Raw genomic sequence first — 72089 nt, 5'->3', positions numbered from 1 at the left:
TCACTCACTCTGCCAGAAATGATAAATGGAATCATCGCAAGGGGCAGAACGGGGATTTTTGTTATGGGGCCGGAAGTTCAAACAAGAATGATCAGAAAGGGAAGTCGATCCCGCAATTCAACAAGCCACTTCAGTTAGAACAGGGACCGAAACCCCGGGAAAAAGTAAAACATGAAGGATAAAGCTATGATAGGAAGTTCACTCCACTAGATCAATCACTCAAGACTGTGCTCGAGTACATGTTGACCAAAGAAATGGTCAAATTGCCTAGACTAGTTGATCCCCCTGTGCCCATGGGAAAATTCAAGGACCAATTTTGTAAATTTCACAAAACAGTGGGGCATAATACTGAGAACTGCTTCGTTCTCAAAAATATTGTTCAGGATCTCATTGACAAAAATCTTCTGGTAGAGGGTGCCGAAGATGAAAATATGAATATTTTGAAGAAACCATTTCCCCATCATTCTGCGGCAGTTATTTCTGAACAACTTTTTCAACCATAGGAGCATATCAGGCCATGCTCTAAAAAGGATATGCAAGCTTAGCATCAGGTCCTTGTACTGCAGCAGGATCAGTCCAAAGCACAGAAGATGGATCTTATCTCAGCCTTTGAAAAAATGAAAATATCTACCAAGCCCGCGGGGGCATCTTCTGATGTAGCTAAAAGAATGCCATGGTTCCTCGAACACTTTATTAAGCCCTCCCTAGAGAAAAATGAGACATCTGCACAAAAGCCGATTACAACATTATCCAATGTCTCAATTTTGGATTTAGCCCAAGCTTCCGCCAAGCATCAGCAAGTATTGGATGATCTATTGCGGAAAATCAAAGTAAAACCGAGCACAACTCCTGAGGACATGGCTCAGATAGTCAATCAGGCCATGACGAATGCTCCAATTACTTTCTCAGACGAGGATCTCCCAAAGCCTCATGTATTTCACAACAATGCTCTGTATGTTGTGATTCAAACTAGAGGGATGACAGTTCCTCATGTGCTAATAGATGGAGGCATCAACCTCAATATATGCCCACAAATGATAGCCAAAGCTTTGTGCATCAAAGAAGAAGAATACATGCCAGACCCGATCACCATCTACGGGTTCGACAATCATGGCCAAACAACGAAAGAAAAAATCTTCCTAGAGATTTTCATTGATTACTCAGTCCATTCAGTTCTCTTTCATGTGGTCAATGTTCCACCTACCTATAATCTGCTCCTCGGGAGACCGTGGATCCATAACACGAACGTTGTGCCATCTACTCTTCATCAGTGTATTAAGTGGTCAAAAGGTGGAATGATCACAAAAATTTTGGGGAAAGATCCAAAGCAGAGGCTAGCACAGCCTATGGTTCCTAGACCCACTTTTACTACTGATATCCCTAGCATTAGGGGCATTGATGAGGTCAGCATCGAAGAAGATTCAGGAATAATGCAGATGACAGAGCAACCAGAGCATACGGTGGCTATGACTCGATGGAGAGGCCCACAGTTCTTCAAAATTGGAGGACGAATTGACTATAGCACATTCAAAGATCATCCTTTGTTCTCTCAGTTTATGAAAGCCAAAAGAAGATTTGATCTATTAATGAATCATGGTTATCAGCCTTTTCAAGGCCTCGGCAAAAATGGAGATGGTCATCTTGAACCTGTGATTCCTCAGCACTACCCTAAGGGAGCCGGATTGGGTTTCACTGGCAGAAGATCTCAGAAGGGCAATATTTTCGTCAAGGGGACACATTAAAAGAATCTGCTTGTCTTTTCATTTCTATTCTTTTGTTGCGATGATATCCCATTTCATCATTGTCATTTGATCAATTCAATCTTTCAATAAAGTTGCAAATTTCCTTTATCTCTCTGGATGCCTTTTGCCTCTATACTTTTTATTATCAAATCTTTGCAAAATTACCATTATTTTGCTCTTTTATCTTTCCGATTATTTTCTCAATAAAAAAACAATTTGTTTTATGATGGGCGATTTCCCTGAATCAATTTATTCTCCAATTTTCAGAATGTCTTCCCGATCTATCAAGAAGCTCGTTCTTAATCCAAATGCATTTTCAAAGTCAACAGTGATTCATCAGATTAAAATAAGAGCAGAAAACAATCAGAATACAAAGCAGTCAGAAGAACCTGTAGAGTTCGATTCAGCTCTTCAAGAACTACCAGAATTCATAGCAATTCAGAAACAAGATGAGTCATCATCCTTAGTTCAAGATCCGACTGAGGATATCAATATCGGATCAGAAGATGATCCTAAAATTCTCAAGATTGGTAGCAGCTTGAGTCCGGAAGAGAAAGAAAGACTCATCAATTTCCTCAAGCAACATAAAGAAGTGTTTGCATGGACGTATGAAGATATGCTAGGTCTGGATACGAAATTGGTTGAGCATCGCCTCATTCTAAAACCAGATGTCAAGACAGTTAAGCAGAAGCTGAGAAAGATGGATCGTCGAGTGAAACAACAAGTTAAGGAAGGTCTAGAAGACCTACTCAAAGCAGGGTTCATTCGAATCATTGACTATCCAGATTGGCTAGCAAATATTGTCGTTGTTCCTAAGAAGAATGGCAAAGTTTGAATTTGCATCGACTTCAGAGATCTCAATAAAGCGACTCCTAAGGATGATTATCCGCTTCCTAATATTGATTTTTTGATTGACAGCACGGCGGACCACGCCATGTTCTCTTTTATGGACGAATATTCCAGATATAATCAGATTAAGTTGGCCGCTCGCGATCAGTCCAAGACATCTTTCACTACTCCTTGGGGCACTTTTTGTTATACAGTCATGCCATTTGGGCTTAAAAATGCTGGAGCCACCTATCAGCGTGCTATGGCTGTTATTTTCCATGATCAGATGCATAAAATCATGGACGCATATGTCGATGATATTCTGGTAAAATCCAAAGAAGAGGAATATCACATCGAAGCTCTCAATCAAGTTTTCAAGCGGCTTATTCTTTACAAGCTAAGACTCAATCCACAAAAATGTGTTTTTGGAGTCAAATCTGGCAAGTTGTTAGGCTTTCTAGTCAACAAAAAGGAGATAGAAGTGGATCCCGCTAAGGCAAAGGCTATCATTGGCATGCCGCCCACGACCAATCTCAAAGAATTGTGTAGTCTTCAAGGACGCATGCAATCAATTCGGCGATTCATATCCAATTTGGCCATGAGATGTGAGTCGTTCAATCATTTGCTCAGAAAAGGAGTGAAGTTCGAATGGGGACCAGAGTGTCAGCAATCGTTCGAACACATAAAGAAATATTTGCTCAACCCTCCTGTTTTAAAACCGCCAGAATTGGGGAAACCTCTACTGCTATACATTTCAGTCAATCAAGTTGCTTGCGGCGGATTCTTGGCGCAATACGAAGAAGGCAGTCTGATAGAGCATGCCATTTACTATGTGAGCAAAACCTTCATTGATTATGAGAAGAAATACTCTCAAATAGAGAAGACATGTCTAGCTCTGGTTTGGATGTGTCAGAAATTGAGACACTATTTGCTGGCATCTGAAGTCAAGATTCTATCCAAATTAAATTCTCTCAAGTACATCCTAGAGCAACCATTCCTCAGTGGACGGATTGCCAAATGGCAAGTCCTATTAATGCAATACGACTTGGAATATATCTCTCAACAATCTATCAAAGGCCAAGCAATTGCAGATCAATTAACAGATTTTCCCCTAGCAGAGGACGTTAAAGCCGAAGATGATTTCCCCGATCAACGGATCTACAATATTCAATAATCCCCAATTTGGAATTTATTCTTCGACGGTTCCAAGAATATGGCAGGCATAGGAATTGGGATTCTGCTAATCACATCAGAGAAAGAGATGATCCCCTTTTCTCTCAAACTGGATTTTCAGTGCACTCACAATATGGTCGAGTATGAAGCTTTGATACAAGGTCTGAGAATTCTACAGGACTTCAATATCAAAAGAGTGCATGCTTATGGCGATTCTTTGCTCATCGTAAATCAAGTATTAGTCGAATGGCAGGTGAAGGATCAGAAATTACTTCCTTATCAGAAGATTTTCTCAGCTCTTGTCGACAAATTCGAAGAATTCTAACTTTTCCATATCAAGAGAGACTTCAATCAAGTTGCAGACAGTTTAGCCAATCTGAGATCTATCATGTCTTTCAAGAACGGAGAATCTTGTCGCTCCTTTGAAATTGGCAGACTTGATCAACCTACTTTCGTCCCAGTAGAGCAGATAAACCAGGCTGAGCAAGAGAAGAAGCTCTGGTATCATGACATCAAGAATTTCATTAAAACTGGCGAATTTCCTCCAGGACTCTCAAAGAAAGAGCAGCGAGCAATTCAGTGCATGTCTGCTCGATATTTTATTCTTGCCGACGTCCTTTATCGTCGTGGATTCAGTTCTGAATATTCCAGATGTTTGGATGAAGAAGAAGCCAAAGTTGTGCAGGAAGCACATGAAGGCATTTACGGTGGTCATGTTGGCTACCAAACTCTTGTCAAACAAATCATCCGAGCAGGATATTACTGGAGGACCATGCAACAAGATTGCTATCGTTTTGTGAAGAAGTGCGTTCAATGCTAGATGCATGCACCTTCTATTCATGCACCGACGACATACTTGCAATATGTCATCTCACCATGGCCATTTTCCATGTGGGCTTTTGATGTCGTAGGCCCCATTACTCAGTCTGCCTCAAATGGCCACAAATACTTTCTTGCCGCAACAGAATATTTTACTAAATGGGTAGAAGCAGTCACTCTAGGCACAGTAGAAGGTCGACATGTGGTCTCATTCATCCACAAGAATATCTTATGTCGTTTCGGCATATCGCATGATATTGTGTCAGATAATGACAATCATTTCAAGAATGAGGACATTCTGCTCAAAGTTCAGAATCCATCATCATTTTTCCACTCCATATTATCCTCAAGGGAATGGTCAAGCAGAGGCCACCAATAAGATTCTGATTCGAATCCTGGAGCGAACCTTAGAAACAGGTCGTGACTGGCATGAAAAGATTCATGATGCATTGTGGGCATATAGAACCACCATTCGAACTCCAACTAATGCTACTCCGTCAGAACTTGTCTACGGAACTGAAGTAGTACTGCCTCTACATGTTCAGAAACCTGCTCTGAAATTTGCATCACTTCTAGAATTACCTCTTGATCAATATCAGCAACAACAACTAGTACAACTTGATTTGCTAGATGAGAAAAGGCTCAAAGCAGCAGAGCACGCTCAATCGTATCGTCGAAGGATAGCCAGACAATATGTCAAATCTGTCATTGAAAGAAAATTTCGAGTCAATGATCTAGTGCTCAGATCAATGACTTATCTCAAACACCGCCCAGGTGGCAAGTGGTCACCAAATTGAGAAGGTCCCTATGTTGTCAAAGAGGCATTACCTCGTAACTCATATCGGCTCATCAATGCCGATGGAGTGGAATTACCAGATCCCATCAATGCTCGGCATTTGAAAAAATTCTATACTTAAATCATGTCTTATCCTTTGTAATTTCTCCAAAATTTTCTTCAAATAATGATCAAGATTCTCTTTTTCGAGTTACACTGGGGCATTTTTAAAATTTTGTTTTTATCTACAAATACCTTGTATGCAGACAGGATAAACAAATCTCTCATTTCGCACGCATATGCACTCATTTATACCATTTTCATATTTGCATATATCTACGTTCATTGGTGTCGGTATTCGTTGGCATGCATTTGCACCAAATTCAATACTCATTCAGGATAAGGGATAATCTTGAGACACCGACAATCATTCTCGTTATCAATTTCCAAATACTTTAAGAGCCTAGGTCTCTTTCCGAATTTTAAAAATTCAATTTAAAAATAAAGTACATTTTCAAAACCCAGTGCTCGAACTGGTATATTTTCAAAATTCAGTGCTCAAACTGATATATTTTTAAAATCCAATGTCCATGATGACATATTCTCAAAACCTGGTATTCATACAGGTATTCTTTCCAAATTGAGCACTCGTGATTAATGTCTCACTGGTTGGTCGTGTCAGTCAGCCTCTTGGGGTCAGTCTTCGCATTGATCATTCATCAAATTTCAAAATTCCAATTGTCAATTTCGACCTTCGGGTCAATCAATTTTCAAATTCCGAATTTCCAAATGTCAATTTCCAAATTCCAAATTTCCAATTTCCAATTTCCAATTTCCAATTTTTGAATATTAATGTCCAAATTCCAAACTTCAAATTTCCAATTTCAAATATCAAAATTCAAATTTCAAAAAATTCAAAATTTCAACTTCCAAATTTCGACCTTTTGGTCACCCAATACAAATTCCAATAATTTTCTCTTGCGAGAGACCCTTTGTACAGGAAGAGTTCGAGGGAGCTCGTTCTTTTCGCATGCTATCATTTGTTCACTTAGCCCCTTTTTTAGGGAGAGTTTGAAGGGACTCGTGTCTTTGTGAACCGTTTGCAAAACAAAATTCTAATTTCGTACAAGGAACCCTTAGTTCAGGGAGAGCTTCGACGGAAGTTCGCCTTCCTTGTGACCACAATTTCGTACTAGGCCATTTCATCATGAAGGACCCTCTTTTCAGGGAGAGTATGATGGGCTCGCTCCTTCATGACCAATTCACCGACCTCACCATTACCGGCCCCATTCCATAAGAGAAGCCTAATGTTAGGAAGTTTTGACGAAAGCTTAATTTCTCTTCGAAAGTTCGTTTTGCAAACACCTCCTCTTCAGGGAAGAGAGGAGTAATTCCTATTTCCAATTTCTAAATCTTCTCCTTTGGGGAAAGGAGAAGAAAATTTCTGTCATGGATGAGTTGCGCTGTGCTTCAAATGCTCGCTTTCACAAAGAATTTCAAGAACATTTTATCAATTTGTCATTAAATATTTGTTGATTTCAAAAATCTTTGTTACACAAAAGAATTACCTCAGAATACCTCCAGTATTATTTCTGAAATAACAAAGATTTCATGAATAAGGATTCAAAATTCAAAATCTTTCTATTGGCCAACCAAAAGGATGAAGAATAAATCCTCGATATGGGCGGCAAAGAAAATTCAATGTTGTTGCAAAGCCATAAGTGATCGGTATTGATCGTAGTCAATGGCACATTTTTAAAGATCATTCTTGGAAAATAAAGTAGCCGAAATATCCTGGGTGATACGGAAAAATCCACTCAATTTTCACATCTCCTCAATCACCTAAGCTGCAATTAAATATCTGCAAAAGGGATCTCTCAACTGTCGTCAAGATGAAGGCGAATTAGGCGAGTAGACCTCCGAGGCCAAAGAAGATTTGAATCATCTCCAAGATGACAAAGTTTGTGACGAATCCTTCCAGAGAAAGTCCAAAGCATTGTCGAGATGAAGGCATATGCAATGAACCTTCCAACAATCCCTAAAAGGTATTTAATTTCTGCTATCACAAAGAGATTTCCAACCAAAGAGCCAATAACCGTCAATATAATCCCTGAGAGAAAAGAAGGATCGGAACATCTCTGAGATGAAGGAGTTTGTGACGTACCCTTCCAAAAAAAAAAGAGAGAGAGAAAAGGACATCTCCAAAATGAAGGATGATGTAATCCTCAAAAGCCCAAGAAAACCCAAAAGAGTACAAAAAAGCCATCATGAAAAAAGAATCCCAGGATATCAAACTGCTAAATCTACCAAGAATCTTCTTTAAATTTTATGAAATTCTTTTATCAATATTCTTTCACCAATTGCTTTCATAATATCAAGAATACTCTCTTTTCTGCTCATATCAAGGAAATTGATAGCTTCCTTGAAAGAAAGCCAATCACAAGCAATTTGAATTCGAATCTTGACTCTACGGAATTAAGCCCAGTCGGAGGTAATACTTCAGGCAGAAAAGAGGGAATATTTTCAAAACAATATGCATCATTTTCAATTATTTTGAATCAACAATAATTTTCAACACTTTGACAATACTTTCTAGCTATCCTGGCATGAAGCAAGAGCTTGAGGTTCATCTTTGGCGCATCCTGACATCAGTTGTTATCCCTTTTAGGACTTGATAACGGGAGTTTTCAAGATTCCTTCCCTTCTTTGGTATAATCTGAGCGCCTGGGCTCTCAGATTCGCACACTTCCCTGTGTCCCCACTGTCCCACCATAGACAGTCCAATTTTGGCTTGAGGTTAAGTCATAAATCACTTTTTCGTAAAAGGTCATCAAATTCAAATGTTATTCAGTCTCAGCAATGAGGCGTCCAAAATCAAACCCCTTTTCAAACTTTAGGGACCCCAATTTCATCCTTTTGCAAAACCCCTATCGGATTTATTATGCAAAATCCGAAGGTTCCATCACGGTCTCTTCTTTCGAGGATTCCGTTAATTTTTGCCAAATCAGGATAAGGGTACAAACCTGAGCCTCCTTTGATGAGGTATTTCATTTTTTTCCCAATTAGGATAAGGGTACAAACCTGAGACTCCTTTGATGAGGTATTTCATTTTCCGCCCAGTCAGGATAAGGGTACAAACCTGAGCCTCCTTTGATAAGGTATTTCATTTTTCGCCCAATCAGGATAAGGGTACAAACCTGAGCCTCCTTTGATGAGGTATTTCATTTTTTGCCCAATCAGGATAAGGGTACAAACCTGAGCCTCCTTTGATGAGGTATTTCATTTTCCTCCCAGTCAAGATAAGGGTACAAACCTGAGCCTCCTTTGACGAGGTATTTCATTTTCCCCAATCAGGTCAAGGGTTAAAACCTGAGCTTCGTTTCATACGAGGTATTTCCGTCCCATCCAGGATAAGGGTAAAACCTGAATCTCACTTCTTTTTAAGTAAATTCTTTCTTCTTTATTCTCTATTTCATATCTACCATTTTTATCAGGGTTAATTTCTTCATATCCAGTTAGATCCTTCGAACTGGGGCATTTTTATAGTCCAAATTTGGTGTGTTTTCTTTGCCACTAAGCCCGACTTCCAACCGGCTTAGTAGCAAAGAGGGGCATCTGTAAACACCCCAAATTTTCACCCTCATCCAGTGCTTATATTTCATGTGTCATTGCATATCATTGCATGCATTCGACATATCATTTCATTGCATTGCATAGCATTGCATGTCATTACATCTCATTTTCGAGATCCAGTACTCCTGTTTTCAAAATATTTAATCCAGATTTGGGTTTTTAAAACTTTTTTTTCAAAATCAATTTTAAAATCTAGGTTTTTAATCAACAATATGTCATTTGCCAACCCCCAGGACCTTATATTTTGAAGTATTTTCTCAGAAAATAATATGGATTCATTTCAAACTCAATTTCAATTGATTTTAATTCTCAGATGAGGCCCGTTTAGGTGGTGTCGCTTTTGGATTCCTTTATTATCAAAATCTCAAAAATTTTAGAGTCCTAGTTGGATCAGGACTCTGTATTTTCATCTTTTTGAATCTTTTTAAACACCGTTCTGATTTTAAACCAGTTATGGTCATATCCCTTGTCCATTTCCTCAGTTTTGGCCAAAATTTTAGAGTCTTAGTTGGATCAGGACTTTTCTTCAAGAGTTCAGTCGGATCAGAACTCTTCTTCAGAGTTTTAATCAGATTAGGACTCTAATCTTTTACAACTATTTTATCCATTTTCAATCAAATCTTTCAAAATGAGTCAAAAATTCAGAGTTCTAGTTAAACCAGGACTCTGTTTGAAGAGTTCTAGTTGGATCAGGACTCTGATCCTGATTTCAATTTTGAGAGAATCTTTCAGAAATCTTTCAATCTACCAAAACTATTATACTTTTATCAAAGAATTTCAAAATTCTGAGGTTTTAGCCCAGAGTCTTGATCGAATCAGGACTCTACCCCGAGAGTCCTGATCGAATCAGGACTCTATCCAAAATTGGTTTTCATACTTCATTTTCACTGGTTTTCAAAAGTTTTGCCCAAATTTCATCATTTGCTTATCAGAAAGCCAAAATTCTTAGAGTTCTGATCAAATCAGGACTCTTTCGTAGAGTCCTAATCAGATCAGAACTCTGAACCAAAACTTCAATTTCATCTTATTTTTAACTGATTTTCAAAATTCTCTCATTGGTTTTCTCAGAAAATCCAAAAATCTGAGAGTTCTAGTTCAATTAGGACTCTGTCCTCAGAGTCTCTGTTGAATCAGAACTTTGTTTTATTTCAATATTTGTTATTGTTTTCACAAGTTCTTTCATCTGTTTTTCAAAAAAATACCAAAAAAAATCTAGAGTTTCAGTCTGATCAGGACTCTGTCCCAGAGTCCTAGTCCAGTCAGGAGTCTGTCTTGAAGTTTGTTTTTACTTCCATTTTCATTCTTTTCCATTTGTTTCTCAAAAAATTAGGTCATTTTACAGAGTCTAGTTAATTCAGAACTCTATTTTGGAGTTTTGATTGAAATAGGATTCTAACCCTGATAGTATTTTCTGACTTATTTCATCATTTTTGATAAAGTCTTTTCAAAAACTCCTTCATTTGGCTTTTAAAATCCAAAATCTTAGAGTCCTAAAAATCCAGGACTCTAACCTGGAGTTCCAGTTTGCCTGAGACTCTATTTTCAAAGATTTTGAATTTCAATTATTGATTTTAACCTCTTTTCAAAGTTATTTTCAGTGTTTATTTCAAATTTTTCAAAACCTGGTGGGGGCCCACTCAGTTGGCGCCACATCCAGAGGAGTTCTAACCCAGTTGGAACTCTATGCCATTTCAAAACTTTTAATTTCAAGTTTGCTTTTGAAAATCTTTTGAAAACTCTCTCAATTTCAAGTTTTAAAATCATTTTTTGAAAAACTCAAGTAGGGCCCACTCGGGGTGGCGCCACATTTGAGAAAGTTAGGGTTAGTTTAGGCCTAGTCAGTGTCTTGGTTAGTTTTAGAAGTTTAGAAGAGTCAAAATCTATTTTGAAAACTCATTTTTGAAGTTTGGTTTTTTTAATCGTTGTTTTTAAAAGTTTTAGTTAAAACTTTAAAAACCCAATGTGAGAAAATGCCAAGTGGCACCACATTTGGGGGATTTTTAGGATTAGCTAGGGGTTAATTAGAAATTAATTAAGATAATTTAGACTAGGGGTAGTTAGGTAACTCCACCCCAAAATCACCCGCCCCCTCTTTAGAGTCCAAAATTTCCAAAATTCCCAATTTTTAAACCTAAAAAAAAAAAAACTATAAATAGTCTCCATAGGGGGGACGATTTTCTAGGTCTCTCTCCTTTGGATTCTTGGAGCTTCTCTCTCCTCTCCAGCCCTTCCTCCATTGCTGCAAGTACCAAGGTAATATTTTTAATATTTTTTTATTTTATTCAATACTTTTCATGTTTTAAATCAATTTTAGCCATTGGTGCCATTCCCTTCATGGATTAAACCATAGATTCAAGTTCAAGAACCTCAAGAGAGGTTCAATAAGATGATCTAACTCTGATTTAATGTATTTCCAGGGATTCTAATCCATTAGAATCGATTATAGTGTGGTTTTTCATGTTCTTAACCATTAAAACATGTGCTTTACCCGTTAAATGGGTAAAATCAATGCTTTTTAAAGTAAAATCAAATTCCAGCCATGGATTCCCTGTGTTTATTTATTTTTTTTACTTATTTATGTTTATTACATGTGTTTTAGCATAGAAATCAATTTTGTTTTGTTGTTTGGTATTTTTTATTATTATTTGCATTAGTTAAAGCATGACTTATTAGGTTTTATCAAATTTCTGTGTTTTTAGTTTAGAACAGAAAAGAGCTTGTTGTTTCGAATTAAAATATTCACTGTTAATTTCTGATTTTTTTATATGTGGTACATGGATGTGTAAATGAACTACTGTAAAACAATTAGAGGTTTTGGGATTCGGGAACTCTGTCAGAAAAATCAGACATCAAATCGGAACTTTCAAGCATTAAAATCGTTGTTAAAATCAAAAGGGTAACTTGTTGTTATGATATTTTTCTCATCTGATATTTGATTTGAGATCCGTAAAGTGTTGTGGATTCGTGTTGAGATGATCTATTTACTGTGAAGGTTTGGTAATTTTTGGCTTCTGTTTAGTATTTTTACTCTGACAGAAATTCTGATTTTAAATTTAGAACTCGTTAGGGTTTACCAAAACCGTAATCAGACTTGTGATGATCATAGATCTCAAACCGTAGATTTGAATCATAATCTGTAAAAACAAAAGTTCATTATTTTTCTGTCTACTATTCAATGCTTAAATGTCAGAAATGTTTGATTAAGTTTGCTATTTATTTCTGTATTTTCAATCCGAAGTATCTGTTTTAACCCCAGTTAGATTCATTATATTTTGGTTCAGATTGCCGAAATGGTTTCTCCCTAACCGGAGATGATTTCTCCGATCTGTAAAAAGGAAAACCTCTGTTTTTATGTCCAGTTTGCCTCTGTGGAAATTCAGAAATTTTCATGGAGAATTGACTCCTGATTCAGGTCTAACTCTGAAACTGATTTGTGACCTAGGTTAAAAATAACATATTTTAGGTTGTTAATGCAATTTTTGAATTAAAATAATGTCAAAAATATTTTTTTGCAATTCAAATCTTATTTTAGGGTTGTAAAAAGTGAAGGTACCAATTTTTATGAATTTTGGAATCCGTTTGATGCCTGAATTAATCAAATTGCAAAACAGGGCACCCGCAGGATCCCGAAACACTGCCAAAATCACAATTTTTGTGATATTTCTTGATTTTCGTTCATAAATGTGTGTTTTTAGGGTTTACTAATGTCTAGAATCATATTAGGGTGTTTCATGTTTGATTTTGTGTTTATTTCAATCATAAATCCCAAGTTTTTACCAAAATCTATTTCAGAAAACCCTGATTTCAAGGCCATAGTCTTGCTGTCACGGGCATTTTGGTCATTTGACCTAAATTTCGAAATTTTAAACCCTAATTTTCATATTTTTAATCATGTCACATCATATTTGGTTTAATTTATCCTTATTTAGATTTTAAAAGTTGTATTTTATAAAATATCTTTTTGAAAACCCTGATTTTAAGGCCATAGTCTTGCTATCAGGGGCATTTTGGTCATTATAACCCCAATTTCGAATTTTCAAATCTCATATTTATTATTTATTCAATCTTATTTCATATTTTATTAAGTTTATATAAGGGAACCATATGGAAAATGGCTTATGTCTAGCAAAATCCAGTAATTTCTAGATATTACTGGATAAATCTAGAAAAGCCAACATATTTTCACTAACCATTTTTCTAGTTTTGCAGGAACATTGAAGACTTTATTTTCCTTTATTTTCTGTATTTAAATTTGATTAGTGATGTAAATTATAATTAATTTTGGAATAAGAATTTCAATTCCTGCATAAAATAGGATGCATTGCATATAGTTTTAAGCTTTGATATATAACTGCTATGTATGCCAATTCATGCATATTTTTACCAATTCACTATGGTCTACACAAATGGCACGTGCACTAGCTCTTATGGAGTTGACAAACTCGGTGGAATTCGTATTTATGACCATAGTCAGAATACGAATGATACCTAGATTTGTAATCTTCATATTAGTCACATTCGACCTACACTCTTAGGCTAACTTCAAAATGCACTGCATTTCTCAAAAATACAAAAATGATTTTCTCAATTCCTCAAAACCATGTTTTTCAAATCCATATTCATTCAATTCATTCATTTACAAATTTCAATTTCAATTCAGAGAAATCAATTTTCTCAAAAATTTTCTAAGTCTTATTCTAAAATCGATTTTCTCAAAACTCTAAGTTTTTCAAATGATATTTCAAGCATTTTCAAAGTTCAAAATTCGATTTTCCAAGTGTTATCTTTTTCAAAATTTTCCAAGTATTTCAAATCTTAAAGCAAACATCATGTTTTCAATTTGCATTTTCAGAAAATTCATAGCACATGCCTGGTTCTTTGTGCATTTAAGAAATAGAACATGATTTAGACAAGTTGAGCAAAACTAAGCACACAATTGATCCTTGGTTCGATTACCTCTGGTAAAGGCGCCAGGAATGGTTGAACCTCGTACCGACAGACGAGTCCCATTCCTCGGAATTATCCCGCATTTTAAAAACAGAGGCGAATTATTTTCAAAACCTTTTTCAAATGTCAGTTTGACTTGCAAAAGTAAAATTTTGCGATGATAACAGCGGGTTGAAAACATTATTTTGTCAAGATGTTTGGTGCAGGGACATGAAGCTTAGGGGCCAAGTACGGTAAGGTGTATAATTTTTGGTCAAGTGAGGAGGAGGCATGGGATATTGTGCTAAGAAGAGAGCCTTCAGATTTGGCATTTCGTGAGTGAACAACTCTAATTGCCATGCTACAAGGTTGTTCTATCTCATAAGAGGATGAAATTTGTCGGACGCTTGCAAGTGATGGAGAATTTAAGGCATCAACCATGTACCATTATCTTGGTTCGCCTCTTCCCCCTTGGCTTCCGAGGAAAGCACTGTGGGTGGAGGGTCTCCTGCTATGGGGCTCTCTTATGGGATGATTGATTTTTAATGATATGATGAACATCAAATCTAAGCTCAAGCATCAAGGTTTCCATCTGGATAGATGATGCTCACTTTGCTTTTGTAAGGAAGAGTCAACATCTCACATCTTTTGCAATTGTATCTTCATTCTCACCTTGATACTTCAAGCATGGAGTGATGTTGTCATGGATTGGGACTGTATCTCCTTCCCAAAAGAAGTGTTGATTATGCCACACATGAACTCAAAGGTCTACTTATGGAAATTTGTGTGGTGTGTTTGGATTTTGAAAATTTGGCAGCTTATTTGTCTTGAAAGGAATCAATGTATCTTTAAGGGTAAGGTCAATGATTTGGAAGGTATTATATACCAATTGAGGTGGGAGGTAAATGATCGGGTCCACCGCAAATGGCTGGACTCTAGCATTGATTGGTTAGTAGACAAGTGGGCGATAACGTGAAATATGCCATGTGATACTTGTTGGACCAACACCTTGTAGGGATTGGCTATGACTGAGGGTTGGCATGTTTTCTTTATATAATCTAACTTTGCACAGATTTGAAATTTCTGTTTGTAATGGGGAGTGATATCTCATCACGTGCAAACTTCACACACATGCAAACTTGTTAAAATAGATATGGAGAGCCTGCTAGTGGTGGATTGAAAGAGAATTCTGAAACTAAGAAGGAAAAGAAATGTTATTTTCTCACTTTCTCATTTTTATTATTTGATACATTCTATACACTCTTATACAAACATGAAACAACAACAAACTGACTGCATTATCAATTGAGATAAACTTTTCACAAAATGTGGTAACCGTATCATACGGTTACCACATCTAATAACACAATCTAGCACCATATGTGGCGCATTTGATATTATCCACCACAATATGTGGTAACCGTATGCCACAATTACCACAACTAAGCGCTATATGTGGTAACTATGGCATACGGTTACCACATTTGATATTAGCTCGATATTATCTGAAATAGCTAGCACCAAAGGTTCTTATCTTATCATAACCATCTGGATATGATAAGATAAGAGCATTTCTAACACTCCCCCTAAGGTGGGGCGTGTGGGTTCAATAGCCCAAACTTGCTCTTTAGTCAATGAAAAGGATCACGTGCCAATGGTTTGGTGAAGATATTCGCACACTATGAAATAGACGAAACAAACTGGGTACTGTGAACACCCCAAATTAATTTTGCGATGATCACAGGTACATAATTCACCAAACTGGATTTTGTCACAAATGACATGGCAGTCAATCTCAATGTGTTTTGTTTGCTCATGAAACACGGGATTGGCAACAATATGTAAGGCAACTTGATTATCACAATATACCATTATAGGTTGTGAATGACGAATGCCGAGATCAGTGAACAGCAATTTTAGCCAGGTTAATTCACAATATGCCAAAGCCATGACTCGGTACTTTGTTTCAGTCGAGGATCGAGCAACTGTACTCTACTTCTTTGTTTTCCATGAGATGGGATTGTCGCCAAGAAGAATGAAATATCCTGAGGTGGAGCGTCAGGTCATCGGGCAAGAGGCCCAATCTAAATCATAGTAACTAGTCAATTGTATCTTTAAAGCAGAAGAAAAAAGAATACCATGTCCAGGTGTCCCTTTAAGGTATTTTAACACTCGAAGAGTAGCTTGCATATAGTGAACTCTGAGTTGATGCATCAATTGATTGAGAATATGTACAGAATAAACAATGTTGGGCCTGGTGATGGTGAGATAAATGAGTCACCCAACAAGCTGTTGATATGTGGTGGCTTCATGCAAAATGTCGCCATGCTCATTGTCAAGTTTAGTATAGGGGTCCATTGGCGTGGCTAGTGGTTTTGCTCCAACATAACCACTTTCAACGAGGATATCGAAAAGATATTTTCATTGAGAAAGAAAAATACCTTTTTTGGATTGTGCCACCTCAAGTCCTAGAAAGTATTTTACTCTCCCAAGACCCTTAATGCGGAATAAATTATTCAAGGTTGCTTTGAGGTTGTCAATATATGCAACATCATCCCATGCAATAATAATGTTGTCGACATAAACAAGAATGAACATGTGGCCAAGTGAGGTGTTCTTGAAAAACAATGAATAGTCCGCCTTAGACTGTGTAAAACCAAGATTTTTAAGGGATGATAAAAACTTTGCAAACCAATTGCGTGAAGATTGCTTGAGTCCGTAAATGAACTTGTTCAAGCGACAAACTTGTGGCTCCCCCTGACTTGAAAATCTCGGAAGAAGATTCATGTATACTTCTTCCTCTAAGGCACCATGTAAGAAAGCATTGTTAACATTAAATTGGTAAATAGCCCATTGGAAGATGGCAGCCAGGGCAAGAAAACATCATATAGTGACAAGTTTAGCAACTAGCGCAAACGCCACATTGTAATCGAGTCCTTCAACTTGAATGTAACCTTTTGCGACTAAGTGGGCTTTATATTGCTTGATGGATCTATATGAACGGTACTTCACTTTATAAACCCATTTGCAGCCAATGGCCCTTTTATCAATAGGCAAGGGAACAAGCATCCAAGTGTGATTAACTTATAATGCTTGAATTTCAACTGACATTGACTCTTTTCATTTAGGATCCTTAACCGCTTGAAGGAAAGATCGAGGTTTAATGATTTGGGTGATAGCTGCTAAGAAGGCTTTGTGAGAATCCAAAAAACTATCATAAGACAATAAATGAGCGAGAGGATACTGAGTTCCTTTGGACATGTTCGTCCTGAATGAAGGAGCTTGTACGATGGTGTAGCATTTATAATCTTTGAGGTACCCAGATTGAGACCTTAGCCTGGTTGAGCACCTTGGGTTCGAATCTGAATCAGTATGTGGCTCTTAGATTGGATCAGAGGCTTGGTCGGATAGCACGACATTGTTGGGATCTGAAATTAGATTATGGTGAGATGTGATTATGTCAGTTGAGGAGATTTGATTACTATTTGGTACTTGAGATACATCAGAAATTGGTATAGGTAGAACCACACTCCCATCATCTTCTGGCGCATCAACTGTTTTTTGAAAGACAAAGATAATTTCATGAAAAATCACATCCCTATTGGTGAAAATGGTTTGATCATCTAGATCATATACCTGATAAGCATTTTAGCCATGAGGATATCCAATGAACATGCATCATTTTGCACGAGTGTCAAACTTATGTGAATAATGAATGTTATGGGCATAACATAAACATCCAAAAACACGTAGGTGTTTATAACTAGGATTTTTTCTAAAAAGAACCTCATTAGGAGTTTTACCAAGTAGGGCTTTGGTAGGAACTCGGTTAAGTAAATAGGCAGTCATGATAATGCATTCTCTCCAGAATTTTATGGGAAGATTATCTTAGAATCGAAGGATACATGCCATATTCAAGACATCACGATGCTTGCGTTCTACCACTTCATTTTGTTGGGGGTGGGTAGATGGAACTATGTTGATGTACTACTCCTTGATTATGAAGAAATGACTACATGTTATTTGAAAAAAAAATTGTTCCATTGTCACTTCGAAGATGTTGTATTTGAGTACCAAATTGGGTTTTGATCATAAAAAAAAAACTTGCATAAGCTGCAAGGTTTTAGACTTATATCTCATTAGGTAGACTCAAGTACTTCTAGAAAAATCATCAACAATGGTTAAAAATAATGAGGGCCCAAAGTAAAGGGAGTTTGGTATCCTCCCTACAAATCACAATGTATTAATTAGAAAGGAGCACTGTTTGAAATAGATCTTATGAAAAATGGTAAGCGAGATTGTTTGGCAAAGTGACAAATGTCACAATGATCATCAAATGAACAAGCATCTATTTCATTGGATTTAACAAGAGTTTGCAATCATTTGTTAGAATTGTGGCCCAGTCTGGAATGCCAAATGTGGGCAGGCATTAGGGCAGCCAAGGCCATCTCACTGGTATACTAAAAAATGTAAAGACCATTCCACCTCCTACCCACTCCAATTGTTAGTTTCGAGACATGGTTCTGCAACAAACAACAATCATTGTCAAAAATAGCTATACAATCCAAAACTTGGGTTAATCTACTTATGGAAATTAGGTTGAACTTAAATTCAGGAATATGCATGACATTTGAAAGACTTATTTTACAAGATATGGTGGCATTTTCAATGTGAGAGACTTGGGTTGGGATCCCATTTGGAAGGTAAACAGGTGGTCAAGATGCTGGTACTAGTAAGGTAAGATTATGGAAAAAATTAGTCATATGATTGATTGCTCCAGTGTCAAGGATCCATTGTTGCGAAAGAGGAACGACAACAGTAAAATTCAAAACATTACCTGCCAAAAGCACTTGTGGACTTGCTCGATTACCTTGATTGATAAAAGCAAAAAATTGTTCAACTTGATCCTTAGTGAATGGTGTATTTGGTGTGGATTCATTGACTATACTTATATGGGCAAAAGATAGATTTCTTGCATTGAGCGTCCCATCACTTGTCTTGAATTGACTCATGCTCTTTTCATTTTGCTGATTAGGAAATCCGTGTAATTAAAAGCATTTGGCCTTGATGTGACCAACTTTTCTATAGTGATCGCAGTGCGGTCGAGATTGGCCTTGACGTGAATTTCTTTGTGTCTCGACTATCGCAACAAAAGGGGTTTCAATCATGGCATTAGGAGTGATGCACAACCCATGTTGTCTTTCTTCCTGCATGACAAGGGAGTAAGCCTTCGACACAGTTGGCGGCGATTTCATGAGACGAACGTGACTATGAATCGTAACATAGTTTTCATTCAGTCCCAGTAGGAGCTGGATGAGATGATCCAATTGTTGACGGTCATGCACGGTCTTCATGGCACCGCAAGTGAATTTAGGGAGGGGGTGTGCGAATCAAGTTCATTCCATAGTCTCTTCAATTTTGTGAAGTACTCCACCATTGAAGAGTGTATTTGCTTTATGTTGATTATTTGATGTTGGATCTGATAAATCCTTGGAGTGTTTGATTGAGAGAATCGATCCTCCAAGTCCTTCCATATCTGGGTAGCGCTTTGAGCATATATAACACTTTTCGATAAATCTTTATGAATGACATTGAGAATCCAAGAGAGGACTATATTGTTACATCTCTTTCACACAACTACCATTTTTGGTGGGTTTGTGTTCACTTTTTACAAATCAGAAAAATCATCTCCGGTTAGAAAGATATCGTTCTGGCAATATACGCTTGATTTTGGCTTATACGTAACAAGTTGAAATAAACACATCCAGTTTCGGGTACACAAAAATATAATAAGTCATATTCAAAAATTATAAAATTTTAGCAGTGAACAACAGATATACAGAGTAACATTTTCCTTTTTATGAATCATCGATCGAATTTTCGGTTAGGGAGATACAATCGATACAAGTCGATCTAGGGTTTAAACAAGGTATAACAAGCTGTGAAAAACTGATTATACTTTCTGACAGAGTAAAAATAGCAAACAGATGCATAAAAATATGAAACATTTACAGTAAATACTAGACATCAATATAAAATCACTGTACGGATCGTCAATCGGATCTCTGACGAGGGAGATATTGCCTCTGCAAGTTGTTCCCAAATCCCAATAGTGATTTCACAGTTTAAAAAATAAGGTTCAGTTTTCTATTTTTTGACAAGGTTCTAGAACGCAAAATAATCTGCTTTTTTATGAAAAATCACAGACAAACCCATGGACCAACCCTAAAAAAAATTGTATTTTTTGACATAAACTTAAACATAAAATAACGTGATTTCTGCATGTCGGGGATTAAAATACATGGATTATCGATAAAGCATTAAAAACCCTAATCTAAATATGAAAAATAATAGAAAAAACATGTAATTAATATCACAAATTTGGATTTGATGCTTGAATGAATAAAATAAATATTAATATGATGAAATAAAATAAAAAATCAAAGAATACATGGTTAGAATTTGATTTAGCCTCTAAAAGAGGGATTCGACCATTGAACGGTCGAATCTTGATCTTTTCAAGCCTTTACCATAATAAATGAAAAATAAATATTATTAATGGATCAAAAATGTATAAGAGACCATCAAAAATCAGTTGATTATCATCTTGAGGCCCTTATATGATTTTTTTTAAAATAAAAATGAGAGAAAAACATGCTAAAAGAGGTAACAATGGTGATTTTTAATGAAAAATAATAATAAAACTATAAAAGAAAGGAAGAACTTACCTTGAGCAACAATGAAGGAAGGGCTGAAACTTGGAGGAGAGAGAGAACCACGAATTTTTAGAGATAGAGAGGAGAGGAAAAGCCTCCTTGACCCCCCTCTTCCCCCCTAGAGTCCCTATTTATAGGTTTTCAAGCATTAATTAGGGGGAGTCCTAATTGTTTTAAAATTTTCTTAATTGAGTTAATTAAGGGGGTGATTTTTTCAGCTGGGATTTGACTTTTCAACCTTCCTAATTAGACTCTAATTAACCTAATTGACCTAATTCAACTAAAAAAGGTCTCAAATGTGGCGCCACCTAGGCAGACCTACATTTGGTTTTTTAAACTTTAAATAAAGCAAGGCTAAAACACTAAAATAAAGATTGATTTTTAAAATCGATTTTGACTCTTCTAACTCCTAATCTAACAAAGACACTAACTAATCTTGTACTAACCCTAACTCTTTCAAATGTGGCGCCACCTAGAGTAAGCCCCACTTGATTTTTCAAAAGCGATTTTTAAAACTTGAAAATGAAAGTTTTCAAAAAGAGGTTTAGAATTTGGAATTAAAATTGAAAGTTGTTGAAGCAAATAAAGTTCTGACTAGATCAGAACTCTTCTAGATGTGGCATCAATCGAGTGGACCTCATATCAGGGTTTTGAAAATTGAAAAGACTGAAAAAGGGTTTTGAAATAGAGTAAAAATCACCGAATGATAATTAGAGGTTTTGAAAATAGTCCTAATCGAATTGAAACTCTAGGCTAGAGTCATAAACCAACTAAAACTCTCATATTTAGGTTTTTTGAAAGCTAACTGATATCAAAACTGGTGAAAATAAGTTAGAAAATGTAGTCAAGGTTAGAGTCCTAACTCAACTGAAACTCTGAAAGAGAGTCCTGAATCAACTGGAACTCTACGAAATTGACTAATTTTTAAAAAAATAAGTGAAGAGAATGAAAATGGAAGTAGAAACATAAATTCAAAATAGAGTCCTAGCTGGATTAGGACTCTTGGACAGAGTTCTGATCGGACTGAAACTCTAGATTTTTTGCATTTTTGAAAGATAAATAAAGGAATTTTAAAAGATTTTTCTCAAAATTTGATAAAATGAGCTGAAAAACGAAATTAGAGTCAGAGTCCTAGTTTAACTGAAACTCTTGAAATAGTCTTAAGTTGACTAAAACTCTATAAAATTGGATTTTTTTTGAAAAACAGACAAAAAAGTCTTAAAAACAAGTGAAAATGAGAGTTAAAACGGAAATCAGAACAGAGTCCTTATTTGATCAGGACTCTGAGACAGAGTTTTAATTCGACCAAAACTCTAAATTTTTTTATTTTTCTAAAAACAAACAAAAAGATTTTGAGAGCTTTTCCCGAAAATAGGTGAAAACGAGATGAAAACTGAAATCAGAAATAGAGTCCTGACCCAACTAGGACTTTGGAACAGAGTCCTAATTCGACTAAAACTCTCAGACTTTTTTGACAAACAAGGAGGTTTTAGAAGCTTTTTTGCAAAAATAGATGAAAACAAGGTAAAAACTGAAATCAGAATGAGAGTCCTGATCCAATTAGGACTCAAGGACAGAGTCCTAATTCGACTAAAACTCTTAAAATTTAGAGTTTTCTAGAAAACAAATAAGAGAATTTTAGAAAACAGGTGAAAATAAGATAGAAATTGAAGTCAGGTTCAGAGTCCTGATCCAGCTAGGACTCTGTGGAAGAGTTCTAATTCGACTAGAAATCTAAGAACTTTTTGGTTTTCTGAGAAGCAAATGATGAGATTTTAAAAAGGACTTTTGAAAATAAGTGAAAATGAAATAAGAAAATGAAATCAGGATAGAGTCCTGATTCGATTAGGACTCTGAGGCAGAGTCCTAGTCCAACCGAAACTCTAAAATTTTGGCCAAAATAAAGGGTTTTGAAAAGTTTTCTCAAAAAGAGATAAAACTAGAAGTGAAAAGTAAAGTCCTGATCTAACTGAAACTCTTGGAAAAGAGTCTTAATCTAACTGGGACTCTAAGATTTTGGCCAAAATGATAGGAATGAACAAGGGATAAGACTACCTCTGATTTTAAACCGAAATAGAATTTTGAAAATGGTTTAAAAAGTAAAAAGATAGAGTTCTGATCCGACTAGGACTCTGAAAATTTAAGAAATTTGAGGAATGAAGAAATCCAGAAGCGACACCACCTAGATAGGTCTCATCTGATAACTAAGATCAGTTAAAAAATAATTTTAAAACGAATCCAGATCGTTTTGTAAAGAAAATATTTTGAAATAAAAGAATGTAAGATCCTGGGGGTTAACAAATAGCAAAATGTCGATTTAAAACCCGGGTTTTGGAATTGATTTTTGAAAGAAAAAATTTAAAATCGAATTTGGATTAAATATTTTGAAAAATAGGAGTGCTGGATATCGAAAATGAGATGCAATACAATAAAATGACATACAATGATATGAGATAATATGAAATGATATGCAATGAGATGCAAAAAGGTAAATCCTAGATAAGGGATTTGAAATCCTGAACCCCTGGCGGAGATAAAGAATTGAACACTTCTGTTCGAAGGCAAAAATTGATGATTAAAATTGAGCCAAAATGGAGATTAAATTTTAAAATATTTGAATTTGGGACAAAATTTGGGCTCTGGATGACCCTGGCTCGAGTGTCGACCAGCTAGTTTCCTGAAGGATTTAGAGAGTGGATCCCAGTGGCAAGGAGAAAGGGTTTGTGAGTGAAGGTGAAAATTTTAGGGTGTTTACAAAGTATTTTTGCGAAATTGTGATGGCACCGAGCATAAACGACAGTTAAATATACATTTTTGGTGGAGGTTACGACTACGATGTCACCGAGATCGAACCCGAACCGAGTTCGAGTCGATAGGACCAAGTTGAGCTTTGCTTTGATTAAGCCAAGTCAGGCTCTGTTTGGACTTAACCAAGCTCTGCTTTGGATAAGCCAAATCGGGCTTGGTTTGGATTTAATTGAGCTGGGCTCGACTCGACATAATTGAGTTAGGCTCGGTTGGTTTGATTGAGCTAAGCTCGACTCAAGTAAACTGAGTTTGACTCATTTGGTTTAACCAAGCCAAGCTTAGCTTGAGTGAAGTGACTCAAGGCTCAGTTAGCTTAACCAAACCAGGCTCGGTTAAGTTAACTAAGCTGAGCTCGGCTTCGCTAAACCAAGAAAAATAGGAGGGGAATTTTAACTGAGCCGAGCTCGGTTAGAGAAAACTGAGCTGGGCTCGGTTCTACTGAATCAAGCCAAGCTCGGTTGTGTTGAATCGAGTTAGGCTCGGTTTCGTTTAAACCGAGCTTAACTCGGTTGAGTCAGGTTTAGGGAGCAACGAGTAGTAACGAAGCTGCTGTTGTTGTCGTTGGCGGCTCACAGAAAAAGAAGCAAAGGGAAGGAGGAGAAAGACGGCATCACTATCGTGATCTTTGAGAAGATCAGGTGCTCAGTCCGGGAGCAAGGCGTGGCAGAGAGCAACAACTACTGTTGTTGTCGTGGTTCATCAAAAAACACCAAGGAGAAGAAGAAAAGTGGTGGAAGAGGAGGAGGCAAGTGTCGGTGGTGCTTGCCCTCCTGCCATCAGATAAAAGAAGGCTTGGATGGCAGTTGCTCACCCAGTTTCGTTAGGGAAAGAAAGAAGATATGGGGGTGGCCTTGTTGTATCTCTACCAGCTCGTCGAAAAAAAGCAGAAGAAGAGGAGGGGGCAGGAAGCAAGGGAGAAGGACCTCACCTGGGTCTGGCTTGGTACTTAGTAGAGAGAGAGAAGTAGAGCAGAGAGATGGAGGAGGGGTGGCCTCTGGCATACAGCAGTCGCGGCGGTGGCTCGTTGGAGGATGAGCACAAGAGGTGGTGGTGCAAGGTGTGCACATAGAGAGGATGGAGAGAGGCAGTTTGAGAGTGAGAGGGTGTCGAGTTTTTTGAAAACATAGAGGGTGAAGGGGGTTTTATAGGAAGCAGGTTATATGTTCCCCCCCGAATATGGCATCTCATGCTCGGGGGTCCCAAAAAGCACCATGTATTTAAGCATGTGTCTTGTATTCCCATGTTTGTCAACATTAATTAGCATTGGAGTTTGATACGATTGCAAAGACTTAAGTACCCTCTTCTCCATTGGTACCAAAAAAAATAATGATTCTAGAAAAGGAGTGATTGTAAAGACTTAAGTGCCCCAAAAATGATTATTTAAGACCCAGTCTCTGCACTGCAGGATTATCCGAGAAAGAAATCTCTCATGGAGGAGGCCATGAACATCAACCCTTTCACTCATTCTCTCCCTTCTCTTTCTGCTTCTGTGCGCATCCAGTAGAGGATCCTGCATTGCTCCATCAAACACCGACTGACCTACACATTGACTGTTGTGGAGCCTGATTCAGAGTTTTTACCCTTACAGGAGGAGGGTTTGGGGGCTCCTCCCAACGTGGGTAGCATCATTCAACTATATGAGTTGTGGATCCTGATTCAAAGTTTTTAACCTTACAGGAGAGGGGTCTGGGGGCTCCTCTCAGCGTGGGTAGCAACATTCAACTTGAAGAGTTGTGGAGCCTGATTTAAAGTTTTTACCCTTATAGAAGGGGGGTCTGAGGGCTCCTCCCAATGTGGGTAGCATCATTCAACTTGATGAGTTGTGGAGCTTGATTCAGAGTTTTTGCCCTTATAGGAGGAGGGTTTGGGGGCTCCTCCCAGCGTGGATAGCATCATTCAACTTGATTCGTTGTGGAGCCTGATTCAGAGTTTTTGCCCTTACAGAAGAGGGGTTTGGGGGCTCCTCCCAGCGTGGGTAGCATCGTTCAACTTGATTCGTTGTGGAGCTTGATTTAGAGTTTTTGCCCTTATAGGAGGGGGGTCTGGGGGCTCCCCTCCAGCGCGGGTCCCGTTGCGTGGTCAGCGGGCGGGTGTCCAGGGGAGGCCGCCCCTGGCAGGAAGCTCGGGGGGCAGCGCCCCGTGGACCAAATTTTTTTGGGGCCTTGTATAATTTTTTTATTTTCTTTCCCTCTTTTAACTATCAAAAAAGAGCAATAAAGCGTTTTGTTTAATCGTGGGGCTCATGTTTCGTTCGGTTGTTTCTTGCTCGAGGTTTTTGTAACACCCCTTCCCACGATTTTTCTATTTTTCTTTTTCTGTTTCTTTCCCATGATTTTTTCAATGACTCCCCTACAGTGATTTTTAGTGTTGTCGGGTCTCCAACGAGCCCCACACGATTTATAGTGTTGTTTGGTCTTCCAACAACAATTTGTAGTATTGTCAGGCCTTCCTACAGCGATTTCTAGTGTTTTTGGGTCTCCAACGAGCCCCACAACGATTTATAGTGTTATTTGGCCTTCCAACAATGATTTATAGTGTTTTCAGGACTCCCCTATTATACAAGGCTCCCAAAAAATTTGGTCCGGGGGGCGTTGCCCCCCCTGGACCCCCGTTCGCTGACCGCGCAGCGGGACCCGCACTGGAGGGGAGCCCCCGGACCCCCTTTTTGTAAGGGCAAAAACTCTAAATTAAGCTCCACAATGAATCAAGTTGAACGATGCTACAGTCAGTGTGCAGGTCAGTCGATGTTTGATGGAACAATGTAGGATCATCTGCTGGATGTGCACAGAAGTAGAAAGAGAAGGGAGAGAGAGTGAGAGGGTTGATGTTCATGACCTTCTCTAGGGGAAACTCTTTGCCTCCCTTGATTTCTTCTCTAGAGAGAGAGAGAGAGGGTTTTACAGATAAGGAAGAAGAAGAAGATGACGATGAAAAGTTCAAACAAACATTTTTGATGGCTCAGGTTCGTTTCGCCGGATGACCATCGGATCGCCAGCTCACCATCGGATCGTCGACTCACCATCGGATCGTCGGCTAAGGTTCGTTTCGCTGTGTAGACTTTAAAGAGTCAACATCATCCTCGACTTTCTGGATGAAGGACATGTTTGTCCTTTTTTTGAACCGTTTGTTTTCCTTTTTTCAATGAAGGACATTTTTGTCATTTTCTCAAACCGTCGTTTTATGGCAAGAATAGCAAGAAAGGGTACTTAAGTCTTTGCAACTGAACCAAACTCCAATGCTCAGTGATGTCAACATACACGGGAATACGAGCCCCATGTGCTTATATATGTGGTGCTATTTGGGACCCCCGAACACAGATGTGGGATTCAGTGAATCATCGGGGGTGAACATACACCACCCTCCCGGTTTTATAACCCCTTCTCTTGTGGCAGAGATGTTATTTAGGTTTGGGTTGGATTCTTATGGATCCAACCCAAACCAGGTGTATATTGAGGTTAAAACAGACTGGGTTGGATCCCACTGGATCCAACCCAAATTATGTGATGGTGTGGGGAGGGGGTTTTCATCGGGTCGTGTTGGATCCTCATGGATCCAACCCAACCCTATTTAAAAGAAAGGGTTGGGTTTGGGGTTGGATCCTTACAGATCCAACCTAAACGGATAGATTTATGTTGGTTTGGGGTTGGATCCTTATGGGGCCAAACCCCCATAGTTACTTAAATGAGACCCCTCTTTGGGTGTCATTTGGAACTTGCATCCAAATTGATATCCATCCATATATTTTGTGTGTGTCTATATATATATATATATATATATATATATATATATATATATATATATATATATATATATATATATATATATATATATATATATATATATATTCATTTTTGTGTTAATGTGAATTGGGTCCATCTAATGGATCCAATTCAATTTTTTTTAAAGGATCTCTATCCATATGTATTATATATATACACACTTGTTTAATTGTTTTGAATTGGTTCCTCTATTTGGATCCGATTCTATACCTCACAAGTTCAATAATTTGGATCACTCTTGGTTCCAATTTGTTTTGGGATTGGATCCACCTAATTGATCCAAATCCCATTCCTGTGGTTTGAGTAATCTAGATCCTTCCTATATCCAAACTCAAAATTATTCTTAACTTGGACTAGGTCCATCGAAAGGATCTGAGTCCTCATTATATTGGTTTACAATTTTGAATCTCTCTTTGGATCCAAACTCGTTTAAACTTAGAGATCCAGTGGATCTTAAGTGTTCCAGATGTGCATTTTGAACTCGGTTTTATGGAGGTCCATCCTCATGGATCCTCCATCGAGATCAAAATCCAAAGATGTTTACAAAGCTCGAAAATCTCAAAGAACTTGATAAAAATCTAAAATCTCATAAAAAATTAATTGTCAATTAATTACTCATAAAAGTATCAGATAATTCCTTATTATTTTCAACAAATTTAAGAAAATTCATGAATTTTACATACCATAACAGAATGGTCTAGTTGAGAGAAGGAATAAAATCCTAATGTATGACCAGATCTATGTTGACGCATGCAAACCTTCCCAAGAAGTTTTGAGGAGAAGCTATAAACACTTCCATGTATATTCTTAATAGAATCTCATCTAAGTCTGTAGAGATTACACCCTATGAGTTGTGGATTGGTAGGAAGCCAGATCTTAGTTATTTGTGAAAGTAAGGGTTGTCACTATATGTATTAATTTATAGTTAGTTCAGGAACAAGTTAGATAGTGAAACTATCAAGTGCATTTTTATGGAGTACCCAAAAGGTTATAGAATATATAATCTTGAAAACAAAATTTATAGAAAGCAAATAAGTGAAATTCCTGAAAAATAAGGAATATGGCTTTGATCTTGAGGAAGATGATGTCTCTCTTGATATCTTAAATGATTTAGGGATACCTACTCAAGAAATTGAGCATAATGATTCAATTGTGAATGATGAGCAATCTTCACATGTTATTGATCAGATAGATGAAGAGCTCCTCCATCGTATATGAATAATCATTACTTATTCTTGAGTGAAGAGATTTTATTCAATGGACTTGGATGAAACTCTTGACAACTTAAGTTTTCATGATGTTATTGCCTTAAATGAATCTTAATTTTGGATAGAGGCAATGAAAGAAGAGAAACTCTATATAGAGAAATAGAGTTTGAGAACTAACTATATTACCTGAGGGGTTGCAAGGCAATTGGTAGCAAGTAGGTTTGTAAAAAGAAACTTAAGGCCGATGGAACTATTTATAAGTTTAAGGTAAGGTTGGTTGCAAAAGGTTATTCTCAACGTGAATAAATAAATTATGAAGAAACTTATTCTCCTCTAGCAAAATTGGCTTCTATTCATATAATATTGGCATTGATGGCTTATTTTGATTTTAACCTGTATCAAATGGATGTGAGAACAATTTTTTTTTAATGGTGAATTAAAAGAAACAATATATGCAAAAATTATAAGGCTTTGAAATTAAAGGTCAAGAAGGTAAAATTTATAAGTTGAATAAATCTTTGTATAGGCTTAAACAGTTACCTGAGCAGTGCTATTTCATATTTTATAACCAAGTTGGATTATGAAATAAATAATTTAAACCACTGGATATATGCAAAAGAAGTAAAAGCAAGTTGATTATTTTGTTCTTCTATATTGATGATATATTAATTATAGGAAATGACATATACATGATAAATAAAACTAACTCTTAATTGAATTCTTGATTTGAGATGAAGGATATGAGTGAAGCATCATATATCTTTAGAATTAAAATTCAAAAATTATTATCCCTAAGTCAAAAAAATATATTGATCACATTCTAAAAAAAAATTAAAATAAAAAGTACAAAGCCAAAGTCAACCCTTGTGATTAAAGGCCTAAGATTGAGCAAGTAAGATTGTCCAAAAGATGGACAAGAGAGAATAGATGTTCTCAATACACAGAAAATTGAAAGCATAATGTATATTATCCGCTAGACAAGATTTAAGTTTTGCCATGGGTCTAGTAAGTAGGTGCCTGAAAAATCATGGGTTTCCTTATTAGGTAGTGAAAAAAAAAAGAATGTTTTGATATCTAAGGAGAACGAAAGAACTCAAACTATGTTATCAAGTTGATAAGCTAAAGCTTGTGGGTTATTCATATGCAGATTTTGCTAGTGATAAAGATAAAAAAAATCTACCTATGGTTATATGTTTATTTTAAGAGATGAGAAAGTTACATAGACCTGAAAAAAGAAAAAGTGTGTATCATATTATACCTAGAAAGCTTAATATATAGCCTGTAACATGGCAACCATGTTTGGTGTTTGGATAAATCACTTCCTAAATGATTTAAAATTTGATATTCTAAAAGATTCAGTTCAAAATTATTGTGATAACAAAGTTGCTATACATCTAATTCATACCATAGCTCTAAAAATAAATATATTGAGGTTAAATATCAATATGTGCATGACATGATTATGAAAAAAGAAATAGCAGTGTATTATGTTTCTTCAGTTGACATGGTAGTAGTGATGAATGTAGTCATTGAGAAAGTTTTCTCTAAACAAGTAAAATGAGACTCAGGTGCGGCGTGGGCCGTGTTGGGTCTAGGCCGAGGCTGGCCCACCCAAAAATGCTCCTTTTTTTCTCCTTTTTGTTCAGGCAATTCTGAGAGAAGAAAAAGGAAGAGGAGGGAACAAAGAGGAATATGGGGGAAGAGGGGAAGAAAAGGAAGAAAGAAAGAGAGGAGCAAAGAAGTGGGTTCTTAGTTGTCTCTTTGATTTATCTTCAACTAGGTTAAGGTACATATTTTCTCTTCTGCACTATCAACCTTGTTTGGTTACAAATGAAAAAACAACTAGATTCCTTATGTCTGCCAAAGAAGTTGGTTTTCTAGACTGTTCATGCCATGTGTGAATGTTTTCTTGCTTACGATTGTCATCTTCATGTGTACGTGCAGTGATGCCTTGTAGTTTTTTTCAATGTTAGAAAAGGTTATTTCTTCCTGCAAATTCCAAATGCTAGCAAGACTAGATGGTAGTATATACTTTTTTTTCTTGCCTTTAGCCAAGCATTGTAATTACCTTTTTTTTATTTTTGTAAGATATATGTGCATAGTAAGCAATGTATGTTTTATACTTGCTTTTGTAGATATATGTACATAGCACAAGTGTAAGATTTTTTCTGTCATCTATTTCTGGTTGAATGTAACTCTTAAGATTACTTAAGTATATAGCTTTTATTTGTTCTATTTGATTTATCAATTTATCCAGGTCTTTTCAAACATGCAATTTATGATTATTTTTAAATATAGTTCAATACCAGTGCAGGCTTCTGTTGCTATTGAATCCAATATCGACAGAAGCCTCCCTCGCTACTGAATCCAATACCGATGGAAGCCTCCCTTGCTATTGATACCAATATCGATGGAAGCCTCCCTCGCTACTGAATCCAATACCGATGGAAGCCTCCCTTGCTATTGATACCAATATCGATGGAAGCCTCCCTCGCTACTGATACCAATACCGATGAAAGCATCTGTTCCTATTGATACCAAAATGGACGGAGAAGTTTCTAGGTAATGTTTATTTTATATTGGCAATGAATATTACCATCCAAAAGCTCCATTGCTATTGATGCCAATAAGGACGGAGGCTTCCGCCACTGTTAAATACATAATACCAATGGAAGATTTTTTTGTCAGTAGAAATCTATACCAATGAAGCCTATAGGGACAGAGATTTCCATCGATAAAGACCACATTATCGACAGAATCATCGGTCACTAAAGGGTATTTTCCTTGAGAGAGAGAGAGAGAGATCCTCTCTTTAGATGCATTCATATCTTGGTTTTTCTAGTAACAAAAGTTGAGCAACATCATAATAGTCTTATATGCCATCTTGTAGGTAGCCAAGTTCCTTTAGGGATGCAACACAATCATCAAACATCTTCTCAATCCCCTTGAAGTTGAACCCCAAGCTCTGAAGCTTTGACGTGTCATACTCATAATAGGGCTTGTCTTTCCACACATTCTCAAACCTGACGTGCACATTAATGAAAAACAAAAACAATTAACCTTATATAATAAGCAAAACCCAAACTTCTAAATCTATGTTTGTGTGAGTGTGAAGAGAGGGAGTATGTGGATACTCTGATTATGCTCTTCATTTGGCACAAGCTAGGCTGGCCTTGGTGTGTGGCTAAAACAATTTTTCAACAAGAACGATGCCTTCCAAATGCTGATGTTTTCATTGTGTAAGGCTCTGTTTGGGAGTCTTGCATTGAGATGGAAATAACATTTACATGTGTTGCCAAAATGTGGTGTTGAGGATGGAGGTGCCCAAAACATCATCTAAATGGTGTTGAAATGTGGTGTTGGGGCTGCCAACTATTATTTTCAGTGTAGTGTTTTGACAACACGATTGCTATCAAACAGGAAGAGGAAAAATGCAACACATCTTCGATTGAGGGCTGCCAAACAGCGTGCATTGTGAAAATGCATGATACACCTTCAATTCAAGGGACCCAAACGCAGCTTAGGCTCTGTTTCGTGTCATGGCAATATTGGATTAGTCATCCAAGCCAAAGCCCCATTGTTATCTTCCACACTGGCTGGCCATCGGTTGGTAAAACCCCTGATGTCCCCTGCCAACTAGGAGAATACCCAGCTTCAACTATACAGCGAAGGATGCCTACTGTGGGTTTCAAACATATGGCATCCCGTCAAGTTGGTGACGTTCTTGCGCCTACCAGATGAGCAGAGCCCTTGTGTGCAAGAGACCAAAAGATTGTAGGTAGACAAGCATCATATGCACCCACGCAAAAAGCATTTATTTATTTGAAAAATGATCATATTGTCCTTGCAAAATGACATGCTTTCTTAAATGCCTACAAATTTGAAAAAATCTCCTGCATGTCCAAAATTTTGATTCTTAATTTTTTAGGATATTTTTGCTCCTCTACAAATATAGCACAACATTCACAATTGATTGTCGCAAATGTTCTCAAAATGTGTGAACCTCTTTTTATTAAAAAAAATGTATAAGAGGCACAAGTAGGAGAACCTCTGCAAATATAGCATGACGTTCAAAACTCCTTATTGCAAATGTGCTTAAAATATATGAACTTCTTTTAAAAAAATTGCATAAGGGGTAAGGCAAGAGGATCTCCACAAATATAACACGATGTTCACAACTCATTGTTGTGACTGTCCCCAAAATGGGTGAACCTCCTTTTACCAAAAAAAAGAATGCATAAAGGGCACATGCATGAGGACATTCACAAATATAGTACAACCTTCATAGAGTTGTGAAGGTCCCAAAATATGTGAACCACCTTTTACAAAAAATGCATAAGGGGCATAGGTAAGAGGCTGTTTGTAAATGTGTGATGACATTCACATGAGAAGGTTAGGACATTCATAAATGTGAAAGTATTTAGTTAAAAGGGGTTCACACATTTTGGGGACATTCACAACTTATAGTTGGGAAGGTATCTAAAATGTACGAATCTCCTTTTACTAAAATCACATAATGAGTACATGCAGAAGGACATTAGTAAATGTGTAAGGACATTCACATGTGAAGGTCAGGACATTTACAAATATGAAAGTATTTAGTTAAAGGAGGTTCTCACATTTTGAGAACATTCACAATGCATAGTTGTGAAGGTTCCCAAAATATGCCAACCTCATTTTACTAAAATCACTTAAGGGGCACATACAATAGCACATTCATAAATGTATGAGGACATTGTCATGCGAAGGTCAGGACATTCATAAATGTGAGAGTATTTAGTTAAAGGTGGTTCACACATTTTGGGGACCTTTGCAAATTAGTAGTGAACATTCTCAAAACGTGTGAACCTCTTTTTATTAAAATCACATAAGGGGCACAAGCAAGAGGACGCTCGCAAATGTGTGAGAACATTTACATGCGAAGGTCATGACATTCATAAATGTGAGAGTATTTAGTGAAATGAGGTTCGCATATTTTGGGAACCTTCTTAACTGTGAGTTGCGAAGGTCCTCAAAATGTGACCCTTATGTGTTTTTTTTTTAGTAAAAAGAGGTTCGCATATTTTAGGGACATTCGCAACAATGAGTTGAGAACATTGTGCTATGTTGGCGGAGGGGCAAAATATCCTAAAAATTTGAGAATCAAAATTTTGGACATGTGAGGGATTTTGTCAAATTGATAAGCATTTAGGTCATTATCTGTTATTTATTTATGTTCCTCCTTTGTTCTAAGATTTAGAAATGAGAAGATCTACGTACTTTCTTGGAATGGATAGGCTTGGATATCTGCTTGCTAAAATGGAGGCAAGCTCGTCATTCTCCAAGACGGTTGCACAGCACAAGTATCTTCCATGAGCTCCTGCATCTTCATAAAGAAGGATATGACACTGTGCCACATCATCGATGTGCACGTACCCCATTCTTCCATGGCACGCGAACTTTGACGCATCACCTGTTGATCAATCAATAGATCGATTGGGAGTTAGATAAGATCTACTTGAGCAAAATGAGAGTTTGGTTCTACTCGTCCCCTAAGCCATATCACATCTTCATATACCCCCTTAAATCTTATGATGCAAGCTGTTTTGATCAAATCTGACCCTATAGATGAATTGATCAGCATGATCCATTTAATATGAATAGACCTTTGGATCATATTTTTTTCAACCAAAAATATGATTTTTTAAATCACAAAATTTTGTATTTTGTCAATATCGATCTTTGAATCACCAAAAGGACACGCACACAAGTCGGATTTTGGCGATTTAAATGTCCATCTTTACTAAATGAGACGCATAAATCATATTTATGGAGTCCCATTTGATCAAAACTACTTGCATCAATGAAATCCCAAAGAGGGGGGGGGTATAAAGATAGGGATGACTTTGGGGATGAGTGGACCCGATCTACCAAAAAGAATCCTATCGAGTAAAACATGATAAAGAGGATCCTGCAATAGATCCTGACCATCCAACTGATACATTTGGACAGCAAGGATCAGTGTGCATCCAGGTGAGAATGTGGACTATCTTCGCCGTTGGCCGGATAGCCAGGACTGGATGTAGGATCGATCCCATCATGGCCGGCTGGCCTTTTCGATATTTGAGACCACTGCCTAGGGCCTCAAATGAAAAAATATATATAACGCTTATATTTCACATGTTGAGGGCCTCCAATGAAACATGGCACATGCTAAGGTCCTCCAATGAAAAAAAAAACATGAAGAAATATGGGCCTCAAAGTCATATCCAGTTGGAGTTGATACGAGAAATTGGATGCTCCAGAAATCCAACCGTATCCTCGAGCATGGATATTGGATCCATCAGATCCACACCTACCAAACCATGATGCATGCAAAAATGATATGCACACTGAACCGCACCTTTAAGCAAACCCAGAACGTCGGATGCTGTTGCACAGAGGTGACGTGGTAGGCTGGGGCCAATGACGAAGGAGGGAAGCAAAGTGACCAAGTCAATCCCACTTTCCTGGGCATACTCCCACGCAGCTCTTTCAGCCAACGTTTTGGATAAGGCGTACCAAATCTTTGTTGTCCATCATCATCATCATCATCACAAATCACAACCCAAGCCAGTCATAAATTTAAAAAATAAATAAGTAATGAAATCAGAATTCTTTATTCTGTTTTTTTCTAAATCATCCCCAAGATCAGAGAGCTAGGGGCGCTGGCTCTGTCTATTTTTTTAGAAATCATCCCCAATTCTTTATTCTTTATTCTGTTTACTTCATATTTTATATATATTTTTTATGCATCTTTCTCTTTATATATATATATATATATATATATATATATTCAATTTTTTCTTTATAAATTATACATAAAAAATATATATTTTATCTATAACTCTTTATGTTCGGGCTTGACTCATTTTAAGCTGAATGAGCTGCTTATGGCTCGGCTCACAAGTTATACCAACTGATCACAAACGAATCAAACCAAGTTATGAGATGCTCGATTCATTTAGCAGGTCTAGTTGGGAGCCATATGGTAGTTGGGATGGAACGAATCTGGTCCAAGCCTGGTTCCACCTAGGTCCTAACCAAACCCGACCTGTTGACACCCCTAACTACACCTGATCGTTGGGCCATCCTGTACATGACTGGGCATAAGTTTTGCAAAAGCGCATGACCTTCATGTTTTAAAAGGATTAGAATTTTGGAGAAAATTAATAACACTTGAGAAAGTTCTAGGAAATATCAAACTAAATAACAAATGGCATTTTAGATGTTTGAATATTATTTTTTTCACTAAAAGAATAGATGTTTGAAAATTGATGAACTTGAAATCTTTCGGGATGATATGGCACTGAAGAAATTTCATGCATATATATAGGGATGGCAGTGGACAAGGGCGGGAGCGGGGGCCCTTGGGGTCAAGGTCTCCACCCCCACCCGTCTCAAAATTTTGCCCTCCATCTCCACACGGGTTTTGATTTTAACCTCCATCCCCGGTCCATTTCCCGTTTTATGTCCTCCATCCCCGATCCAAATGGGACGAGGCCCCGTTTCTTCGGTCCTTTCGCTGCAGCCGCCTTCCACCATTAGAGGAAGGAGAGGAGAGAAATTGGAGCTTGCGTGACTTGCTAAAGGAAGGAGAGAGGAGAGATTCGAGAAAAAGTTTTACGTTCAGGTTAGGAATATATATATATATAAGATTTTATAATATGTAAAAGGGTATAATAATATTTTTTTGAATGAAAATAGAGAACGGGATGGGGTGAGGCAGGGCGGGGCGGGGTAAGGTAGGGCAGGGGCAAGATTAAGTTCATCCCCACACGGGTTTTGATTTTAACCCTTATTCCCGGTTCATTCTTTGTTTCATGTCCTCCATCCCCGATCCAAACAGGACGAGGTGGGGTGGGACCCCGTTTCTTCGGTCCACTGTGATCCCTAGATATATGTCTGGCTAAAGGAAGCTAGTTGGGATAGGTGATTTTTAAAGTCACCATTGATTGTGATTTTCAATATCTACCGCCCATCTTGATAGATCAAAGGCTGGATGCCAAATCCCTGGTTCAAAAGAATTTTGAGGGATTTGGTGTTCAATGCAAAACAATTGAATTGGTGGTTTTCAATATCATTTGATCCAAAACCATCATTCTTTTCTTTTCCCCATAGGGTCACCAACAAATGAGTAGATTATCCAAGTGAAAAGCTTAATCTAACATTGAGGTTAGGAAAGGCCGATGAGCATGCTCATGAGGCTACTTTGTACTCTTTGAACTTTATAACCAAGCAAACTAAAACCTCTGAGTAGTTAAAGGACCCAAAAGCATCAAAACTGAACCCTCTATGGTGAAACGACTCAGTTAGCTTAAGTTTTGCCAACAGGAACAGAAACCAACACAAAATGGTTAAAAGTAGCAATTGTTTTATTGTAATTGTACTTCTTAAGAGGATAATGTCAAGCACTTTAATTGGGTTTTGATCCATTATATGATTGATTGTGGTTTGAATGAGTCTTTATTGAATTAGGACTTACCTTGCCACATAAAATTCTTTTTAGGCTCTTATTTAACATCTCATATGAGATGAGAAATAGAAACCGATATGAGGTTTCCTGATGAATAAAGACTTTGATTTTGAGAGTTATAAATAAATGGTATTCCCTATTTTGAAAAGAAAGAGAGGTACTTCTTGACTTGAGAGAAAAGAGAGAGTATATCACTTTTAGTGTTGAAAGATGATAGTTTTTCTCTGTTGAGTGGTTCTTTGATGCTAGGTGCAATTGTTTTTGTTTAGGTTTTATTTATTCTATCTTGTATCGGTGATTGATTATATTAATAAATGCTCTTGGTAATTTTCTTGTGAAGGTGATTTTGTCAAACCAAATAAAACTTTTTTGTCTTGTTTGGTGTTGTTCTTTGTTGTTCTTATTGTAATTGTTTGTATTCCCTAATAGCATCAATATTAGATTCCACCTATTGTAATCTTGAGCACGAGCTTCAAAATCACAACATATATTATATTGTTGTAGTTCTTAGGCCCGTAAGATTGAAAGTAGCAATTGTTTGGAAGGAGGAGTTAATCAAAGAGAAAACCCGAGGGGAATAAGAGTAATTACAAGAAATCAAGGTTGCTGATTCTTGCAGAGTTGTTTGGGACAGAAGAATGGTGGAATCATGAAAATAGGAAGGGATTTTCCAGTTCCTACCATGTCTACTTATCCTGAATTCTCTCTCGAGTCATTTTTCAAGTGCTATTCCATCAACGGATGAAGTTGTGAGTTGGGTTCATCCTTCCTTAACAAATGTAAACAAATAGAAAGGTGGTTTGAGCGCAAATTCTCCTTTACCTGGAGCCTTTCACATAACTCAATCGAGCTCCATGAGGATTCATCAAGTGGGACCTTTGGGTCGAAGTCGTCCCGCGCCCTCACGGCTGCAGTTGATGACGTTAAGACCACGCGTCTGAGAGATGAATTCCTTTTGCAAGATCTCAGGACATTTAGTGTTCCCTTCACCGCAGGATCCAAGATCTCAGTCTGCACATGATCACACAAATATTAAGGGGGGCGTTTGTTTCATGCCCTTTCTTACAAAAGAGGCTCTCTTTAGTATGAAATAGGGCCTCTTTCTTCCAAAAGGTGAACAAACATGCATATGAGAAATATATGGTGGGTAAGGCTGCCAACGGGTTCAGTTTGTATCAGGTACCTGACCCAATCGAACTCAAATTCTCAGGTATGGGCATGAAAAGTGCCCATCCTAATAATCAGTGTTGTGAGAGGCGTACGCCTCAGTACCTGAAGTGTACGCCTCAGAGGCGAGGCGCATGCTCAAGGTACTGAGGCGTTGCTGTGATGTGCCCCTCATCAACCTCCGACCAGTTGTGACCACCGACCACCGGAGTTGCTGTGCTGCAGCTGCTGCTCAGTCTTCTCCGACCACCGGACGACCGGCATATCCCTCGCTTCCGTACCAGCTGGGCGGGTGGTCCTTCTCTTACTGCCTCCCCTCCCACCGCTTCACTTTCATTCCAGTTGTGAGAGGCGTACGCCTCAGAGGCGAAGCGCAGGCTCAATGCCTCGCTTAGCCTCATCGCATTTAACAACCTTGCTAATAATATTCTTGGTTTCAAAGAAAAGAGACTTCCTTAGTTTAATGTTATGTCACACATTCACAAATTAACAGGCAACGTAAGAGAGAGAGCCTAAAGTAATTCAACATCACCACTCATCAAGATCAACAAAATGTTGAACCCATGAACTGAACAAGAACAAAAGCCAAAACAAATAAAGAAAGCATAAGAGAAAAGAACATCAGACAGATAAAATGGGCTCACGCCGGAGCCACTTGCCCAGATTGCGACAAAGGATAGGTTAGCTCCAATGAGAGAGAGAGAGAGAGAGATGCCTTTGGGTCTTGGTTAGCTCCAATGACAGGTGAAGCAGTGTGAAATACACCCTCGCATCCCATGATGGCATCATCAAAGCTACCCTCCTCCGTGAGGTTGGCCTTCACCAGTTGAAGCCTTTCTCTGGCCCCTTGCAACTTCCAAAGATGTTCTGATTTCTTGTAGTTTCCTGACAAATTATCCATGCATGCATGGAAATCATTATGTCTTTGCAATTCCATCACCTACAATTGATAGCCCCTTGCATGACAATTTTTTTCACAAATTCACTTCTTTTTTTTGGATCTAGGGGTTGCCATCGGGTAGCCGACGGGCTGTTGGGTATGCAGCTCGGGCTCTGAGTTCTGAATCAAGTCGGAACTAGTCCGATTAGATAATCAGGCCCTAATCGTGCCAGGCCCTTGTGTAATTTACACAAGGTTCGACAAATCCGGTCAGGCCTACCGGACTTGGCCCGTTAACTGGGTCAGGCCTAACGGCCAGTCACAACTTGTAAAGAGAAGTAGGTACTGCTTTGATTGATGGGCTTCCACCGTAACTTCGTTTTTCTTTCCAAAAATTTTAATGAGTGGGAGTGAACAATCACAGTTGAGAAAGTAAAACCTATGATTGTTGGATACAAAGTTAATCTTTGAGATGGCTTTCACAATATACAATTACTGCTGGCAATCATAATCACAACTTGCACTTTTTTAACATGTTTGCAACGCCTATGATTTTGTGACTCGTTTTTTTTTTGTGATTTTGAATCACATTTTAAAACTTTCATAAAGACATTGCAAACATGCAAAAATAAAACCTGTGAATGTGATTCCTTATGTGAATTGTTAAAGCTTCAACCTATGAAAGTTTAACCCCATAAATAACTTTCACAAACATTAAATGGATAGCTGTAAATATGATAAAGCGGTGACATGACATGATATTAAACATTCTCACATGATAGATTTTCACACAGCTCAAATTCACAACATAAAAGCAAACTTGAGAAAGTAAATTCCTAAATAATGTGAATCACATAAATCACTTTCTTTTGTACAAAACTTTCACAGCTAAATAGCCTGTGATTAAAATAAGCATGCCCCTCATGTTTCACTAACATTGAGAAAGTGTTATCTTGAGAAAATCCAAGGATCTCAGGGCATTGCAAACATGTCAACTATCCAAGTTCTACATCAATGGGATTTGAACCTGAGATCCCACGCAGCTTATAGCCTTATTCCTGAGAATGTTGATTTTGAAAGAGTTGGAGAGCGATTGCGAGGTTATAGCTCCCAAATCTCGTTCACTACCTCCTACAAGACCGAGCTTACTTATCAACGGGCGCTCAACATTGTTGGTAGGAGCTGTCAGTGCACGTCTCCTTGTGGTGGGACGCTTCAGGTTCAAAACCCAGTGGTACTTTGAATAATAACTGGTAGGGTCTGCCTTGTTCCGGACCGCCATGTTTTTCACCTTTTTGATCTGATGTATATACCTCTTTGGCACTCTAGAGTGCCCCACAAGGCCTTACGGCCTAAGGACCCCGTGTATTCGGACCCTCTCTTCTCCTCTTGATGTACTTTGCTTTCAAGTATCTATAAAGAAGCTTTTTGCATCTCTCTCTCTCTTTGTGCTTGTGCATACGCGTACTCTTGCTTCCGCTCGTGCGCGTGTGTTGTGTGTTGCTTGTGCGCTTAAAAGGCTTGCCTTCGGTGTGTGTGATTGCCCGAAGCTACGTCACGGGGGCTTTCGCTTCCCAGCCCGTGACATGCCTAACCCCAGCTTGCCTTTCAAAAGAAAAATAAAGACCTGGATTACTTGGATTAAAGCTATACAGGAGGGCAAGAGAATGTCTACTCTGCATCCAACCGAAGGGTCGGTTGACCTTGTGCATAGGCTCGTTCTGCTTCACGATAAACCATGTATCACCATTTGTAATTTGCTTTTGTATCCTTTACATGATGAAGAGGGGGAATTTTGTAGTCCGGCCATATGATGGCACAAAAATTTGTGCCTTACGCACCTGATCGCCCTCACCGGGTCTTGGGCCCCACAACTAACAGGCCCTATCCCGAAGATGAAGGGTGATTAGGTGTCTAAGGCACAAATTTTTGTGCCATCATATGGCACCTGATCGGACCGGTATTTTGGAAGAACAAGCCCCTCACATTGTTTTTACCGACTAATTGGTTTTGTCCCCCTTGTGGGTGTAGATTTTGTAGCTAGCTTTTATTTTGTCAATGAAATGAAGGGGGGCTAACCCTCATGTAAATCATTATTGGAAAAAAGAAAAGACACTTGCACAGGCACAATCAAAGTTTCGATCCCAAACAAACCAATTGGATGGAGTCAAAACAACTAGCACGATGGGATCCTAAGTTGCTTGACGATTGCAGCAAATGTGTATGAGAGAGAGATGATGGTAATACACCTGTCCTTAACTTAAAAAATCATGTGTGCGCAGGCTATCCAAGACAACTTTTTGAGTATAAAGCATCTTCTCTTCATATTTTTTTTAAACCTTTTTTTGTAAATCAAACCTTATAGATGTGATCTCCAAGGTTTACTGAATAGAAAATGAGTTTTGAATCATGTGATCATGACATACAAGCAGGTCTTTTAAGAGATTGAAAATTTGATTCATATTTTTAAATCGAAATAACATAATCCATTTTTTTATCTTTTGCAAATAAACCATGCTAAACATATCTATATGGTTAGATTGAGTCGTTAAAGCTTGAATATGTGATTTTCAGCTTAATAGTTTTGTGTCTTCAATAGCACTATATATATATAGAGAGAGAGAGAGAAAGAGAGAAAACTGAACATATTAAGTCCCATTTCTCGTTCTGCCCCATAAGTTTTAAGTGTTTTATGATAGATCTGAACCGTTAGATGTGTTTAGCATGCTCGATTTAGTGGAATCCGACTTTTGGATCATGCTTTTTCGATGAAAAAAATATTTTTCTATACCGGAAAAAACCGGTACCTTCATAGCCATTGATTTTGGATCACCGGAATACAAGTCAGATTCTTGCTATCCAAAAGTTGGTTTCCACTAAATAAATCCTATAGATCACATCTATGGTGTTAGACGTGAGAAAAAATAAATACTTAAACCTATGATTATTTTAAGGAACCTCACAAAAGAGAAGGCCTAAAGAACGCATTACTCTCTCTCTCTCTCTCTCTATATATATATATATATATATATATATATATATATATATATTATGAGAAGGGAGATGTCCACCTCCTATTCTTCCCATCAAAATCTATATATGTTTTGTGGCAAATCTGGCCATATGGATGTAATTCCCATGGTTGAAAAGATATGAAGGAGTCTTAGATCAAACTTTTTTTATGCATAGAAAGGATTGTACAATGATCTTATAAAATCTTATATCGGTTCTGAAACTTATAATTTTTTCTATGTTATAAAATCTTACCTAGACATCAAAAAAACTTTGATCAAAGTAGGGGTGGCAAAATTTGACCTGACCCGCCAACCCGCTTCTTAGTGGGGTTAGGGTTTGGCTTAAACGGGTTTGTGTCGTAAACGGGTCAACCCGCCTAACCCGTTTATTAAACGGGTCATGTTCGTGTTAGGGGTATGCCAACCCGCCAACCCGTTTGACCCGTTTAATAAACGGGTTAGGAGGGTGGGTCAACCCGTTTACACGAACCCGTCAACCCACAACCCGTTAACCCACAACCTGCCAACTGGCAACCCACAACCCGTTTAATCGTGTCTATGTTATCTGGTTGCGGGTTACTCAGGTCGGTTATCGTGTCTATGTTATCGGGTCGTCTACCTGTTTAATAAATGGGTCATCGTGTCGTGTAATCAGGTCGACCTGACCCAACCTGTTTATTAAACGGGTTAACCGTGTCGTGTCGGATTACCCGTTTAATAAATGGGTTGTGTTCGTGTTTGCCACATCTGACCCGTTTAATAAACAGGTCATGTTCGTGTTGAGGTATTGGACCTGCCAACCCGCCAACCCGACCCGATTGCCACCCCTAGATCTAAGAGTCTAATCAATATGTTCTTAACCTTAGAGACATCTATCCAGACATATTTTTCAAAAAACATATAGATTTTGAAAGGGAGAACAAGGGTTGGACTATCCTCTTTTTCTCTCTCTTTATATATATATATATATATATATATATATATATATATATATATATATATATATAGAGAGAGAGAGAGAGAGAGAGCTGCACAACCCTTAGGGTACAATAATATTGATCTCCATCACGGCCTTGATGGATGGTCAATGCAAAAAATGTAAAAAAAATATTGAAAACAATGTTTTTTTTGCTTTTTTTAGGCTCACTTAGAGGATACAAGCATCCTTTTTTAAAATGCATTTTAACGATTCTTTCAAAGAAAAAACTCACTTTTAGCGAGTTTTTTGGCATTTTTTACATTGGTCGTCCATCAAAATTGTGATTGATGACCAATATGATTGCGCACCATTACACACACAGAGACACACAGACACACACACACACACACACACATATATATATATATATATATATATATATATATATATTTATTTATTTATTTATTTATTTATATGAGAGAATATACCATGGTTAAGTACCATGATACCTTATGATGGCATACACTCTGTATAGAATCAAATGGTAAATCGAACGGTACAAGTGTGTTTAGCATGATTTATTTACTATGTTAGAAGGTTTTATCATGTTCAATACACCATCATATTCGTTTTTTGAAATAGTAAAAAATCAACCATTCACCATTCATGAAAATAAGGGTGATTTAGAAATGATATAAAACCTTCTATTGGAGTCAACTTTAACACATGAAAGTAATAGAACATGCTATTCATTATCCAAAGGTTAAATTTTGCATTTAGTGCATAGATCCATGTAAATTAAGTCTGTATATATAGGGGTGTCAACAGGTCAGGTTTACCCGGACTCTACCTAGACCAAACCCTATAGGGTCCGGGTATGGTGATAAATAAGACGACCAGATTAAGACACAGGTCCGGAACCGATGGTCCGATTAATACATGGATCTGAGTATAGTTTGTAAAATTTATACCAGACCCGAGTTCCAATTAAGACCCATAGTTTTTCATTGTAAAAATGATAAAAAAACATTATTTTATCGCGTATGATCTGGGTCTATTTCATGTAGTTCTTATCAGGTCTGAGTATGGTTTCTCTTATAGTGGACTTGATTAGACCCGGGTTCAACCCTGATACCACCTAAAAATCCGATACATGCCTGGTTTTACTTGGGTCCGAACTAAACCCGACAGGTTGACACCCCTAAGTGTCTACCATAGAAGCACCCAAAGTGTGAACCTAGATTTTTATGGCTGTTATTGTTTTTTTTTTCTTAGATGTGATCTTCTTATTTGGCTTTAAAGTCATATATGGCTTTAAACGGACTCGCTCTCAAATCATTCATGTGTAAACAGGATTTTTTAAAGCTTGAAAATCGATGGCCAAAATTTTTCATAAATATTCAAGCATCCAAAAATTATGTTTTTTTGTTGAAAAAACATGATCCAATAGTTGATTCCTATCAAATAGATCACGTTGAACACATCTGCAGGTCAGTGTTATAATAAAACAAACATCAAAAATGCCTCATTCACACTGGTTCTCATATTTTCAGTTATCAATAGGGGTGTCAAAGGTTTGGGTTTGGTTGGGACACACGGGTGGAAGCAGACCTGACCCCGATTTTTGGGTATGGTATCAGGTCCGAACCGGGTGTAATTAGACCCACCATAATAGAAACCATAATAAAATAATATTTTTTATCATTTTTACATTAAACTAGGTCCGGGCCCCGTCTGGTATAAAATTTTACAATATATACCCAGACCCATGTGTTAATCAGATATTTGGGTCAGAACCTGGTCTTAATCGGGTCTTGTTATTCATCACCATACTCGGGGACCCTATAGGATTTAGTTCGGGTCGGGTCCGGGTAAAGCCGACACGTTGACATCCCTAGTTATCATATTCTAGTGGCCCTATGCTACAGTTATTTCTTTATAGAATCAAGCTGGGATGCTATAATGCTACCTGGATCTCGAACTGTTCCGATGACAGTGTATCCTGATTGAAGCAGTTGCTTAACAAGCCACGAAGCCAGATATCCTGATGCCCCCGTGACGCATACTTTCTTGTTGGCGTTAACAATGGCATCCCCATGCTGCATAAGGCCTTCCATCCTGCTAAAGTTGAAAACAGCTCCTCCTTTTCTGTGCATTAATAGTTTTTCAACTCCTTGTTTGTTGGCGTGAAAGCATGGGATGAGATAAAGTGTAAGGAAAGTGAGTCACACGCAAACTTTGCAAAGCTAAAAGCTTGAAGTAGAAACCTCATGAAATAGTAGTGTTGACAAATAAGTAAATAAATAAAGGGGGTTCTAAGGGTACAGTGAGGGTCGCGTGACCTTACAGTATAGAATATTTGGAATGACAAGATTGGAGCCCCCTGAAGACCAAAGTAAAGAAAATATGATGTCCCATCATAAGGCATACCACATGGTAGCCAAACAACAAGTGATGAGTATCTTTCAAATGGTTTGAATTGAGGCATGTTAACATGTTAAGGTGATTTAAAATGCCCTCGAGCTATGTTGCATGGGTACCGGATGCGGGTTATGGTATGGGCACAGGTGTGAGAGTCCGACACGATAATTGCGGGTATATATATATATATATATATATATATATATATATATATATATATATATATATATATATATATATAGGAAAAGCCGTATCTTAGGACCGGTTTTCCTTCAAACTCGTTCAAACATCCGACTCCGACGGAACACCACATGTTCTTTTAAAAAAACAGAATTAACGGCAGTTTTTGAACTGCCAATAAATCTCTGTTTTTTCACCTAGATATTTAGTGGAGGCCAAAACCGCTGCATTGCCATTTGATCGCCAAGTAATGAGCGTGAAAAAAATTTATGCATCATTGCCATTTGATCGCGCATGATCAACGGCGATGCTTTGTCCAAACTATCTTACATGTTACTCTCTCTCTCTCTCTCTCTCTCTCTCTCTCTCTCTATATATATATATATATATATATATATATATATATATATATATATATATATATATATATATATATATATATATATATATACTACAAGAAATAATATATTTACTGACGTGTTAAAGCCACAACCACCGACCTTACTTGCCCCCAACCAGCAATGACAGCCCCCATACACCGGTGGGATTTGATCCTAGGCTTTCAACTTGACACAGGACCCTACTGACCACATGAGTAACCACCACAGTAGTTGTATTGAAAGTTGAAACTCTAGTGCAGTGCATACCAATGTTGTCAAAGACGGTGAATATAGCATATTCATATCGGAGCTGCCCAAAGATAATTAAAAAAAGGCTCGATTCAAGGTTGATTCAAATCTTTTTTAATATTGTTAAAGGGGTTTAAAAATTAACATTTTTTATTTTTTAATAACACATTATCTGATGATAAAAAGGGCTGATTCTGGATATATTGATTTTTTTTATTTTATTTTTAAAAAAATTGATTAAGTTGTTGAACTAATTTTAATTACATCGGTGCATATTGGGTCACATAAGGCAGGGTGATTGTGGGGCCCTACCTAGGGTTTTTTATCGCTTCGATCATCATAAAAAAAACTACATTGGTGTATATAATTGACCTTAGATCTAGGTATCATTAACTTAGAATTAAGGATGATGACATCCTAAAGACATCTTTTTGTATGAGATATGGCCATTATGAGTCTGTGGTGATGTCTTTCAGACACACTAATATATCAGCAACATTTATGAATTTGATGAATCAGATATTTCGACTATGCCTAGCCCCATTCGTGATTGTTTCATTGATGACATCTTGATATATTCAAAAAGTGAAAAGCAACATCCCGAACACTTGAGAATTGTATTGAGGACTCTTAGAGAACATCTTTTATTTGCTAAGTTCTCAAAATATGAGTTTTGGCTTGAAAAAGTCATATTTTTGAGTAATGTGATCTCGAATGATGGAATATTCATGGATTCTGCTAAGATAGAAGCTGTGATAAATTGGGAACAATAAAAAAATATCGAAGACATTAGGAGTTTTCTTAGTTTGGCATGATATTATCGATGGTTTATACAGGACTTCTCATGCATTGCTCTACCTATGACTAAGCTCCTAAGGAAGGAATTGAAATTTGAGTAGAATGGCAAGTGTGAAGAAAGCTTCCAATAGTTGAAGGAGAAGCTCACAACTGCCTCTGTACTGATCTTGTGATTCAGTCGAGGTAGTTTTGTGGTATATATGTATGTCACAGATACATGTTTAGGATGTATTTTGATGCAACATGATAAGGTTAATGTTTATGCATCTTGGCAATTGAAGGTCCATGAGTGAAATAATCCTACTCATAATGTAGAGCTAGAGGTAATGGTGTTTACACTAAAGATATGGTGGCACTACTTATATGAAGAACAATTTAAAGTGTTTACTGGTCATAAGAGACTTAAGTACATGTTCTCACAGAAGGAGTTGAATATGTAGTAGAAACGGTGATTAAAGTTCATAAAGGACTATGAGTTTACTATTTTCTATCAACTGAGTAAGGCTAATGTTGTAGCATACTCTTTTAGCCATAAGGTTGGTGGTACATTGGCCAGTCTAGTGGAAAAATGATGAAAATGATTAGAGGATCTTATTGTTTGGAATCCTTTAACTGACGATCATGGTGTTATCAGATCATTCAGTTTGATCGTCCAGCCTAAAATCATTATAAGAATAATGGTTGAACAGAGAAAGGATTCTCAATACGAGAAGTTGAAGGCACTCACTCAACAGGAAGACACCTATTTCTGACTCAAAGAGGATGTATGCATTTGGATGAAGGAGCGGCTTTATGTGGCCAATGACCCTAAGTTAAAAAAAGAACTACTAGATGAGGCTCACAAATCTAAGTATACTATTCGCTCAGAAAGTACAAAGATGTTTAAGGATTTACAATGAAGGTATTGGTGGAACGACATGAAGCGAAAAGTCGCAAGGTATGTCTTAAAGTGCTTAACTTGCTAACAAATCAATATTGAACATCATATAATTGTTGGAATGATGCAGCAAATCGAGATTCCATAATGAAAATGGGAGGACATTACTATGAATTTTGTGATGAGTTTACCCAGAACCTATTGGTAACACAATGTTATTTGGGTCACAGTTGACAAAGTCACCAAATCAACATATTTATTAGCTTTCTGGATTATTCAATCCCTTAAGAGTCTGACCAATTTATACATCAAGGAGATAGTTTGACTGCACAGAGTACCTATCTTGATTATATCTGACAGTGATTCTTATTTTACATCTCAGTTTTGGATACAGTTGCAATAGGTCGTCGATTATATCTGACAATGATTTTTGTTTTATATTTTGGCTTTGGAGACAATTGCAACAGGCCTTTGGTAGTAAATTAAAGTTTAGTATGACTTTTCATCCCTAAACTGATAGTTAGTTGGAAAGAACTATACGAACTCTAAAAGACATGCTACGAGCCTGTGTGTTGCATTGGAAAGGCGATTGGGACATGCATATGGGACTTGCAGAATTTGCTTATAATAACAGTTATCACGCCAACATTGAAATGGCTTCTTATGCGACTCTATATTGAAGACCATGTCAATCACCTGTGTATTGAGATGAAGTAGGTGTGCGAACTGTGGATACACCAATTTTTTTATAATATTATTCTTAGTAGGTACAGATGATATGAAAGAGACCGCTTATAGCTCAAAGTCGACAGAAGAATTATACAGATTAATGACGCAGAGAACTCACTTTTGATGTAAGAGATTTTGTCTTTGTCAAGATATCTCCTACCAAGAGTGTGTTTCGATTTAAGAAAAAAAATTAAGTCTCATATTTGTCGGTCCTTTTTGAAACCTTGAAACGAATTGGCGAAGGAGCGTACTGTGTGATGTTATGTGTTTAATACGCACAAATTCACAATGTCTTTCATGCATTTATATTGAGAAAATATATCTATGATCTGCCACATATCATTCAATATGAGGATGTGGATACTCGAAAAGACTTGACAATGGAGGAGAAGCCAGTAAAAATTATTGATAGAAAGAAACATGTGTTGAGATCCAAGACCATTTCTCTCGTTAAAGTGCATTGGTAACATCATGATATCAAGAAATATACATGGGATCCTGAGGCTAGTATAAGGGAGAAATACCCCAGTTTGTTTAAGTGGTTCTTATATCGAATTTCGAGGATAAAATTGTTTTAAGAGGAAAGAATGTAACACTTAAGATTTTTTCATAATTTTCAAAGAAATAAAGATGAAATTTATGTCGCAAATTTGTTTTGAATTTTAAATTTTGTTTGAATTTAAATTTGGATTTTAATATTTGTGTTTGAATTTCAATTTGGGTTTGAATTCCAATTTGGGTTTAAATTTTAAATTGAGATTGAATTTGGATATGGAATCAGATCCATATAGTGGGATGCCCCTTAGGCGGGACCTCTTGGATCATGGAGTCCAAGATGACATGGACTCAAGGCTAAGTCAACAAAGGAGGATGTTCTCTCCTACTTGTTTTTTTCCACATTCCTAGCTTAGTCAATTTAGCTAATTAGTTTCCATAATTCATTAAAAAATTTAATTAACTAAGTTGCCTACATTAATTAGAAACTCATATTATCTAAGATTAATAAAAGTTTCATAATCTAATTGAAATTCTCATTTAGCTAAGATAGCTTACGGGAAAGTTTTCTTATTTGATTATGAGGCTTTTGATAAGGTTATAAAAGGACCTTCCTCCACTCACTCTCTCTCTCTCTCTCTCTCTCTCACACACACACACTTCTTCCTCCCGCATGCCCTCTCTAGAGAGGAAACTCTATTGAAGTCTATGATCACGTCTCCTTGGTGGTGCATATCGCAAGAAGAAGCTATCTGGTGGAGACTATTTTGATAGATTCAACATTTTTTAGGTAGGTACATTGTAACTTTATATGTGTGTATAGTGCTAAGATACATGAGCATGATATGGAATGACCCTCAAGTGCGTATCAACACATAAATCAGCCTAGATTCACGTATAAATTGATATTATGCCATGTATAAAGGTTTTAAAACCCAAAATCTTTTTTCAAAAACCAATTTTAATTTTTATAGAAAAAACATGTTCTCTTTTAGAAACACATGTGATTTTGAAAGTTGTATTCATGTCTGTATTGTATTTCTGTATTTACAACATGATTTCGTGGTTATTTGCATGTAGATTTCCTATTTATGTTTTGTCATCCCTATTGTCAAGGGATATTTTGTGTATTTAATCTCCCTCCCATTACATAATGGATACATAGAATTCTCCTTTCTATCGTTCCCTCTATTTCACATTTCCATAGTTTCTCATCTAACTCTAAGGTCCGTTCAAAATTTATGAGCACTTTTCAGAATTAACAAAAATAAGGTATTGTTGGAAGGAAAAATCCATTATGGGACACGTTGCAACTTGCAGCATATTCTTGAAGACAACTTTTGACCTCAAACATAAAAAAATAATAATGAAAAATGCCAAGTTCCCCTAATGAATACGACCAGTTGTACAAGGCACTAGACGACAACTTCGCAGGTAGGACCAGATTATAGGGCTTGTTTTCTCAACTCACTCATAACATAGGAAATAGTTTCTAATTGAGAGAAGAAATTGATGGCTTCTATGGAACTGGAAGTTAGCTTTTAAACAAAAACAAAAAGATGGGACCAGGGCATCAAAAACCTGCATGAATGAGATGCCCATGGTGGGTACTGACCATGGGTCAGGGTGATTGCCCACCCTGACCTGATACTCAAATGGAAAATTTCTTGGGCCAGTTTGGGCACTTGACCACCCTGGCCATAACGTGGCTATGCACAACCACCCACTAGCACATGTGAACAACCACATGATGTCGTAAATGTCGAGGGTCCAACTATGAGTTGATGGGCCAATGCAAACTGGTGCAGAAAAAAAGACAGACAATGAGAGAAAGAGATTAATGGAAGTAGGTGGACAAGAATCTCATACACAATCTCTCAAAGAGAGAGAGAGAGAGAGTTGGGGGTAGGTGAAGGAGGATCTCATATGGTAATGGGGGCAGGCAGCAGGTGAAGGTAGTCTAAGATGGTGTGGCAGTTAGAGGGAAATGCAGCACATGGGGAGGGACAAATAAGAGAATGAAACTTAATGACATCTAACATCGGTAAGTGCCTCTTGAAAATCCTAGGCCCAAATGGATTCATCATGGGATAGGAGTCAGACTATAGCAACCCAACAAACTTACGTCTTTGTCCTTGTGCTTTTTTGTCAAATTGTCTTGACAAGGATGTATTACTACATACAAAAAGGCAGGTACGTATTCGCTCATGCTTGACCAACATGCTATCTTAAAACTTTTGCAGAGGGTGTCCGGCTTTAGTTAAGGGTCCTACTTTGTCACAATGGCGCCAATGAAACAGATCCAAGTCCGTGGAACTACTGAATATGTGGAAATCTATTGACATTTATGTAAAAGTGTAGGAAGCATTGGATTAACTTGGTTGATACCTAGAACGGATTAGGATCATACCAGAGCCCAGCCTATCTTCTTTTATCTTTCCTCTCTCTAACTACAAGATGAGGGTCAATAGTGGTGACTCATTAACGAAAACACAAAAAGTTGTCGCTATTGCTGAAGTTGAATTGCCGCAATAACAGTGACTTTATATATCGTCATTATAGATATATCTATAACGGTAACTTTATATATTTTCATTAAAGATATGTCTTTAACGGTGATTAATAAATGTCGCTGTTATATATTGTCTTTAATAGCGACATATGTGGTCATTACATCTTGTTGTTAAAACACTTTTTTTTATATCAATATTTAATGGACATTAAATGTCGCCATTATTGATCAATAACGATGATATTATGATATCGTTGTTATAGGGTTTTACTCTATAACGATGACCTTGTACACCGTTATAGATGTGTCATTAACGGAGACTTGTGCGGTCGTTAAATATATATACAAGGATTAGGGTCAATAGCGGCGATGCTTTAACGGTTACATTCATGTCGCTGTTATAGATTACTCTATAATGGTGACATAAATGTCACCATTATTGAGTCTACAATTAGGGCCCAACTAATTTTTTTTTTGCTCTCTCTCTCTCTCTCTCTCTCTCTCTCTCTCTCTCTCTCTCTCTATATATATATATATATATATATATATATATATATATATATCACTTTCTTTGGATTTCCTCCTCCATGCTTGGGTGATGTCGTCAGACCTGGCCTCCCTCCTCCCTGCTCACCGACGCCACCGGACCCTGGCCTCCTTCCTCCCTGATCGCCTGATGTCACTAGACCCCGGCCCTCCTCTCAAAGGTCTCTCTCTCTCATCTTCCTTATCCTTTTCTTCTATTTCTTCTTCTTCTTCTCCCCTCATTGTCGCATCTATTGAACCCAGCCTGCGCTCGGTTTGGCAGTGTGGAATCCAACCTCAGCTGGTTTTGGCCCTGTCGAACCCAACCTCTGCTAGGTATGCCTCTGTCGAGGATTGGTAAAATCATAACTTGTGCATTACTATCTGATGCTACCAATCTTTGACACATCAATGTTGGTGAGTTGGCAAAAGAAAAAAATGATGGAATGAAAAAATTCAAATGCCATGTCATTAACAAAGATGCGATATGAACTTCTCTTTTAGGTCCTCAAGTTCACCATAGTTGCTTATTGGTTTTACATTACATTAAAATCACCTCTTTGTGAGTTAGGTAGAAATTGTTTGATTTTAGAATGTAAAAATTCTAGAAGTTTTTTCCTCAACTTATCTTTTTTACCTATAGTTGCTATATATCTTGATGCCCCTTTCCCTGGTTTTTGCTTTGTACCATATTAGTTACATGAGTTTTTTTTAATTTTCTTTGTATATCAGAATAGTTTGCTAAGAATTCAAGGAGATATAAAGAATATCTACTTTTATGTCAAGACAAGGTTCTTATTCAATGTTTTAGATAGAAGCTAATGATACATATGTTGGGGATTTTACCAACAATTTGGAAGGAGACTAAAGTTCATAAAGATAGAAAGCTAGGCATCTAAATGGCGTTGTTCTTTTTGCTGCCTACGATTAAGGTTGTTGTTCTTTCCAATTGTGTGTTTCTTTTAGTGAAGTTTATTGTATTTCAATACCAATCGATCTTTTATTCTACTATATTTATCCCCTGATGGTTATGATAAATCCTTTCTTTGAGTTCTGTGATCATCGCAAAAAAATTTCTCTCGTAGTATTCTCTCTCTTCCTTCTCTTTTTTCCTTTCCAACCTCTATTTCCTCCTTTTTGAAGGGAGAAGAATAAAAGGCAGAAAGAAAGAGAGAAGAGAAAAGAAGAGAGAGAGGAACTCCTTTGTGGGGTCTCACTTGACCTTTAATTTTGAAAGTTTTTTAGAAAATAACTCACCTCCGTTTTGAAATATTTGCGGGAAAACTGGGAGACGGGATCCACTCGTCGGTACGAGGTTCGACCGTTCCTGACGCCTTTACCAGGGGTAATCGAACCAAGGGTCGAATTTATGCCTTTTGCTTTGCTAAGAATTTATCTAAGGATTTATCCTAAAGATCTAAATGCACAAAGAATCATGCTTGTGCAAATGCAAAGAAGTATGCTCTTTTTGAAAAATATTTTGAAATTTTTCCAAGTGTTTCTGAAATGAATCTGATAATGGGGCGAAGAAATTATTTCTAACTTAGAAATTTAAGATTTAAAATTCTAAGTTTTTGGAAATAGTCAAAGTTTGGGAAGAATGAATCTGGATATTGAAAAAGAGATGATTTTTGAATTTTTGAGATAAAAGAAGAAGAAAGGAAACTTCAAAGTCATAAATGGACTTTGAATTAGAATAAAAAATGAAATGGAATTGAATTCTAACTTTGAAGTTTGAAATCAGAAGGAAATGTGGGAAACCTAAAGTGAATTGAGAAATAGAATTGATTTGAAAGTTGGAATTCAAGATGGAATTTGAATCCAAAGTCTGGATTTTTAAATTGAGATCAAAATGGAATTCTGGATTTAGAATCCAAAAATTGGAATTGGATTTGAGATTTGGAATGAAATGGAATTGGTTTTAAGGATTGAGAATAGAAGTTGATTTGAAATCTGGAATTCAAGATAGAATTTGAATCCAAAGTTTGGATCCTAAAATAGAGTTGAAATCCAAGATGAAATTGAATTTTAGAATTTAAAATAAGAGTTGAATTTGAAATCTGAGATGGATTATTGGATCCGAAATCTGAGATCCAAAGTGGAAGTTTGAATTCTAGATCCTAAATGGATGGTGGATCTGAAGTCGAAGATCCAAAGTAGAATTGGGTTTTTGGATCCTAAGATGGATTTGAATCTGAAGTCTGAGATCCAAAGTAGAATTGGAATCTGGATCCTAGAATAGATTTTGGATCTGAATCTGAGATCTAGGGTGGAATTGGAATATGGATCCTAGAATGGATTTTGGATCTGAAGTCTGAGATCCAAAGTAGAATTGGGTTCTGGATCCTAAAATGGATTTGGATCTGAAGTCTGAGATCCAAAGTGAAATTGGATTCTGGATCCTAAAATGGAATTGGATCTGAAGTCTGAGATCCAAAGTAGAATTAGGTTCTGGATCTTAAAGGTGGAACTGGATCCAAGATCTGGAATCCAAAGTGAGATTGGGTTTTAACTTTTGGATTTTGGAATTTCAAAATTGATTTGAGGATGAATTTCAAAGTCAAATTGGACTTTGAATTTGAAACTTGAATTTGGAATTTAGAAACTGAATCAAGAATTTCAAAGTTAAATTGAACTTTGAATTTGGTTTCAAAAGTCAAAATTTGGACTTTGAAGAGGAGATAGAATTGATGAGTTTGAAGTAGAAATTGAAGAAAAGATGTTCGAAATCACTTGGTTTTTTTAAAAAGAATTTTGAAAATATGATGCAATTATATCCTAAATGATGAATGAGTTTGAATAATTTTGAAATTGGATTTTGAAAAGTTATTCCATTCTTTAAATGAATTAAGAATGAGGTTGAAGATATAATATATCCCTGACTATGGTCATTGAATATATTATATAATAACCACATTTAAATTCAAGTGAAGAATGAAATACATTTTTGATGCTTTTATAGAATTTAAAATGAAATTAACTCTCAATATACTCTGACTATGGCCATTGGCATATATATTGAATTAATTTTAGATTAAATTCTGATAAAAGAGGAAAATAGTTAAAGAAAATATGATGGTTTTTGAAAAGGGATCCAGTGTGGGTCCAGTGTTATTTTATAAAAGATAAAAATACTAAGTCTTGTTTACATCCTGACTATGGCCATTGATGTAAATCATCAACTTAGGATTAACTACCTTTTACGAAATGGTGCACGTGCCATTCATGTTGCCATTTGTGAGAATTTGAGAAATAAAGGCAAAAATGCATGAAAACAAGTAATTCGTGATATTTACAATGCTCATTCATTCTATCTAAGATAGGAAAGATAAAATTCTCATTAATATCTAACTATTACATTATTTGAACTGAATTTGAAAATATCAAGGCTTTCTAAATCAAAGAAGAAATCCTGCAAAACAAAAGCTAGCCTAGACAAGAGACAATACATCACAAGAGATATCCTAATGGAATCTTAAGACAGCATGATGGAATGTGTATACCTAAACAACACACAACACATGTATATATTATTCAATGTAATGCAGTCATTTGAATTGATATACAAGTGAGAGGGGATAAAAATAACAAGTGAAGCTGTGTGGCAGTGTTAATGGTATCATGCTGGGATGTAGAGAGGAAGTGGCAGGTAATGTCTAATCAGCTAAACAGAGGAAAATAGAGGCAGGGGCGGTAGATATGTACATAAAACAATGGCAGGGGTGCTGTAAGCTACAGATGGTGAGCAACAAAGGTGATGAAAACACATGCCTAGAATGCTACAGCAATGCTAGGCATTGTTGTAGTTTAAGGTGATGAAATTGATGCAACGGTGTGATTGGTGAGTGAGGTCTGGGATTGGGTGATTGGATGGCAAGCATGATGGGTTATTCCAACACTGAAGGATTTTTTATAATGAAAATCGGGCAGGAGAAATAGCCTTGAGCAATATTCAGCAAATAGGATGAATATATATTCATCTGTGGTAGAAAGACTGGTCGATTTTAGGATAGCCAAGGATCAGGATTTTCGATGGACAATGCTTACTCAGATTTGAGAAGCACGAATGGCAACATACTAAATTGACCTCCTTCCGATTAGCAAATGAAAGTGATAATGACAACAAACGCAATGAGCCAGTAGATAGAAAAATAGCCCTCTCTTTATGCATGAACACCAACATAATTAAAATTCTGAAGTCACCAGACAGGCTTCTTGTTGATCTTGTTGCCATTCTCTCAACCAGGTAACAGGGGATTTTATTGACCAGCGATTTCAACGCCTCAGTTGAGCTAGGATACAACTTCAGGCATAGGGCAACCGGTAAACCAGTTTCATGAAACAACATTTTCTTCTTGAGTTTTCACTGCTAACACATTTAATTTCTAAAATGAAGAGACCCAGCCAGGGCTTTCAATCTCCTAATTCCTGGTAATGAGAGTCTTCAACAAAATATACTTTTAGTAGACCCAAAAGTATATAGGTTTTGCCACTACACTTAAGAAAATAATCAAAGAAGTTTTAATCACCTGTTAGTAATGCTGCAATATAAGACATAACCCGCTTCCAGGATAGGGAAAAACAAAGGAGATCAATACATCATTTTTTTATTTTTATTTTTTACAACCACAGGGACGATCAGATTGGTACAGTGGAAACATATATTACAGTAGATATAAACAACAAGGTTTGTTAATTACAGCAGAGTTGAAAGAAAACAATACTTACTTATCCTCATGTCTTAACTTGTCACCATTAATGACACATGGCTGACACCAGATTGATTCCAACCAGTTGCAGTGAATCATACCTTGTAGTTGCTTTCTCCACCAACGACTTGATGTAATAAATGAAAAAAAAATTAGTTTGGATTCGGGTCGGATCCGGACCCAACCCGGACCCGGACCCGGACCCGAAGGGAGGCACCGCCTCCCGTGTTTTTAACACAGAGAGGCAGGGGTTTCAAAGATAACCCCCGCCCCCCTTCTTCCTCTTTTGGTCTCTCTCCTCCGACCGACTCTTTCCCCCTCGTTCGTCCCTGCGACCATCGACGTCGGTGACTTGCCGCCGGCCACCGCTTTCATCCCGTGTGCTGCAGGGAGCCGACAGCCTCCGCTGCCGCCACCGGCGACCACCAGCTTGCTCGAGTCTTTCCTCTGCGACCTCGCTGGCGACGCTCGCACGCCGACGAGCTTTCCTCAGGCGACCCCCTCCAGGTATGTTCCCTTCATCCCTCTTCTCCTTCTTCGTCTGTCTCTTCTCCCTCACTTCTCTGTTGCGCAAGGAGGGGCTGAGCCGCCTCCCTGCCTCCCTCAATCGCAAGGGAGGGGCAAAGCCCCCTCCTTGCTGCCTTAAAACCCCAGGGGCGGGGCAGAGCCCCCTCCCTGCGATGGGTTTTGCAAGGGAGGGGCCCAGGGCCCTCCCGATGCCTCTGTTAGCAGGGGAGGGGTCGAGCCCCTCCCTATGTGCTATTATGGGGGAGGGGGTCGAGTTCCCCTCCCTGCACCCTGCGTCTCATTACGGTAGGGGAGGGTCGGACCCTCCCTGCTACCTTTGACGGCAGGGGAGGGTCGAGCCCTCCCTGCTGCCTCTTTTGGCCAGGGAGGGGCTACGCCCCTTTCCCTTTGCTCGCTGATATCCGGGAAGGGGCGTAACCCCTTCCCTTTGTTTTCCCATTTGACAGGGAAGGGGCCCGACCCCCTCCCTATTCTCTCTCTCTTCTCGTTTGACAGGGAGCGCCGCGACCTCCCTCCCTGCTCTCTCTTGCTGACCGATCGGAGGGCACTAGCCTTTCGGCACCCTCCGCTCGGTGAGGTCAGGGAAGGGGCGCAACCCCCCCTTCCCTTCTCTTTTTCTTCTTTTGACCGCCGACAGGGGCTATGCCCCTGTTGACACCTTCTTTTCCAGCGGACTGCAGAGGCGACGCCCCTCTGCCGCCACCTTCCTTTCTGGTCGGAAGGTAGGGGTGATGCCTTTGCCGTCCCTGCCTTTTTTTGTTGTTCCGACAAGGGGGCTCCGCTCCGCTCCGCTCCGCCCCCCTCGTACTCTGGCAGGTCGACGGGGGCTGGACCCTAGCCACCTGAGTCTTCTACAAATAGGGAGCGGTTGCTCCCTGCTTGTCTTCTCGGTCTGCTTTGCCTGGCAGGGAGCAGGCCTCCCTGCCTCTGTTCGTTGGCAGAAAGCCAGGGCTCTCCTCCCCTATTCCTGTCGCGCTAAGCAGGGCTCGTGCCCCTGGCCTCTGTTTCCGCAGCGTGTCTGCAGGGAGCGAAGTCCCTTGTTTAGCTTCGCATCGGGTCTTGTCGGACCCACCTCATGTTGTTTTCTTTATGGTTTAGCATACTAAAGTTCTAAGACCTTCAGGTTGAACGGTGGTTCCTGCTCGCTCTTCATGGATTGAGCTTGTGCTTACCTACGCAGCTGGCATACGAGGACCGTCACCTCTCCAGGTAGGGGAAGATTGCATAGAAGACTTGGACAATTGAATTGAGTTCAATTAACTAAAAAGGACAATCTAATAAATATATATGCATATATATTTATATGAGTACGTATGTAACTCAAGGACGCGGTTTCGCAATCCTTGTCCTTTACTTTGCCGTCGTGCATCACGCAAAGGTTCTGCGTTGCACTCCTGCTTACGGTCTTTACTTTGCCATTACGTGTTGTGCCGGGGGTTTGCGTTGCACTTCTGCTTACCACCTTTACTTTGACGTCGCGCTTTGCGCCTAGGCTCTTGCCTTTTCATAGGTGTTGGTATTGCCTTGCTATTGCAGATGACGTGCAAGTTCTTGATCTTTGCGTATGCCTTAAAGGCATCCTCGTGGAGGATGCAAGGGGCATTTACCCCTCTCACTCTTGCGACAAGAGTTCAGTCGGGAGCGAGCGGCACATCCTCGTCTAAGGAGAGGGATACCTCGCAAGGATCCTGGCTCTTTGTGTGTGCAGTCCTGCAGAGTCGACTTGAGATTTCAGGGAGCTGCGCAAAAGCATTGAAGACTGCTCCAAATCGAAGCATTTGGAAGGATGTGACTGGCTGATTCTGCTCGCCTTTTTGGCATATCTCAGGTGATCCCGAATTGGGGGTTCGAGCGAACTTCTTAGCGGGTGTTCTGTTGAGAAACTCGTATCTCGTCTATCGAGGCCGGTATCGAGTCATGCGAGACATGTAGATACCCCGATAGCGGATGTGATTCGAGATAATCACATGCATCATGTTGGCACAAGGTACTGTTGTTTCAAAAGATAAAGTAAAGTAGATAAACTTTACATCTTTGTGAAACACTCCTGTTGAGGCTTCTATTGAGGAGCTATACCCCCTTCATCCTAGAGTACTTGTAGTCGTGCACGACACGTCTACTACTGCGATGATCGGATGAGACGGTCGTGCGACCTCGAACAACGCTAAATGCAAAATGTTGAAATCACATAAATGGCCTCACATTCGCCTTCACAGGCAAGATGCTCGAGTGGTTTAAATACCACAGCATAGAATGGGTCGTTAGTTAAGCAACCCCTAACGTACCTATTTGCTTCTTTGTGTCTGTCAAGGGAGAGAACAGAGCGGTACAAACTCCAATGGACAGGTTGTTAACAACCACCATACGGGCAACGATCCGGCCTCCTCAGTCATTGGAGTTAGGGGAAAGCGGCTACATTAGTTAGCTCAACACTTCTGCAGAAGTTGGATGCGTCCGTGGCACAACCTCCTTTGGGGAATCCTCTCTCGGCTAAAGCCGTCCGTTTGGAGCGAACTCAACTAGCTATTCGGGTTGTTGAAAATACATAGAATAACAGACGCCCGAACTAGTCTCAGTTGGTTCTACGTTTTGCCTGCGCGTACCCGCAGGTTCGTAATTATCGAAACATAAGGTCTGTTCATACTGGTCGTTGAGTCGTGAGCTTCGCTTGCACTACTGCTTCACTTGCACTACTGCTTCGCTTGCACTACGGATTCGCTTGCACTACTCATTCGCTTGCACTATTGCTTCGCTTGCACTACTGCTTCGCTTGCACTACTAATTCGCTTGTTTGCTCGATAGTTCAGTATGCTACTCATTGAACTGTGCACGCCTGTCAAGGCGTTACTCTAGTTGGTTAAACTGCTTACGCAGTTCTTTGCGGAGTAATAAGGAGCTTCTCATACTGGTTAAATACTTATAATAATAGCATTATGCCAGTTGCTACATATTAGCACGTGACTTGCTTTATCCCTTGGTCGAACTGTTTGGTGATTATTGTAGCGTAGCACTTGTTGGCTTGCATCTCTTATGATTGATGTGATTGCATACAGCTCGTAATCTACGAACTGGTGGCAACTAGGATTGATGTGGCCGCTTGTCTTATAAGCTGCTTACATATTGTGATATAACTGTTGCCGTATGATTGCTTATGAATGGCTTGTGATGTAATGGTTTATGCCTTACGATTAATTTAATTACTTGTTCATGGACTGAGCCATTTTATGGTAATTATATGTTTTACGAGCATTGTTATGAGTGCTTGTCTTATTCGGTTGTTTTGTTTGGCTGATGGGTAGAGTTAGTTACCCTTCGCCCATAGAATCAACTGAATTGCCATATATGTGCGTTCTCATGTGTCGTTTACACATGCTTTGAGGGCCTATTTGAGGATTGCAATATTCCTCGTGGCAATCATACGATGCATAGGATTATATGCTTCTATGTGAAGTGATACGATGCATATTGCTGATATGCATGCTTGTGCTCATATTGTGGCTACTGACCCCAAGGCGGTCAATGGTTCAGAGCAGTCGATTAATGATGCATGTATCACTAAGTAGGGCATCTGTCGACGACCTGATCTCCAAAGGATTATCTGCGAGGGTGTGCATGACCAAGACCAGGTACCCTGCTAGAGTGGTAGATTCTCTGTGAGGATGTACACTGTCCACGAACGGGTAGCCGCAAAGGCGGTGAACTCCTGTGAGGAAGTGTATGGTCCAAGACCAGGATACCATTTAGGGCGGAATTCCTTGTGAGATTATACATTTCCCAGACCAGGTGATTCGGCGTTGATCTTGTTGTTTGTATTAGTGGATATCGACCCCAAGAGCGGTCATTTGTGTTGATGCGTGTATCGCAATGATTTTTATTGGATATGGCATCTGTTGGGGATCGGTTTCCCAAAGGTTTCGCTGTAAGGTTATACATTTTCCCGATCGGGTGACCCGGCTAGACGGGGAGATTCTCTGTGAGGATGTACACTGTCCATGAACGGGTAGTCGCAAAGACGGTGAACTCCTGTGAGGAAGTGTAGGGTCCAAGATCAGGTATAACCTCTAGGGCGGTAATTCCTTGTCAGGTCGTATACCTCTCAGATCGAGCGATCCGATGTGGATCTTGTGTTTTTGCTTCCCATAGAAAGTTATGATGAGCTGTGACGATCTTCTGAGATTGTTTGTGATAGCCAACTATGAATTCATAGTTTCGGCTTTCTGTTTTAGCATGATTACATGCATGACTCAGATGTGAGAATCAGATCGTTAGTGATTTGAGTTAGTGATCATGTTTTGGACCTTCTATGGAAGGGTGAGCTTCTCTTAGGAAGTATGACGCCTTAGTGCGTCATAACCGGTGACGGTTAACCACGTAAGACTTTGAGAGATGAGAATAGGTTAAGGTTGTTCAGGACGACGCGTTTGTTAGAAGTAGTGAGCGACAAACGATGTCCTGATGGTAATTAGATGCAGAGACCTCGTTCTAGGAACGAGGACAAGCTTGTTGCGTAGTAGTTCTCAGCTTACGATCAAATGGATCGTATGCTACGTTGGTCAGTTGCACTGCTTACTTGCTTTGAACTGCTTACCTGCGTTAAACTACTTACTGTTTGCACTACTTACGCATTTGCACTGCTTACTCGCTTGCACTACTTACTCGCTCGCACGCCTTATTCGTTTGTACTGCTTACGTGTTTGCACTATTCACCTGCTTATATTGCTTACCTGTTTAACTGCATATCTGCTTTAAACTGCGTAGCCTACTGAATTAAATGTACTTAATTCAGTTCCTTGTAGTCTCTCTTGTGCACCTACTAGTTTTTCGCGAAACTAACCCATTCTATTGGTACAGGTGATTATTAGGTACACTACGGGCGATGGCGCGATTGCAAGATGGCTTCAAGACTTCTTCTTCCTGCTCTTAGCTCGCGTCTTGGACGCTTGGGTTTGTATCAGATTTCCCTTAGGATATCCGAATCTTGTCAATTTTGGTTCTTTTAGCTAACGTGCCCAAAGTTGTCAGCTTGCCTAATGATTTATCAAAGAAAAATCTTCCGCTGATTTCATAAACAAACTCTGAAGGAAAGAGATATTTCTAGTCTCATGCCTGTTTTTCTGAAAAGGTTCGCAAGTTTGAAATTTGGGGCGTTACAACTTGGTATCAGAGCTAAGGGAAGTAAGGATTCTTGACCATTGAGCATCCGCATCGCGCTGTAAGTATACAATTTTTCTCATTTTATAGATATTTTTAGCGTTAAGCTAAATGGCTTGACATGCTATGCTTATGTACCAACATTGCAGGGGTTTTTGTGAACTACTCATGTTATGCATGAGTAGTACAGATGTTTTACGCTTCTTTTTCGAGTTTCCTCAGATTTTGATCTTCGGTATCCCTTGTTTACATCAAGGATAGTAAAGAACTCGAACGAATATTCGGCTGACGAATGGTCGAATATTAGGGAAAAATTCCCTGACTTGTATTTTTACACATGTACGCCAAGGTAATTTCGCGGACGAAATTCTTTTAAGGAGGGTAGGATGTAATAAATGAAAAAAAAATAGTTTGGATTCGGGTCGGATCAGGACCCGACCTAGACCCGAAGGGAGGCACCGCCTCCCGTGTTTTTAACACAGGGAGGCAGGGGTTTCAAAGATAACCCCCGCCTCTCTTCTTCCTCTCTTGGTCTCTCTCCTCTGACCGACTCTTTCCCCCTCGTTCGTCCCTGCGGCCACCGACGCCGGTGACTTGCCGCCGGCCACCGCCTTCGTCCCGTGTGCTGCAGCGAGTCGACAGCCTCCGCTGCCGCCGCCGGCGACCACCACCTTGCTCGAGTCTCCCCTCTGCGACCTCGCTGGCGACACTCGCACGTCGACGAGCTTTCCTCAGGCGACCGCCTCCAGGTATGTTCCCTTCGTCCCTCTTCTCCTTCTTCGTCTGTCTCTTCTCCCTCACTTCTCTGTTGCGCAGGGAGGGGCTGAGCCGCCTCCCTGCCTCCCTCAATCACAAGGGAGGGGCAAATCCCCCTCCTTGCTGCCTTAAAACCCCAAGGGCAGGGCAGAGCCCCCTCCCTGCGATGGGTTTTGCAAGGGAGGGGCCCAGGCCCCAATTGATGCCTCTGTTAGCAGGGGAGGGGTCGAGCCCCTCCCTATGTGCTATTATGGGGGAGGGGGTCGAGTTCCCCTCCCTGCACCCTGCGTCTCATTACGGTAGGGGAGGGTCGGACCCTCCCTGCTACCTTTGACGGCAGGGGAGGGTCGAGCCCTCCCTGCTGCCTCTTTTGGCCAGGGAGGGGCTACGCCCCTTTCCCTTTGCTCGCTGATATCCGGGAAGGGGCGTAACCCCTTCCCTTTGTTTTCCCATTTGACAGGGAAGGGGCCCGACCCCCTCCCTATTCTCTCTCTCTTCTCGTTTGACAGGGAGCGCCGCGACCTCCCTCCCTGCTCTCTCTTGCTGACCGATCGGAGGGCACTAGCCTTTCGGCACCCTCCGCTCGGTGAGGTCAGGGAAGGGGCGCAACCCCCCCTTCCCTTCTCTTTTTCTTCTTTTGACCGCCGACAGGGGCTATGCCCCTGTTGACACCTTCTTTTCCAGCGGACTGCAGAGGCGACGCCCCTCTGCCGCCACCTTCCTTTCTGGTCGGAAGGTAGGGGTGATGCCTTTGCCGCCCCTGCCTTCGTTTGTTGTTCCGACAGGAGGGCTCCGCCCCCCTCGTACTCTGGCAGGTCGGCGGGGGCTGGACCCTAGCCACTTGAGTCTTCTACAAATAGGGAGCGGTTGCTCCCTGCTTGTCTTCTCGGTCTGCTTTCCCTGGCAGGGAGCAGGCCTCCCTGCCTCTGTTCGTTGGCAGACAGCCAGGGCTCTCCTCCCCTATTCCTGCCGCGCTAAGTAGGGCTCGTGCCCCAGGCCTCTGTTTCCGCAGCGTGTCTGCAGGGAGCGAAGTCCCTTGTTTTGCTTCGCATCGGGTCTTGTCGGACCCACCTCCTGCTGTTTTCTTTATGGTTTAGCATACTAAAGTTCTAAGACCTCCAGGTTGAACGGTGGTTCCTGCTCGCTCTTCATGGCTTGAGCTCGTGCTTACCTACGCAGCTGGCATACAAGGACCGTCACCTCTCCAGGTAGGGGAAGATTGCACAGAAGACTTGGACAATTGAATTGAGTTCAATTAACTAAAAAGGACAATCTAATAAATATATATGCATATATATTTATATGAGTACGTATGTAACTCAAGGACGCGGTTTCGCGATCCTTCTCCTTTACTTTGCCGTTGTGCATCATGCAAAGGTTCTGCATTGCACTCCTGCTTACGGTCTTTACTTTGCCGTTGCGTGTTGTGCCGGGGGTTTGCGTTGCACTTCTACTTACCGCCTTTACTTTGTCATCGCGCTTTGCGCCTAGGCTCTTGCCTTTGCATAGGTGTTGGTATTGCCTTGCTATTGCAGATAACGTGGAAGTTCTTGATCTTTGCATATGCCTTAAAGGCATCCTCGTGGAGGATGCAAGGGGCATTTACCCCTCTCACTCTTGCGACAAGAGTTCAGTCGGGAGCGAGCGGCACATCCTCGTCTAAGGAGAGGGACACCTCGCAAGGATCCTGGCTCTTCGTGTGTGCAGTCCTGCAGAGTCGACTTGAAATTTCAAAGAGCGGCGCAAAAGCATCGAAGACTGCTCCAAATCGAAGCATTTGGAAGGATGGACTGGCTGATTCTGCTCGCCTTTTTGGCATATCTCGGGTGATCCCGAATTGGGGGTTCGAGCGAACTTCTTAACGGGTGTTCTGTTGAGAAACCTGTATCCCGTCTATCGAGGCCGGTATCGAGTTATGCGAGACATGTAGATACCCCGATAGCGGATGTGATTCGAGATAATCACATGAATCATGTTGGCACAAGTTACTCCTGTTTCAAAAGATAAAGTAAAGTAGATAAACTTTACATCTTTGTGAAACACTCCTGTTGAGGCTTCTATTGAGGAGCTATACCCCCTTCATCCTAGAGTACTTGTAGTCGTGCACGACACGTCTAGTACTGCGATGATCAGATGAGACGGTCGTGCAACCTCGAACAACGCTAAACGCAAAATGTTGAAATCACATAAATGGCCTCACATTCGCCTTCACAGGCAAGATGCTCGAGTGGTTTAAATACCACAGCATAGAATGGGTCGTTAGTTAAGCAACCCCTAACGTACCTATTCGCTTCTTTGTGTCTGTCAAGAGAGAGGACAGAGCGGTACAAACTCCAATAAACAGGTTGTTAACAACCACCCTACGAGCAACGATCCCGCCTCCCCAGTCATTGGAGTTAGGGGAAAGGGGCTACATTAGTTAGCTCAACACTTCTGCAGAAGTTGGATGCGTCCGTGGCACAGCCTCCTTTGGGGAATCCTATCTCGGCTAAAGCCGTCCCTTTGGAGCGAACTCAACTAGCTATTCGGGTTGTTGAAAATACATAGAATAACAGACGCCTGAACTAGTCTCAGTTGGTTCTACGTTTTGCCTGCGCGTACCCGCAGGTTCGTAATTATCGAAACATAAGGTCTGTTCACACTGGTCGTTGAGTCGTGAGCTTCGCTTGCACTACTGCTTCACTTGCACTACTGCTTCGCTTGCACTACAGATTCGCTTGCACTACTCATTCGCTTGCACTATTGCTTCGCTTGCACTACTGCTTCGCTTGCAATACTAATTCGCTTGCTTGCTCGATAGTTCAGTATGCTACTCGTTGAACTGTGCATGCCTGTCAAGGCGTTACTCTAGTTGGTTAAACTGCTTACGCAGTTCTTTGCGGAGTAATAAGGAGCTTCTCATACTGGTTAAATACTTATAATAATAGCATTATGCCAGTTGCTACATATTAGCACGTGACTTGCTTTATCCCTTGGTCGAACTGTTTGGTGATTATTGTAGCGTAGCACTTGTTGGCTTGCATCTCTTATGATTGATGTGATTGCATACAGCTCGTAATCTACGAACTGGTGGCAACTAGGATTGATGTGGCCGCTTGTCTTATAAGCTGCTTACATATTGTGATATAACTGTTGCCGTATGATTGCTTATGAATGGCTTGTGATGTAATGGTTTATGCCTTACGATTAATTTAATTACTTGTTCATGGACTGAGCCATTTTATGGTAATTATATGTTTTACGAGCATTGTTATGAGTGCTTGTCTTATTCGGTTGTTTTGTTTGGCTGACGGGTAGAGTTAGTTACCCTTCGCCCATAGAATCAACTGAATTGCCATATCTGTGCGTTCTCATGTGTCATTTACACATGCTTTGAGGGCCTATTTGAGGATTGCAATATTCCTCGTGGCAATCATACGATGCATAGGATTATATGCTTCTATGTGAAGTGATACGATGCATATTGCTGATATGCATGCTTGTGCTCATATTGTGGCTACTGACCCCGAGGCGGTCAATGGTTCAGAGCAGTAGATTAATGATGCATGTATCACTAAGTAGGGCGTCTGTCGAGGACCTGATCTCCAAAGGATTATCTGCGAGGGTGTGTATGACCAAGACCAGGTACCCGGCTAGAGTGGTAGATTCTCTGTGAGGATGTACACTGTCCACGAACGGGTAGCCGCAAAGGCGGTGAACTCCTGTGAGGAAGTGTATGGTCCAAGACCAGGATACCATCTAGGGCGGAATTCCTTGTGAGATTATACATTTCCCAGACCAGGTGATTCGGCGTTGATCTTGTTGTTTGTATTAGTGGATATCGACCCCGAGAGCGGTCATTTGTGTTGATGCGTGTATCGCAATGATTTTTATTGGATATGGCATCTGTTGGGGATCGGTTTCCCAAAGGTTTCGCTGTGAGGTTATACATTTCCCCGATCGGGTGACCCGGCTAGACGGGGAGATTCTCTGTGAAGATGTACACTATCCACGAACGAGTAGCCGCAAAGACGGTGAACTCCTGTGAGAAAGTGTAGGGTCCAAGATCAGGTATAACCTCTAGGGCGGTAATTCCTTTTCAGGTCGTATACCTCCCAGACCGAGCGATCCGATGTGGATCTTGTGTTTTTGCTTACCATAGAAAGTTATGATGAGCTGTGACGATCTTCTGAGATTGTTTGTGATAGCCAACTATGAATTCATAGTTTCAGCTTTCTGTTTTAGCATGATTACATGCATGACTCAGATGTGAGAATTAGATCGTTAGTGATTCGAGTTAGTGATCATGTTTTGGACCTTCTACGGAAGGGTGAGCTTCGCTAAGGAAGTATGATGCCTTAGTGCATCATAACCGGTGACGGTTAGCCGCGTAAGACTTTGAGAGATGAGAATAAGTTAAGGTTGTTCAAGACGACGCATTTGTTAGAAGTAGTGAGCGACAAACGATGTCCTGATGGTGATTAGATGCAGAGACCTCGTTCTAGGAACGAGGACAAGCTTGTTGCGTAGTAGTTCTCAACTTACGATCAAATGGATCGTATGCTGCGTTGGTCAGTTGCACTGCTTACTTGCTTTGAACTGCTTACCTGCGTTAAACTGCTTACTGTTTGCACTACTTACGCATTTGCACTGCTTACTCGCTTGCACTACTTACTCGCTCGCACGCCTTATTCGCTTGTACTGCTTACGTGTTTGCACTATTCACTTGCTTGTATTGCTTACCTGTTTAACTGCATATCTGCTTTAAACTGCGTAGCCTACTGAATTAAATGTACTTAATTCAGTTCCTTGTAATCTCTCTTGTGCACCTACTAGTTTTTCGCGAAACTAACCCATTCTATGGGTACAGGTGATTATTATGTACACTACGGTGTTCTCGTCGCGAAATTTTTCCCCCGTCTTCCCTTTCTTGCGGAAGAAAAAAAGAGAGAAATGATTTCGCGATTCAAACTTTGACCGGGTTTTGGAAATGGTTTTGAAATACTCGCCTCCGTTTTGAAAATTGCGGGAAAATCCATGGGATGGGGCTCGACCTGTCGGTACGAGGTTCGACCGTTCCTGCCGCCTTTAACAGGGGTAATCGAACCAAGGACCCGAATTGTGCTTGACTTAGCGAAATTATCAAAGTTATGTTCTATCCTAAATGCACAGAGAATTCAGGCATGTGCTATGAGATTTTGGAAAATGCAGCTTGGGAAAACATGATGTATGCTTGGAAAATATTTGGAGTTGAAAAGATTTTCTCAGGAAAAAGCTGAAAGTCAATTTCTCAGGAAACTCAGATGAAAAAATTTGAAATCTCAGGAAAGTTCATAAAGACTTGGGAAAATTATGAATGGTTGAAAATCCTGGGAAAATGGAAGTGATTCTTGAGAAAAGATGAACCTTTTAAAAAGGGAAACACTTCTTAGGAAAACTTGGACTTTGAGAGTTTTCTTAGGAAAATGATGGAAAATTTATAGGAAAACTCATTGGAGAAGGAAATTCAAAACTTGGGGAATCGAAATCCTGGGAATTTTACCTTTTGAAATACTTGGAAATCGATTTTGGATCTTGAAGAAAGATTGGAAAACTCTTTTGAATATCTTAAGAAAATATCATTTTCCTGGGAAAACTGTGGAAAAACTTGTCTTTGGAAAACCGATTTTGAAAAATCCTTAGAATTTCTTGAGAAATCGATTTCTTGAGAATGAAGTTTTCTTGAGAAAATCTTGAGAAAATCAATGATTTTATGATGCAAATGACATAAGTGAATGAATGCACTTTGAAAAGATTTTCTAAGAGATTTGTTGGAAAAATATGCATTAAGTCAAGATAAATCCTTCACATATCCTGACTGTGGCCATGAATATGTTCAGAATTTAGTTGATTTGATGCACATGATTTTGAAAACTTTGGAAATATGATGTGCATTTTAAGATAGCCTAAGAGTGTAGGCTCAATGTGACTAGTAGAAAGATGATGGATCTGGGTCTCGTTCATACTCCGACTAGGGCCGTAAATATGGATCCCACCGAGTCCATCAACTCCCTAAGAGTTGGTGCACGTGCCATTCGTGAACATCCATAGTGCTTTTTTAAAATAAAATGCATGAATCATATAATCAGGATATTGCATAAATTCAAACTATATGATATGCATCCTAGTCTAAGCAGGAAATTAACTCTCTTATTCCAAAATTTACATTATTACATTGCTAGATAAAGGAAATAAAAGAAATTTGCAGACTTCAGCTCCTTCTTTTGATTGTTCCTGCCAAACTTGAAATAGGGTTAGCTCAACTATGTGGGTTTTTCCAAGATTTCCCAATAATATTATGAAATTATTGGATTTAATTAGATATAAACCCTATTCTCATGCTTCCTTGATATTTGAAATGATGTAAATGCAGGAAATTCAGTAGAAAATAGTTTGAAACTCGGAATGGTGGTCAAAATGACCAAAATACCCCTAATTATAAAGTTATACCTTTAAAATCAGGGTTTTTTGAAGGAAAACTTGGTAAAATTGAGATTTTGAAGTTCAAATTGAATCAAATGATGATGAAATGCAGTATGACATGCTGCTAAACACATTAGGACTGTAAAATCAAAATTTGGCATTTTGCAATTTATCCAAAATAACGAATTTCGCTTGTTTTTCGCTTGGATCTGGGTCCTGCGGGACCCTGTTTTGGTATTATGGATGATCCGAACCTCAAATGGATTCCAAATTGCACCAAATTCGGTATGAAGCATTTACTTACTCTGATAAACAGCCTAGAATGCTAAAAATCACAAAATGATATGATTTAAATGCTACAATTCAAAGAAAGTCCTAAAATGGTGGATTTTGCCTATGGATCCGAACCAAATGCAATGCTTAACATAATAATGCAAGATTTACACCATGAAAACTTTTGATATTTTTTAGACTGCTAAAAAACTCAAAATGGAACATTTTTGGTTTTTACAGCCTCGGGATTTGAGCCATGGTGAGTTCAATAACAGGGATTTAGTTCTGACAGAGGTAAAAATCACCCTAATCTGATGTAAAATGCCAAAAAAATATAAAACAGCCATGGAAATTATGAAATTAATCAGAGCTACGCACGACACCTACATGAACAACTTTCATGTTTATGACTTTGGCATTTGATCAACGGAAACACAGATAACAATATAACTATTCCTGCCTAAACTAACAGAACAGACAAATGTAGAAAAACAAGAGACTGACAAGAAAAATTCGAATCAGGGGTCAACACTGTTCTAAAATTTACAGGCTTTCAGATGCAAACAGAGGACAACTCGGAGACCACTTTTACTTTTTACAGTTTTGGATTTGGATCAACACACAAAGAGAAACCATATCCCTAAGTCGATCCAAGATCTCAGAGGCCCAAATTAGGCTCTGACACGTGTCCTGCACTCTCGGATTTTTGTCAGATATAAAAAAATCAGAAAAATCTGAAAAAAATCATATTAAAAACTAGACATTCTCCCGAGTTCATAACATCTTTCGGATTGAAAATCGAATCTCCCATGAGGGTATATCTCGATTTTACAATTCGGCAAATGATTTTCAAAACGTATCCCGGGTAACAAAACCCGACTTGCCATTTTGAATGTTTACCGAAGTAAACAAATTCAAATGGCTCTGAATTTTTGGCAAAATTTTAGGAACACCTAAGGGCGCATTCAGTGTTTTTTTTGGGATTTTTAATAAAAAACAAATGCATGAAATGACATGTGGACTGACTGACAAAAACAGAGACCTACTGAAAATAAGCAGAATTGAAATAAAGGCTAAATTAATCCTAATTAATTCATGAAATATGCTAAATGAATGAAATAAAATGCAAATTAAACCTAGCTAACTATATGAATGTTTAAAAATCATCAAGGAAGCATAATGAAACATTTTTATATATGTCGTTTTATGAGAATAGCTCAATCCATCTCTCGGATGAGCTCTTTCTTCAAACGACTCCTGATTCGAATTATGGAATCCAATCAAGGGGAAAAGAAGTGCACCTTGTTTCGTTACGCAGCGTAGGAGCTCTTGAAAGGGGTGGCTATCACGAACTTCCTTCGTTCTTCGCTCCGGGCTTCAGATGGTTCACAAAAAATCGACCTCTGTTGGAATCGAATTGGCCACAGCACGAGCTGTACTCCACCTTCTTCAATGCGCCAAAGGGGGCACGATTTCCACAGTTCAAAATCTGATTCTAGGAAGGCTAGGTCGGATTTTACAAGTTCACCAGAGCTAAAAAATGATTTCCCTAGGCTGGGCGTGAACCCTTGTTTTTATAAATTTTCTGAAAAATTTTGAAATTCAAACAGGATCGATCTGAGCCCTCCATGTGGCGCCATCTCAGGGGGTGCCATCTGAGGGGTTTGAAATTCGAATTTGTCTTTTGCAGGGAGCCCTCAAGTGGCGCCACCTTAAAAGGTGTTTTAATTTTTGAGAAAAATAAAAAAAAATGGGAATTTTGTGGGTGAGACACCTCAGCAGGGGGAATTTGGAATTTTTCAAAAGTTTGCTTGATTCTCTCTGCAGGGAACTCCCAGAAGGCGCCACCTCAGAGGGTGCTCTCTTGGAATTTGAAATTCAAACTCACCTTTTGTAGGGAGTCCTCAGGTGGTGCCACCTCATGGTGGGCTACCTTTATTAAAAATAAAATAAAAAATAAAAATGGAGCCAAGTGGAGTCCTGGAATGGTGCCACCTCAAAAGGTGTTTGACACATGTCAGGAGGACAGAGCAGTGGGCTCAGAAGGCGCCACCTCAGAGGAGTTTGAATTTTGCTTTTTTTTGGTGAAAGGAGATCTGGACATGTGGCAGTCCAGGATGGTTCCAAGTGTTAGCCTGCTGGTGTGGTTCTTCAGATGGCACCACCTCAGGGGGAAGTTTGAAA

The 72089-nt window shown here is 39.0% G+C and overlaps 1 protein-coding gene across 1 annotated transcript; it reads right to left on the bottom strand.

The window, feature by feature from the left end:
- Nucleotides 1-31279: 31279 nt before the first annotated feature.
- On the bottom strand, nucleotides 31280-44998 carry LOC149828853 (dihydroflavonol 4-reductase-like1). The gene is made up of 6 exons (XM_090017155.1): nucleotides 44851-44998; nucleotides 38784-38953; nucleotides 37724-37912; nucleotides 34790-34952; nucleotides 33667-33859; nucleotides 31280-31430 (listed from the first exon to the last, which is right to left on the bottom strand). Exons 1-6 carry the CDS (start codon nucleotides 44996-44998, stop codon nucleotides 31280-31282), a joined length of 1014 nt encoding a protein of 337 aa, XP_089873281.1.
- Between the last annotated feature and the right edge of the window lie 27091 nt (nucleotides 44999-72089).

The sequence above is a fragment of the Nuphar pumila genome, chromosome 9 (assembly GCF_984573655.1).
Source record: "Nuphar pumila chromosome 9, dmNupPumi1.hap1.1, whole genome shotgun sequence".
Classification (NCBI taxonomy): domain Eukaryota; kingdom Viridiplantae; phylum Streptophyta; class Magnoliopsida; order Nymphaeales; family Nymphaeaceae; genus Nuphar; species Nuphar pumila.
This window is presented reverse-complemented; position numbering and strand designations above follow the sequence as displayed.

What these genes read in the sequence shown, in the direction of transcription:
- LOC149828853 (XM_090017155.1), bottom strand. Translation starts at nt 44,998, where the DNA reads ATGGAAGGCCTTATGCAGCATGGGGATGCCATTGTTAACGCCAACAAG. An exon ending in GAGCTAACCAAGACCCAAAG is followed by an intron (nt 37,913 to 38,783) that starts GCATCTCTCTCT and finishes GATCATGTGCAG; the next exon opens with ACTGAGATCTTGGATCCTGC. An exon ending in AGTTATGTGAAAGGCTCCAG is followed by an intron (nt 34,953 to 37,723) that starts GTAAAGGAGAAT and finishes TGGACAACAAAG; the next exon opens with ATTTGGTACGCCTTATCCAA.